The 72089-nt window shown below is 42.0% G+C and overlaps 1 protein-coding gene across 1 annotated transcript; it reads left to right on the forward strand.

Annotated features, from left to right (window-relative positions):
* Positions 1-554: 554 nt before the first annotated feature.
* On the forward strand, positions 555-33891 carry LOC126455518 (glutathione S-transferase D5-like). The gene is made up of 6 exons (XM_050091269.1): positions 555-662; positions 10245-10397; positions 12574-12632; positions 19345-19483; positions 27005-27166; positions 33655-33891. Exons 2-6 carry the CDS (start codon positions 10254-10256, stop codon positions 33799-33801), a joined length of 651 nt encoding a protein of 216 aa, XP_049947226.1. The 5' UTR covers positions 555-662; positions 10245-10253; the 3' UTR covers positions 33802-33891.
* The last annotated feature ends 38198 nt before the right edge of the window (positions 33892-72089 follow it).

Here is a 72089-nt window from a genome sequence, read left to right on the forward strand (position 1 = left end):
AAGACAAAAATCGCTCGAAACAGCGAGAATCGTATGAGCTGCATTGTAGTTTTCACTAACATTTTACATATTCGTCTTTAAGGAAAGAAAGAAGATCGGACTTAGCTTCCTGTCGGCAACGAGGTCATTACAGACGGAGCGCTAACTGCCACAGGAGAAAAAATCCGTCTGTCTCGTTTTCAAGCGAACTATCCCGGCATTCGCCTTTAACAATTCAGGGAAACAAGGGAAATCTGAATTTATATCGCTGACTGGGGTTTTTATCAACCATCTTCCAGACTGCCAGTCCATCGTCTTGTCGCTTGACCATCTCTTTCGGAGTATTAACCTTCGTGCGATTATCTTTGCAAGAAACATTCACACTAAAATCAAGAAAGAACACCAAGTAAACAGTGTGGCTAAATCCAAAATTCTATGATATTTCTCTGTAATTGTTTGCTTATTGTGTATTTGATATGACAGTACAGTGATATCTCTCCTTCATCGTAGCGCAGTACAAATTGTAGCGTGCGAAAGTGCTTCTCCCGTTATCACACCAGCAGTGACTCACCGGATGTCAACGCAACTCTTCAGATATAAAACGAACGTCGGTGTCTGAGTCGCTTGCAGAACTCGCAGAGAGCAGTGGAAGTACGGCAGAATTTTTCTTGCAGTTTCATTTGGTATGTACAACACCTGCCAAAATTTCGTTTGTTTATGAACAACATTGCGCTTAAAAGACAAACGCTTTCTTTGTAGCATAGTGTGTAAGGATGTGCGCGAAGTATGCAGAGACGTGTGGCGGTATGACGTTCAATGTTGAGATCCTACTGCATTACGCCGCTGTGAGAAGTCAAAAGTGACCTTTAGTTTCAAGAATTTATGTCAAGGGCAAACTAGTTGAGCTGAGTTTCATCATTTCTCGTTTTACAGATATTTATTACGACTTTTGGAAGAGTAACGTCCTCCGTTATTTTGTGCTAGAAATTATGAGACGAATCTGTCATTCTTAGGACGCTATGCACTGTAGAGGCGTAGATGCTCAGTTGTTACGCTAAAGGGAAACTTCCATACTTCCAAGTACCGCTATTGGTTGTGCCTCAGTAGAAATGTGAACACACCACGGAAAATAACGCCTACTACTCGAATTCTTTAATCCGGAAGAAAAAAAATGAAATTTACGCAAAACGTAGTTATGACCTCCATTAGTAATTGGTCAGTTTTCAGAATAATCTCCGACCTTTGCAACAGGCTTTGTCCACCGTTCGACAATACACGGTTTTTAAAAATGATCAATACACTTTCAAGTGACTGTAAAAAAATTTTGTGTGGAGATAAGTTTTTATTATATATATGGAAACAGCAACTCAAGAAGTTTGTTTTGTTGCACTGATCTACAACAACATGGCTAACAGACAACAGAGAAGACATATCGCGTGGTTCATGTCGCAATTGCAAGATGACAGTGACAATTTCACTTGTCAACGGAATGGTATTCCTCTGCACTTCCAGAATGATGTTCGCATGTTCTTGGATACTGAGCCAATATGACGATGTATCGGTTGTGAATCTCTGGAAATCTCTAGTTACTGACTTGACCCCCAAGTTCTCCGGACCTGATATCGTGTGATTTTTTCATGTGGCGCTACATCAGAGGCACTGTTTTCACACCTCCGCTTTCCCACAACATGGCTGACGTAACAGAGACATATCAGGGCAGCTGTGACTGACATCGATGCGAATACTTTTAGGCCAGCGTGGGCCGACTTGGACTCCATACTGGACTTGTGCGGGATGACTAACGATTCACGCACTGAACGTATACTACCTAGCCTCAATACAAATATTTTCTACTATCACTTGAAAGTGTCTCGTTTATTCTGAAGAACCCCGTATATGGTTTTAACGTGCGTCACTACCTGTGCACCACAGAATTCGGTCTTCTGAATTATCCAGAACCTCATTCTCTATGAAGAGACGACAACGTCGCTCTCCCTCTTGGGAACCGAACGCTAGGTAGCATCATAATTAAAGGATCAGGTTGAATAATGTATGAGGTAAGAATTCCCTTTCAGTTTTTGTAACCTCAGCAGCAAATTACACATTCGTAAACGTTCTTTACCATGCGGAAGGATTTTACTAGGAGAACACTTCGAAAGCATACTTTCAGTTTTTCAGGCTGTTTTATGCTTCATAAATATAACAGCTTACCCCTCCTCCTAACACCCATCAGCACTATATTTTCCTAATCGCAGACAACATTAGCTATCACTAAATCGATTTTCTCACTTCCGAAATCTTTCTTCTTCGACGATGTACGTCCATCGACTGCATCTTCGATTCAGATTCAAAGCCATGAAACTGTGTCTCGTGTTTCGTTGCAATATTTATTAACATTTTCCTCCTTTCATCTTGAATTAGTGTAACAAGTTGGTGGCTACTGTTTTCGTTGTCCTTTATCTTTGTCGGCGCAGTTACGACATTCAAATCTTTCTTCTTCGACGATGTACGTCCATCGACTGCATCTTCGATTCAGATTCAAAGCCATGAAACTGTGTCTCGTGTTTCGTTGCAATATTTATTAACATTTTCCTCCTTTCATCTTGAATTAGTGTAACAAGTTGGTGGCTACTGTTTTCGTTGTCCTTTATCTTTGTCGGCGCAGTTACGACATTCAAAACGCGCTAGCTTTTAAATGAGACTGTTAGCAGTAATAAGAATATCACGGCTTTCATCGACGGATACATGCGGCTCTCTTCGTCGCTTGCTATCTGGAACACACGATGTCATAGGGGCGTGGTATGTTTGGCACGATCACTTCAGTGATGTGGTGGCCGTTGTGCTTCGTATCGGTCGACGCTGTTTGCTCTGCTGCTTACGTACAGATGTTGCGTCTAACTGTGCTGATATCTGCTGCTCCATCCCTAAAAGCAATCTTCAGCAGCTGGGCATTTCTAAGTGACAGTTAGCATTCAGGAGTTTTACCATAGGTCATTACCTAATAAGCGCATCGGTGTTACCGAAGGAAACGTCGCCTGATTAAGGCACTTTACTCTCCCTCTGGACGGGCCTAATTCAGTTCCTCGTCCGGACATTCAGATTAGTTTTTCCGATAGATCACTAAATCAATAAAGGCGAATGCCTTGAAGGTGCCATCGAAAACCTCACAGCCAATTTCTTTTTCCCAACCCAGTTGTATCCGACGTTGTGCGGCCTTTTGTTGACAGGTTGTTAAATTTCCTTTCCATCTTACGTTGATGTCGCCTTTTTTTTCAGACAGTACCGCTCTTACGTCTTCTCACAGACAATGCTGACATCCGAGCCTAAGCCAAATAAATTTGCTACTTAACGTATTTCCTTCTACGGAAGTGTAACGTGTAAGATAAACATTTCAGACAAGATGAGAATAGAAGCTTTTGAGATGTGGTACTACAGAAGAACGCTGAAGATTAGATGGGTAGATCGCGTAACTAATGAGGAGGTACTGAATGGAACGAGGAGAAATTAATTTTGGGGCATAATTTGGCTAAATGAAGGGATCTGTTGATAGGACAGATTCTACAACATCAGGGGACTATCAGCTTCGTGTTTAAGAGAAGTTTGGGCGGTAAAAATTACATACGGAGAAGAAAGAGACGAGTACAGTAGGCAGCTTGAAAAGAATGTGGGGTGCAGTAGTAAGTCGGAGTGGAAGAGGCTTGTACACGATAGAGTACATTGGGGAGCTGCGTCTAATCAGTCTTCGGACTGAAGACCACAACAGCAGCAGCAACAACAACAGTGGAAGAAATATAGAAGGTGTTACTTTACTCCATACTTCATACATCGGCGGTCCTACATTTCTTTTTCAGGGGCTAACACACTCGATTGTAACATTCATAAATTCCGTTGACTTCATCTTTGTAGTATGATCGCCATTGCCCCATGAGGCACACAAACGTTTTGTTCTGGGTAGTAGTATGACCCACCACTATTCCATTACGAGAGGAGTGAGTGTGGCGTCAGAACAGTCGTTGATCACGAATTCAGGAACTGATTAGTTTTCTTGTGCATGAAACATAACAGGATAGACTTTTAGTTAAATAGGTGACATCCACGGGTACAAGGCAGTAAGGAAAATATTGACGTGTATGGATGTGTATAGAAGTGTTTGGATGTTCACTATGAGTAGCGTACTTGCATCTACTATGTGAGTGAGGAAGGTGACTGAAGTGATTAGAGCAAATCAACTTTCCACGATCACAATATTTGTGTCCTTGTTTCCTAAGATTTCAAGAACATTTTTGTACGGAATTATTAGCATCGATAATTCTTACGGTGAGGTGTGTGAAACCTGATCTCACGAACTTTAAGTAATAGTGTGTCCGGAAAGTAATGTCGTTTCTGCGCATGTCAATATTCGTTATCATTTATCAGCTCATTGTTTACTTCAAAGTCGTGCAAAAGACATTTTAAGGTTAGAGTTACTTCTTTACGCGTACAAACACAAGTTACACACACAAACACGCACAACTCCAATCCCTTGACTTCACGTAAACCCCTAGCGCATTCTGAAGTCAGACGGGCACAGCCAAGTGGTACTTCATCCACAACCAAAACAATCATAGCCTCGTCTTTTACTCTTAAATAATTAGCTCTTAATTATTTTTTGTTGGCAGTTTGTGGTGAAATAGCCAGCAAATACCAGGAGAGGTATATATCTTCCATCGTTTTAATTTTGCAGGTGCAGTAACGCAACAGCTGCTACTGAAAACATTTGCTATGTTTTTCCTAGTGAATTAGACGTTTATAAACCCCAAATCTGGTTTTCTAATTTCAAATCCGGCAATTCTGATCTTTCTTAGAGTCACACACTCGAGGAACTGTCAAAGACTCGTAACCAACTTTAATCGACCATCCAGTAACATTTGCAAGCAGGTTGGTAATAACAAACAAAGCTAACCAATCCACAACATGTAACTTATTGCTTCAGCGAGCCAGTATAGAAGCATTTTTTGATCGCTTGATCAGTGGAGATTGAACATGGATCTTCTATGATAAACCGTAAAACACAAGAAAGGCAGTGTCTCTCTCCGGCGAATCGCCAACGAGTACAGCCAAGCCAGGACTACATCCCAAAAAGGCACTTTTGTGTGTTTGGCGAAGTCTTCACGGGGTCGTTCATTTTGAAGTGCTGAAACTTGGACGAACTGTGAATGTACACTTTTGCTGTGTACAAATGGACCGAGGAAACCAACCTTTAACTGAAAGGTTCCGCCCGACCATCAAGAGAAAAGGCGATTTCTGCAACATGATAATGCAAGACCGCACTACGGAAGTCGAACCCCAGAAAAAATTAATCAGTTTGGGTAGGAGGTTTTGCCTCACTCGTCACACATGCCCGATACTGCGAAATCGAATATCTATGTACTACGACGGTTATAACGTTTTCTAAGTGGTCCTAAATGGCATCTCCAGATGTTTTGCTCAAAAGCATTGTTATCGATTAGGCATTGAAAATTTGCACACTAGATGGAAAAAAGTTTTGATACAGAGGGCGATTACGTCACTGATTAAAAATGAAAACTTTTTAACACTGTATCCGTTTGAGTTTAATACAAAAACTGTCATTACTTTCTGGTGTTCCTAATATTTTATTAATGCACACAACGTGTTTAGAAATTAATGAATGCATGCAAATTTTAAGTCGAAAACACAGTATTGTTACTGTTGCATCTGTCTCTATTTGAAACCGCATCACAATTCGCTGTGAGAATGACCTCCATCTTCGGAGAACATTGCTGCTCCGCAACTGTGTGTTGAATTGATGAGTAACCACTCCATTTGTTAAACAGTTCCTTATTTTTACTTCATGGCAGGTTTGGGCTTTTGTATTGAAGTCATCTTCTAGTGGAGTCTGAAAATTGTGCTGTATTGGAAAATTTGGGAATTTGTGTTAAGTTACTGTGCAACCAAATTGCATCGGTCCCTAAGCTTACACACTATTTAATCAAACATAAACTAACTTACGCTAAGGACAACACAAGCACCCAAGTCCGTGGGAGGACTCGAACCTCTGACGGGGGAAGCCGCGCGATCCGTGGCAAGGCGCCTGCGACCTGCGGCTAACCCTCGCGGCGTGCTGTTTTGAAGCAGAGCAAAATCATTTGACTTTCTTCACCACAGCACAATTTTCAATTTCCATCAGAAAAATAGCTTCAGTATTAAAGCCGAAACCGGTCGTGGAATAGAATTAAAGAACTTGTACCAAGTGGATCAGCTATTCATCAGTTACCGAAACTTGTTTAAGTAAATAAAATTGCTTCCATAAAATACTTGAAACTAATTTTAACGGAATGTGCTTACGTGCAAGATGTTAATTTTGTGTGTGCTCTGCAAGATTGACAAGTCATTTACATAGTCTCCTGCAGGTACCCATACGATGACATGCGCACATAACGTTTTATCGCAGCTATAAAGTAGTACAAACCGCTAGAAGAAGCCCGAAGACTGTAATAAACGCGGGGAAGTAAGCTAACACACGCCTGAATGTAAAAACAAATCATGAGGCGAAGAGCAAACGGCGCTTAACTTCACTGGGCCGATTGAAGGCTTATATAGCCGTAGGATTACTGTAAAATCAAACTGCGATATACGAATTAATCCGCCGTTTATCAGCTGCATACTGCTTTCTGCAGCGACTATTTTTGCAACTTGTCACAGGGTGACTCATTCCGAGTCTTTTTGTTATGTCGGATCAAGACGACATGCAGGTGAATTAAGATTAGAGTTGAGAACAGTAGAAACATTTTGAAGCAGTGGTGCGTGGCTAGGCAGACACAGAGGCCAGGCAATAATTGCAAGGATGAAACAGAACAAGGAAACAACATTTTTTAATCTCTGTAGAATGGCTTACAATACAGGCGACAGATGAAGCTCTTAAATTACACCATTCACGCAAGTGTACTTGAATTTTCCGAGAAATTACAAGTGAGAAGTCTGAAAAAAGTGACAGGTAAAGAAGCGAATCACTGCACATGTTAAAGATGGAAGTGAGTTGAGACACTGAACAAATTTACATGTAGTCTACTAGTATTATATATTTACTTTATCGACATTTGGTCCAACAGACCTTAAAATCATCCTTATTGATTACTGATAGCTGCAAACTAAAATTATCTTTCTTGTATATGAAATGGACATTTCGTATTTAAGGTCATTTCTTTAGAATACGTACTTAAGTGAACCAGTTGGATTTCTCAACACGGATTAATATGTGTTGAAACATAAATCATATAAAACACATATTAAAACAGGATATAATCTCTCTAAGTGTTATTGCTATAAATTAAATTACACTCAAAAGTACGTAGAAAAATTGCATTTCGATATGAACCGAATGACTGGTATAAGAATTTGTACCTTGTTCTCACTGAAAAGTGAAATAATTTCCTGTGGAAACTGAAAATGTGCAGAGCTCAACAGCTTCATAATTTTTTCCCTCTCAGGTTCATACTTGGTGCAAGAGAGCAACAGATGGTTTAGATATTCGACAGACTCATCCTAACAGTCATAAAATGCCGATGCATTGACGTTGATTGTATACCTAAATCGTGGTACTGGTCGTTTTGACAAACCTGATCGGGAGGCCAGGTTGCATTTCAGCGTAATGCCTTGCCGAAACGCATTTTGAAGTTTTCGATTGATTATTCCACTCGGCCTGTGTTCTCAACGCTAGGCAAATACAATACTGTGTATGCAGAAGCTTCATATTAAGACATAACCGACTAGACGTTGCCTCCTTTGCTGGTTGGTGAGCCTTCTTATTATCAGATGTACAACAGTGGCTTTCAACACAGACATCTACTGTCTTACTGCGGTCTCTACTTTCTATAATCCGCTGTATAATGTTAACAGTGAAGTTAATCTCTTTCCTGGACCGTCTACTGGCTTCCAGCACTTTCACTACACATGTCGAGTCTTTTAACAAAAACATTTGTTTATTGAAGAGAAGGACGAGATTGGTGTTTAACGTCCCGTCGACAACGAGGTCATTAGAGACGGAGCACAAGCTAGTATGACAGAAAAATGGGGAAGTAAATCGCCCGTGCTCTTTCAAAGGAACCATCCTGGCGTTTGCCTGAAGCGATTTAGGGAATTCACGGAATTCCTAAATCAAGATGGGCGGACGCGGGTTTGACCCGTAGTCCTCCCGACTGCGAGTCCAGTGTGCTAACCGCAGCGCCACCTCGCTCTGTTGTGTCACTTCAGTTCTTCTAACAAATGTTACCGCCACTATTATCGCAATGACTTGGGCTGTAAATATACAGAGGTGTCCAAAAAAATGCGTCCACTGTTTAAAAGTCCATAACCCGCAAACTAATTGGCGGAGTTGTCTGATTTTTGGTGAAAGTGTAGCTTAAAGTCCAGCTTAAAGATATCACTGTAGGTGTTCGAAATGGTCACCATTAATATCCACACACGAACGATGCCGCCTGACTGCAGCACGAACTACTGACTGCAACGTGTTCAGTTGGTTATTTGCACATGAATGTACGATGGATTCTCGAAGTTCATCCAATGCGCGTGGCTTTTGTCGATAAACGACGTCCTTTAGTGTTCCCCACAGGCAAAAGTCCACAGGAGTTAGGTCTGGGGAATGTGGTGGATACTCCACAGCACCTCTACGGCCTATCCATCTTCCTGGTAGATTTTTGTCGACATACGCCCTAACACGATTTTGGTAGTGGACTGGGGCACCATCTTGTTGAAAGTAAAGTCTTCCGTCTCCATACAGGTCTCGGACGGCTGGTAAAATGGATGTCTGAAGCTTCTGAAGGTACGCCTCACCGGTAACTGTGCCGTCAAAGAAGAATGGCCCAATCAAGCCCCGGTAAAACAACCCACACCACACATTTACTCCTAGCAAATTCACGGCTTTGTCTACATGGACGATCGGATCTTCGGAGGCCCAGTAGATGCAATTGTGGCGATTTACTGTACCACTGAGTTTGAAATGTTCCTCATCAGACCACACAATCATCTCTGCAAACTCTTCATCGTTGTGCACCATGTTAGTAAACCACTCGCAGTACTCCATTCTACGATCTGGGTCGTCCTCGTTCAATGCGTGTAGTAATCGTGGGATGTTGCACTTCCACTTTGCTGTCTTCAAAATTCGCCGAATACTTGAGCGACTCACTCCAGTTTCACGGGCACACTGTCTCACAGACATCTGTGGTGAACGAGTGAATTGTTGTAACACACGACGGGAGTTAGCTGGACTTGTTACTGTTACAGGTCGTCCAGGTCATTGTTTGTGTACATCTTTAACACAGCCTTCGGCTTCAAATTTTTCTCGAATGCGACGGATCGTTAAACGTGTTGGTGGCTCTGTTTGATACTCATTTCGCCATTGCCGTTGAACCTCATTAATGTTTTAGTACTTAAAATACCACTTCAAAAGTGACTTCTTTTCATCGAATGTAAGCCTTGCGCCAGCCATGTTTACTCGAGTAACTAGGTGCAACTAAGAACAAAACACTGACTATCTGGCGACTGTCATCTGATAAAACAAAACAGCGCAATACAATGCTTGTATGGTGATTGCCAGAACTACAAACTATTACACTACCAAAGATGAGACAACTCCGTCAATTAGTTTGTCAGTTATGGACTTTTAAACAGTGGATACATTTTTTGGGCCCCTCTGTATAATTATCAGGAACAATTGTCCTACTGATATCAGTGTACAGTAGAAGCTCTAAGCGTTGTTACAAAGAATTCTTTCATACCCTGGAGCAGTACTCCATCGGACATGTAACTCTAATACCTTAATGCTGGTAGATTTTTGGTACATCTCCTTTCGCTTAATGACACTGCACGAACAAAGTCTTTTCATGCAATAGGTGGACGTTGGATTACAGACTTCGTGAGAAGCAATCCAATCCACTGTGCTGCCCGTGAAGCAAGGTGCTTCAAAAGTCACTGCCAACTCCTCAAACTTAGGGAATAACTAGGAATCACATCCAGTTGGTACGCCAAGACTGCGCTCTTGGGGTAAATAGCAATATGATATAACTTTTCTGAGTATTTCAGGTAACTGAATGAAACGGGGGTGGAGAACACTGGAGTTGGAGGCAAATTGTTGGGGGAAGCGTGTGGTCAACAAGGCCGGTGATCGATGGATGAAGTTTTTAATGATGATAAGAATGTTTTATAATTGTTATTATTTTAAAAATCATCAATGATTGCAAAACAATTGACGTTATCGTTTTATGTTGCAGAACATTACAATGGCTCCGCCTACACTCTACATTCACATGATGAGCCCTCCATGTCGATTTGTTCGTCTGGTGGTGGCCATCGTTGAGTTGGAGGTGAATGTAGTGGTCCTGAAGGAGCTTAGCAAGGAAATGCAGACGCCTGAGATGCTGGAGGTAAGCACATACTCCTATTGCGTAACTATTAAAAACGTTTAGAAAACAGGGTACTTTTTTACCATCGTAAAAATATTGGCTGCCCAGTGGGTACATCGGTGTCATCGTAATTCGTTCTGTTTGGCTACATCCACTTGTAGTTCATTACTGGCCTAAAGTTATGTTCATAATCACGAGTGAGTAAAGCGAAACATTGTACCAAGGCGTTGCTTGTTCTGCGTCAAGACCAGTGAATCTTGTCCTTATCTCTTATCAGTTGTTTTCTTCGTGGAGCTACTTGACCGATTAGTAGTGGCTGTACGGTCTGGAAGGTCTGCATAACGACCGGGAGAGCGGTGTGCTGACCACAATACCACTCCATACCGCATCCACATGACGCCGAAAGTCAGGGGAGGACACGGCGGTTGTAGACACCCTTAGGCCATGATGGCCTCACGAGGAGCTTGCTTATCCCACGTCTTCACAGGGTCGGTATGTCAATCCACCCCTGCACGGAATTTTGTGAACCCCATCCGAATGCGTCTAGTGTCATTCCATGTGGAAGTACGAAAACATTTTTGATATAGGATATCAGTACCAGTCCAGTATACACTTAGTCGGATGTGGGAGATCGCCTAAAAACCACATCCAGGCTCATCGTTAATCCGCCAAGCATATTCGATCTTGGGTTGGCGGGCCTCCCAAAATCCCAGAAGGATCGTTCTAACGTGCACGGTTATCTGTGCGGGGCAGTGACATACTCAGCCGTCTAACAGATGTGTAAATGGTCTATTATAAATTGCTTTCTCTAAGTCCTTCCGTTTATTCCTGATTAGCTGAGAAACCTGATAGTGCCCAGATGTTTATTTATAGCTGTTCCTGAGACTTCTTACACATGGAATTTGTTTTTAACTTCTTTGTATGCAACGTTCGAAGTAGTTTGATTTGGGACGTGAATGAACAACTTACTTGCTTCACTAGACTGCACTGGAGAGAGCCACATATAGCTGGCCATGCAGCTGCCACTAAGGCCCACGCCCGCAACATACAGCGCCTGACTTTGTTTTCTGTTATTGTCATGCCATAACATAAGATCACTGGGAAATGTACATGTTTAATGTGAGACGGTAAATTGTTACGAATAAATTGGATTTGGGTTAAAAAAAACTCCCTCCTGCACCACGACCCATCAAAATTTCCGCTTATATATTTTACTTTGAAGAGGAGTAACTATAAGACTCCGTGAGTGAGGGTTTCTGAGGAGTGAGACAATGCATTGTGCTCTCGATCAGAGTTAGGGTGCGCCTTGCTTCCAGAAGGAGTTTCCAAAGAGCGATTAAAGCCTAATGTTTTGGAGCCATAGCAAGTCTCGCCTATGTTCACTGGATTCTTGAGATCGCATCTTCTTCAGTCTTTTAGCCATTCTGGTGTATTCTGAAAGACTCGACTGTTTTCTAGACATTTTTATTTGTATACAGAAAGAAATCAAAATGTAATATGTGGGCACCTGAATCAAAAAGCAATCTTAATAGCTCTTTTCTCCTAACCTATCTAAAGAAGCAAAGTAATGTCGTTAAGTTTTTAATACACAGTGCGAAATCAGTAGTTCCGTATATCCCAGCTGTTAGTTTATATTTGTAGATATAAGTCTGGAGTATTTAATTCTGTCACTGATGTAAACTTTCGAAAATTCATTTCTCACTGAGTTAAAAAAATTGACAGTGCCTTCTGTTGGTTCTTTGGCGTACTACGCCGCACTGATTAAACATTTGAACTATTGAACTCAACAGACGATTTTAGATAAAAAATTATATTACAATATCTTTTTTCTCACAAGTTATCTGTGAAACCCCATGAAAGGTCGTGTAATAGTTTTGGAGATTACCATGTTCAAGCAGACAGACACGACGATTTTAGATAAACTGAAATCACGATATTTTTTGTGATCCGATTTTGGTAAAATAAATCCTATCCATTGTCCCAATCTACGATAAAGTGAAAATTTTTGGAGTTAGCGTCTTTAGACTACGGTTTCGTGGTTTTATTATTAGTATAGAAACAGACAGTTTACAACATTGACAGGATTTTTCAGTTGGGTGCTTTACAGTTCACAAGATTTCTAGCCGTTTCTCTTTTTTACTGTGTTAATCTTAAATATACAAATCTTACTTGCTACATTTTAATGTAATTGTTCCAGAAATTCCCCCAGCATCAAGTCCCAGCATTGGATGACAACGGCCTGTACATTTCCGAAAGGTGAGCATAAGATAGTGTTTATGTCAGTTTTGATTTGGTAAAAATTTTCCAGAGTAATCTTCTCAGCAAAGTGTACACTACTTTGAAACTTCCTATCAGATTAAAAACTGTATTCCGGGCCGGGAGGGATCTTGCTATAAAGACGAGTCATGAGACATGCTTAGATGACTCACTCAGTGAGAACATTGTTTGCGATGATCCCATGTGCCGGATTCGAGTCTCCGCCAGCAGACACTTTTAATCCGTCAGGAAGTTTCATCAACAATTATTTTTGTATAGACTGGAACCTACAGTCTCATTTACCTTTCAAACACAACGATTGGATGATGAACTGTGTGCTTTTCCGATTAAACAAGCACGGTTTTTGCTCTACACAAGTTTTAAGTACAGCAGTAACATCTAATGGAAATCATTACCAGATAATGCTTGAAGAAGGGAACTTCTGCAAAAATATATGACAGTGTGGTGTATTTCCATGTAGACATTGGGCTTTAACTCATATAAAGATTTCACGAGTCTCCAGTAACATCATATAGTTTAATTCCCTAGAGACTTCAGCAGAGTCCTCTGCGGCTAATCTAAAATGGTAACTGGCTGCCGTAGAGTCCCTTTAATTTGTTATTTACCTTTTAATCCTGTAAATACATTTCATTTCCTACCGTGAAGAGCAGGGCAGGCTGTTTGATACTCAGGCAGACCGTCAAGCTCTTTTTACTTGTTTCCATATCCTGGCCGTGCGGTCAGGGCGAACTGTACAGGATCCTCTCTACTACCGCCCTACAGCATGTTATCTCAGATGAGCTGTCTCTCATCAATTGAGAATACGTAGGCCTATTGGTCTCGTCCCACTACAATGCTGAACCCTCACAATGGCCAGATCGTAGTACGCGCTAAATTGCGAGCCATTTCCTTTGTCAATTTTTGTAAGTGCTTTATCTGAAAACTACCTTGAGCAGTTAAACAGAGAACCGACTCGTGGCGATAACATATTAGACCTTCTGGTGACAAACAGACCCGAACTATTTGAAACAGTTAACGCAGAACAGGGAATCAGCGATCATAAAGCGGTTACTGCATCGATTAATTCAGCCCTAAATAGAAATATTAAAAACGGTAGGAAGATTTTTCTGTTTAGCAAAAGTGACAAAAAGCAGATTTCAGAGTACCTGACGGCTCAACACAAAAGTTTTGTCTCAAGTACAGATAGTGTTGAGGATCACTGGACAAAGTTCAAAACCATCGTACAATATGCGTTAGATGAGTATGTGCCAAGCAAGATCGTAAGAGATGGAAAAGAGCCACCGTGGTACGACAACCGAGTTAGAAAACTGCTGCGGAAGCAAAGGGAACTTCACAGCAAACATAAACATAGCCAAAGCCTTACAGACAAACAAAAATTACGCGAAGCGAAATGTAGAGTGAAGAGGGCTATGCGAGAGGCGTTCAATGAATTCGAAAGTAAAGTTCTAAGTACTGACATGGCAGAAAATCCTAAGAAATTCTGGTCTTATGTCAAAGCGGTAGGTGGTTCAAAACAAAATGTCCAGACACTCTTTGACCAAAATGGTACTGAAACAGAGGATGACAGACTAAAGGCCGAAATACTAAAAGTCTTTTTCCAAAGCTGTTTCACAGAGGAAGACTGCACTGTACTTCCTTCTCTAGATTGTCGCACAGATGACAAAATGGTAGATATCGAAATAGACGACAGAGGGATAGAGAAACAATTAAAATCGCTCAAAAGATGAAAGGCCGCTGGACCTGATGGGATACCTGTTCGATTTTACACAGAGTACGCGAAGGAACTTGCCCACCTTCTTGTAGCGGTGTACCGAAGGTCTCTAGAAGAGCGTAGCACACACAGAGGCATACCGACAATCCTTCTTTCCACGAACAATACGAGACTGGAATAGAAGGGAGAACCGATAGAGGTACTCAAAGTACCCTCCGCCACACACCGTCAGATGGCTTGCGGAGTATGGATGTAGATGTAGATGTAGATTGTTGTCCGGTATTTTCGTATCAATTCTGTCTTTCATTTGCTCAATTCAGAAGCAGTTTGTCCGTACCATGTCGACGAATACTGTCATGTGTCCATTCTTTAAGGCATGTCTCAATTCCATAGGTAGCGCAGGTGCAAACACAATCACAGAACAAAGCTAAAGCTCACAAAGCCAGAACGAGCTGGATCGACGCCAGCGGCCTAGCTTCCTGGAAGTCCGCCTGACCAGATTGTTTCCTAGTCGGCGATCAAATCATTTTCGCAATGGGCCGAAAGGCCCGTTCGTTTCCTCCATATGGATTATGAGTTCACAATGAGACGTTGATAGTCTTGGCGTATATAATTCTAATGATAATTGCTTCAGAAAGTCTATCGTCTTCGTTATTATTCGTGAAGATTGGCAGTTTTCGATAAGTATCTTCTTCCCGCATGTTAGAGATGATCACAGCGTAATTATCTTATTCCAAACTGAGACTGCATTTCTGTTTCAAGTTGGCAACACTGAAGAAATGATTTCTGCAGAACGCGATTGACGAGGCTGTCCGCAGCTCGTAGTCTAGTGGCTAGCATTTCTGCGTCTGGATCACGGGATCCCGGGTTCGATTCCCGACCGTGTTGGGGATTTTCTCTGACTGGGGACAGGGTGTTTATGTTGTCAGCATCATCATCATGCGTGACTGTGACTATATTAGATTGTGAAAAATTTGGATTACGTAAAAATAGGGCCTTTGTACGGGCGCTGATGACCGAACCCGTTGAGCGCCCCACAAATCAAACATCGTCATCATTGAGAAGACTAGTTTCAGTTTTAATTTTTATTGCACAGAACATTTCAAGTGTTCGTTAGCTTTGAGTGTCACCTCTGCTTGCACAGTTCTCTCTCTCTCTCTCTCTCTCTCTCTCTCTCTCTCTCTCTCTCTCTGTCTCTGAAGCATAAAGCACAGGTAAACTGCCTGTACAGCATGACAGAAGTAAGACATGGCTCTACGAGTACATCTATACTCTGTGAGTCACTGTGAGGTGTATGGCAGAGGGTCCCATTGTAACAGTTATGACGGTTTTTCACATCCATTTCACCTAAGGAGCGCGAGAAGAACGTTTAAATATCTCTGTCTGTTCTATAATTAATCTAATCTTGTCCTTACGATCCTTATGGAAGCGATATAAAGCAGGTTCTTGAAACTTTATTAGTAGTCTTTCTCGAAATAATTTGTATCTTCAAGATTCTGGCAGTACAGTCCTTTCGACGTCTGTGAGGTTCACCCACGGATCAATTAAACCCGTAGCCATTCGTGCTGCCCTTCTCTGTAAACATTCAACATCCCCTGATAGTCCTATTTGGTACGAGTCTCACACAATTGAGCACTATTCTAGTTTGAGTAGCACGAGTGACTTTCCAGCAGTCTCCTTTTTATATTGACTGAATTTATCTAGTATCCTATAAATAAACCGAAGTCAGCCACATGCTTTACCCACAACTGGGCTTATGTGATCGTTCCCTACTAAGTGTTACTCCGAGGTGTTTAATTCCAGCTGTGGTTCATTGATATTATATTCACAGAATACCGTGTTTGTTAGTTTGTGAAGTGCACAGTTTTACATTACTGAACATCTAAAGCAAGTTGCCAATCTTTGCACAACTCTGAAATCTTATCAAGACTTGACTGAATATTGGAGCATCTTGGTTCAGACTTTCGGTACACGCTTAAATTCTTTTTAAAGATCTCCTACTGCCAGCCTCAGGTTTTAACCAGATTTCTATGCCTAGTATTATGTGAGCTTCAGTGCTGTTTTGGAGCTCTAACGAACTGTGGAAATTTGCGAATACTTCTGCAGTTAACCAGTAGATTTTAACATTCTCACCTTTCTTTGGATTACACTCATCCTTCCTGTTCGGTGCTTCGCTGTGTTGGAAGATGTCATGGCCATTTCAGAGGAAATAGAACACTGTTAGATGTACGCTGTTTGGAAGAAGAACACTTTGAGGGGAAACCGTCATTTTGTCTAACACCAGCACAGACAGATTAGCACTGAACGTCCAAATCACTTGAGTGCCTTTAGAGACAGATTAGTACATAGGGAAATAGGCATGGATAGAGAAGTACCGCGTGGTTATAATTAAAATGCAGCAACTCACGGAGGTCCAGAGTGATTTTAATTATCGTGTGACAGCGAAACTTGGTAGATATGCTAAAGCATTAATGTGGAACCGATTGATGCTGAAAAAATTAGTTACCATTTTGGCCACCAGGTGCAAATCTGCGCTGTACACTGCTTTTATGACAGTATGACATCAATGCTGTCATTTGACAAGCCATAACGTGAGTGAAGAGTATCGCTATCGAAAAGAGAGCGCGTGCGCTTTTAGTGAAACTGTTTCGTATTTACGCCAGCTATTTCACCACTGCATTGAGGGAGTATCGCCGACTGAAAGATTTGAGGAGAGACCCGATGCCACCATGTGGTTTTAAGAAGATAACGAAATTCGAAAACACGGGTGAGTTTGGTGTGACACCTGGAAGAGGAAGGCGTGTTATCCGAATGGAAGCTATTGACAAGGTTGCTGTTACTGGTAACTGACCATGCAGCACGTATCCCGAGTAGCGCTATTGCTCGTGCAGTGTCATGAGCACTGTCCATGCCATGGCCAACAGCACAAAATGTTTTCAGGTCTATTTTACATAGGTTCCTAGATCAAGACGGTGGAGCAGCTGAATCTCATGATCCGCAGCAACAATCTGAATTTACTCATCGTTTCTGGGACGCGTCGAAGCTGATGACATGTGGCCGGACAATCTTCTGTGGAGTGACGTGGCACATTTTACACTACAAGGGGCAGTGAATACACAAAACTGTTGAATTTGGGGCACTGTTAAAACGTTTGTTGTGCACGAAGAGCCATTGCACACGCCGTAAGTGACTGTCTACTGTGGAATCAGAAACTGCTTTATTCTCCTTCCGCCGTTCTTTGAAGAGAATACGCCCAGAGGCCCTGTCTGCACGTTATCGAGACCTCCTTGTACAGCATGTGCTTCTTGCTTTGGAAGAGCGCATCTGTGTGGAAATCACTGTCTTCGTGCAAGATGAGGCAAATCCTCATGTCACTCGCCCGTTGAAACATCAGCTTAATGCAACCTTCCACCAACATGTTATCTCCTGAGGTTTTTCAGATGAATGGTCAACAAGATCACCTGATATGAATTCACTTCACTTTTTACTTTTGGGATATCTAAAATAAAACGTTTGCCGGGAACACGTTCGGTCTCTATTTTATCTGAAGGCCAATATACGAGAACACATCGCTCAGGTTGCACCGAAAATGCTACGAGCATCGTTTTACGGATGCAACAACTCGTCTCCGGTGCTCATACTGGACTAATTGTGTAGGCGGCGGTTAATAATAAAATCAACATAATGCCTTTATCATCTGGTTGACATTTTCTGCCCACGTGCCTTTGCTAATCCATTGCTCATGGACCACCGCAGCGCCAGATTTGCACCTGGTGGCCAAAACTGGAACTAATTCTTTTCCCACGTAAATCGGTTTCGCTTTAACGCATTAGAATATCTACCTAGTTTCGCTGCCATGCGACAATTGCAGCCCACGCAGGACCTCTGTGAGTAGCTACGCTTTAATTATAACCACCCTGTACATTTGCCATAGCCTCGTTGAAGTGGAATTTGCCAGAAATAATTTAGGGGGACCTGTAAAACTCAAAGGAACCTGAAAAAATTAATTCTGAATGGCTCAACCAATATTTAAACCTCTCTGCTCTGGAATACTAGTCGGCTTTCCTAACCACTGTTCCGTTTCAGTCGACCGCTTCCATCTAATCTCGTTCTATATTATACATACCACCGCCACTGGTCCTTAATGTCAGCACTACGCACAAAATACTCGTAGCTGCACTTTACGCAACATATCAGCATGGACTACCGTAATCTATAACAGATACAACGTCTCGTTAGATTACCAGCAATACACAGATCGACTGATATGTCCTTGGTACTATTTTAATTAATTGATTATTTGAATTAATGAGTCCTGTAAAAAATTACACCTCTGCTCAACTAACTCTAAGAGGGAGTTCAGCCCTAATCCAGTGGATGTACTGTCTGCTGGACGTCTGTTATTTTCCGGTGGTGAGCTGCTTTGAAGGGCTATTTTTGTTATATCTGATGAGCTGCTTCATAGAGCTGTCTATTGCGATGAAACACGCTCTCGTCTCAGTTCTGCTCCGTAAGTGGCTACAATGTCCCATCGTTTCCCTGTGATGACTCCGGTCGTCAAAAGCAAACTGCAGTTGCTCTAAAGCAATTAATAACTGAAGTCAGTACCACCTCATCTCCCCCGAGTCACAGCGATTTCCTCATCTGTCCTTGATAAATCATTAATTGTTCCGTTACTGTGTCAAGACTGAATGCTCTATTCTTTCACACTAGCTAGCCTGTCCACTGTCCTCTTTGTGTCATTATTTTTTTTCTTTTTGGATTTACCATCCCATACTTTTTGAAGTTACACTGCTGACGTTGCCTTATGGCAAGGTTTCCACTATTCATAGGTCACGCAAAATACACATTATAAAAACTTGTTTCCACAAGATTTTTTCCTGAATTTTCTGTAGTAACAATGACAAGAAGTAGATCTTTAAGATATTAAGTTGAGTAAAAGAGCTACTAACAATATCTTTCTTTTTTTTTTTTAAATAGTCGTGCCATTGCCATGTACCTCGTCTCCAAGTATGCAAAAGATGACTCTCTCTACCCTAAGGACGTGAGCAAACGTGCTCTCGTTGACCAAAGGCTGTTTTTTGACCAGGATCTATACGCCAGATTTTTGAAAGTATTCGTAAGTACCTATTTTAATATCATTTCACTTACAGTATCTCGTTCCTTTCTATGTTTCAGAATTTAAACATTCTTGGTGTTATAGAGCGTAAATACATCTGGATTACGATATAACAGTACCTGCAGTTACTCCACTACAAGTTTCGCTCGCTACCTTTGGTATTACCCATGATCTCATTCCAGAAGTTACGTTCTACGTTAAGTTTCATATCTGCAGAATAAAAACCGTTTTGTGCAACACATATTCTGCCTGATCCAAGATATTCGGACATCCCTCTGTAATGTGGTACTGACCACTAGACGTCACGATAGGTGGAGCTGATAGACTAAAAGGAGGATGTGAGTATTGTCCGTGGAGAAGCATAACAGCAGAATGGTTCGGTCAGGAGAGTTCGGCGACTAACGTCACTGGATGTCATCTGAGTAACAGATCCATCAGGGACATTTCAACTCTTCAAAAACTGCTCAAGTCAACATTTGGTGATGCGACTGTGAGTTGTAAAGGCGAAGGAACAGGCACAGCTAAACCAAGATCAGACCTAATCTACTGATGGGCAGGAGCCCTCGAGAATTGTGGGGAGTTGGGAGTGATTACCAAAAACCACTTGAAATCAGTGACAGGTATCAATCGTGAGTTCGTAAGTGATATCACCAGTATAGCTACCACAATGACTGTGCATAAATATTTAGAAAGAATGAGATACAACGGTCCAGCAGCTCGTCATAAGCCACACGTTCCCGTAGTCAACACTAAACGAAGATTGAAGCGAGTTGACACGGTGGTTGACACAAGAATTCGGGAGGACGGTTCTAACCAGCGTCCGGCCATCCAGATGTAGCTTTTCCGTGATTTCCCTACATCGCTTCAGGCCAATGCCGGGATGATTCCTTTGAAAGAGCATGGCCTACTTCCTTCCCTAATCCGATGGGGCCGATGACCTCGCTGTTTGGCCCCCTACCCTAGATCAACCAACCAAGCTTAAAGTGGCGTAAAGAGCACAGTGAATAACTGGAAACGAATAATTTGGAGCCATGAATCACGCTAAGCCCTGTAGCAATCCTTTGGAAGCGTTTGGGGTTGGAGAATGCCTCAAGAACGTTACGTGCTGTCGTGTGTAGTGTCAACAATGAAATGCAGAGGAGATGCTGTTACAGAACTGAGGTGTTTTTCGTGATTAGAGTGCGGTCCTATTGCATCATTTAAGAAAATGCGGAAGCATAAGAACACATTTTACAGCGTGTGCTGCGAACAGTAGAAGAGCAGTTCGGAGACGCTGACCGTTTGTGTGATGGCAGTGGCCTGCCCAGAGTCCCGACCCTAACCCAATAGAACACCTCTTGGATGGGTTAGAGTATCTACTTCGCTCCTGACCACGACGTCCAACCTTCTCTGGTTTCGGCTTTTGAAGAAGAGAGGGCTAACATATCTCCAGAGACAACTTGTTGAAAGCGTCGCAAGCAGAGTTGAAGCCGTCGTAAAAGCGAAGGTTGGACACAACCCATATTAGAGTCCACTAATAGGTGACCGGTACTTTGCATAAGGTAGAACGTAACTGACGGCCTCGTCTCCTTTATACTTTTTTACAAAATTATCTGCAAAAACTGTCAACAAATAACACAAATTTCGCTATTACTCTTCTATGTAAAATTTTAACAACGTAATACATACACCAACTTACGCTCCAAGATGACTTATGGACGTCATTCCACCCACACGTAAGTACAACGTAAAATAATAGCACGTAGAATAGACGTAGATAAAATGATGTATAAATCTAATGTCAACACGAACACTTGATAACGGCACACACGCCGAAACAAGCTTGCAGCTAACTTATGTAATGAACAAGAAATAAACAATTTGCAGCTAATTTTGTCAAAAGTATGAAGAATGTGTCATATTAGGACCCTAGGCAAGCTGCGGGCCCACCAGAGAAGAAGTTATTTAATGTGATGCTCTCATATTTAAGAACATAGACAAATCGCGGAATACCTTGCTTCGGTTGTTATTCGATGAAGTTTTAAACTATTAACAGCGTTTCTAAATAAGATATTGGACTGTAAGGCGTACCCAGCAACGGATATAAGCTCAGGTCACAATTTAGCAATGGAGAAAAGTCCAGAATAACCATTGTGGAAGGAAGTGGGGTAGTGAACTACTACGGAATTATGAGAAACATTTGAAGCTAGTTAAAGACGTGGATACTGCGATAAGGAAAGCCCAAGGTAGACAGTTCCGTTGAATAGGATTGCAAGTCTCCAAAAACAGCAATCACAGATGTTCGACAAACAAACGTAAGTTCTAGCAAAGTAACTGCGAGGAAACCTTGAGTAACAGGAGAAATATTTCAATTGACTGACGAAAAAAGAAAGTTCAAAAATATGAAGAGAAAGACAGTAACACAGAAATAAATATCACTTAGGAATGAAATAAGAAGAAAGTACAGGAAAAACAATGCGATATGGCTGTAGGGAAAGTGTGAAGAAATCGAGAAAGAAATGATCATCGGAAGGACTAATTCAGCACATAGGAAAGTCAGAACAAACTTCGATGAAATCAAAAGTAACAGTGGTAACATTATGAGTGCAATGAGTATTCCGCTGTTAAACGCAGAGGCGAGATTGGAAAGGTGGAAAGGATACATTCATGGTCTGTGTTAAGAAGAGGAATTATCTGATTACATGATGGAAGAAGAAATTGAAGTTAACATAGAAGGCATATGGAATTCAGTATTAGTCAGAGTTTAAAAGCACTATTAAAGGCTTGAGGTCAAAGAAGACAGAAAGCACAGATAAAATTCCATTGGAATTTCTAAGATCGCTGCAGGAAGCGGCAACCAGCCGATATTTGTGTTTGTGTGTATAATCTATTAAACAGGCGATATACCATCAGACATTCGAAAAAATATCAACCACACAATTCCTAAGATAGCAAAAGCAGGTAAGTGGGAGAACTATCATCGCATAATCAGCTTAACAGTTCGTGCAACCAAGTTATTGACAATAATATACAGCAAAATGGAAAAGAAAATTGAGGATCTGTTAGATGACGACCAGTTTGGCTTTAGGAAAGGTAAAAAGGCACCAGGGAGGCAGTCCTGATAGTGCACCTGATGAGGGAATCAAGACTGAAGGAAAATAAAGACACGTTCAATGGGTTTGTCGATCTGTAAAAAGCGTTCAACAACATAAAATGGTGCAAGATGTTCCAGATTCTCACAACAATAGGAGTAAGCTACAGAGAACAAAGTGTAATGTATAATATATACAAAGAACCAAGAGGGGGCGATAAGATTGGAAGACCAAGAACGAAATTCTCCAATTAGAAAGAGTGTACGGCAGGGATGCAGTCTACGGTCGCAGGTTCGAATCCTACCTCGGGCGTGGGTGTGTGTGATGTCCTTAGGTTAGTTAGGTTTAAGTAGTTCTTAGTTCTAGGGGACTGATGACCTCAGACGTTAAGTCCCATAGTGCTCAGACCCATTTTTTAGGGATGCAGTATTTCGTCCTTACTGTTCAATCCATACATAGAAGAAGCAATACGGAAACAAAAGGAGGTTCAAGTGCGTTATATGCACTTACAGTGAAATGATATCAATCGTATGGTTCACTGATCGTTTTGCTATCCTCAATGAAGGAAAACAAGAATCACAGGATCTGCTGATTGGAATGAACAGTCTAATAAGTTCATCGGATGGATTGACAGTAAATTGAAACAAGACAAAAGAAATGACAAGAGGCAGAAATGAGAATAGCGAGAAGCTTAACATTAGAATTGATGATCACGAAGTAAACGAAGTTAAGTAATTCTGCTACCTTGGAAGCAAAATAAACCACGACGGACTACGCAAGGAGGACATGAAAAGCAGACTAGCACAGCCAAAGAAAGCGTTCCAGGGCAAAAGACATCTATTAATATCAAATATAGACCTTAATTTGAGGAACAAATTTATGAGAATGTGGGTTTGGAACACGGCATTGTATGATAGTGAATGATGGACTACGGGAAAACCTGTGAAGAGGAGTATCGAAGCGTTTGAGGGATGGTGCTAGACACCAATGTTAAAAATTAGGTGGTCTGATAAGAAATGAGGAGGTTCTCCGCAAGCTGGCGAAGAAAGGAAGATAGGGAAAACACTAACAAGAAGGAGGGACAAGGTGATAGGACGTGTGTTCAAGACATCAGGACAAAGCTTCCATAGTGCTAGAGGGAGCTGCAGAAGGTAAAAAGTGTAGAACAATACAGCTTCAATACATCTAGTAAATAACTGAAGACGTTGGATGCAAGTGTTACTCAGAGATGAAGAAGTTGGATCAGGGAGGAATTCGTGGAAGGCCGCATCAAACCAGTCAGAAGACTGATGACTCAAAAATATATAATTAATTAGCACAAACTAAAATGTTTCCTCATAATCAAGTTTTCGCAGTAGTGGTTTTACTACTGATTTCTTTCATCACCTGCTCTGAACTCTTCACGTCACACTATATCAATCTACTTAATGTTTGAAATTCATCAAAAACATCGTTTAATATACTACCAGTTACTTCTTCCCATCTTCTTCCACAGTCGGCATTTTACTTGCAGGGCTCTACATCAAGTTTCTAAATTTTCATTTTTTGCCCATATGTGATAGTTGTTGGCTTCTATTTTTGAAAAAGGTTTTTCTGCTTTCACTAACCTGTGACGGTTTTTCTACGTTGTCGATATTGAGAATACCGTCCATCCTGTTTAAAATTTCTTCTTAATTCCAGCGAGTTACGCTATGGAATCTATAGACCCTAGCACTACTACCTGTTCTCCTGCTTCCTATAAAACAGTGTCTTCCTTCCCTTACTACGTCTTCGATAAACAGTTTATGGTAGGTTGTAACTTAGCTGAACATCCTACGTAACACGATGTCATATTCCTTGATTTTTCTAATTGTATTGCTTCCACTTCTTTACTTTGGATTACTAGGCCATTACTATGATTTTATCTACATCCTTATTAAGATTAGAACATTTTATCCACTATACTTTTTAGAGGAGTGTCTTCAAAATTGGGATAAATTAGTCCTGGTTTTTATTACCTCATCCATTATAGTCAGACATGAACACAGCAAAAGAGTCACATATCAATCTGTTTTTTATTGCAAATCATTTTGCATTTCAGTTACAGTACAGCCATCATCAGTATGTCTAGTAGCGAGTCATAAAGACCTAGAAAGCATTCTTAAAATTACCTGTGTCTGTATGACTCTCAACTATACACACTGATGATGGTTGTCCTGTAGCTGAAATCTAGCTAGGCCTGCAATAAAATGCCTGTTAATACGCCACTTTTTGCTGTGTTCATCCCAGATTGCAATCATTTCACAGTAACTGACACCCAAACCTCCAGATGTCAGACACACAGATCAGTTCCGAAAGTTGTATGTCGATAGAGTATCAACCAAAATACCGATTTAGTTCGTGCTGTCTGCTGTTGTCCAGTAGAACATACGTAAATGGTAAATAACGGTATTAAAAATACCAGAACCACGAAGCACAGGAAAAGCGTATCTCTGAGTAATTGTTCGCAGATCTCGTGTTGGTGATTTGGTAGAGCGTTGAAACCCCACTGATGACAATATTTCTTTTTTTAAACTGTTTACGCGTGAAACTGTCACATGTAATTTGCTCCACACACTTATTCGTATGCAAGCCTTTGTTCCTCAATGAATGACACTGTGTGTGTGTGTGTGTGTGTGTGTGTGTGTGCGTGTTTGTGTCTGATTGTGTTTGCACTGATTTTTGAATGTTTTATGTAGTAATTATTGATCTTAATGTTTTGTTTATTTATTACTACTACTATTAGTTTTATTATTACTATCATTATTATTATTATTATTATTACTACCATTTCTTCCACATGTGTGATGCAATTGTTTCGTTATTTTTCTGTTCTGATTATGTGTTCTCTCAAACTACAAATGTACGCCACAGGTTTACTGCTTTCAAATAAACGAAGCGAAAGCAGACTGCCAAAAGAACATTGCTGTAAACTCCAAACAGCCCTTTTACATGTCATGTAGTTGTTGTCCCATAAAGTACTTTCACGCATAATACAGTAAAAAAAAAAATATCATTGGAGTTTGAACCCAGCACCCTTGGTACGACTATCCAACGCTCTAACAACTTCTATAGGGAAGCTATACAGGGTACTTACTTGCAGTTGACCTTTTCCTGTGCTCCGTAGTTCTGGTGTTACTTTTAATTAACATTTACGCCCGTTCTGCTGGACGATAGCACATAATACAAACTAAATCGGAGTTTTGGTTGATACTCTATCGACTTACAACGTTTGTTACCATTCTCAGTGTCTGACATCTGGAGGTTTGGGTATGAGCACAACGGTTATCAATGAAATCCAGCTTGACTTTATCCATCAGTAAACTGAATTTATAAGTTGCTTCTACGTCAAATATATTTTAGTCAAACCAAAGTGACTTACATCTTGTGTCTTCAGTTCTACTTCCAGTTATACTGTAAGACTCAATCAGCTTTAAGTGCAAAACATCTGGCTTTTCATCCGGTAACTCTCATTTTTTCGACAGACCCTTTTTCGATAAAGTAAGTCTATCGAATTTCTTTCAGTATAATGGAACACCTCTCGGTTCATACAATTTCAGTAGCACATCAAATCATCGACTGACAACTTCAGAAATTCCAGTAGCACCTCTTCAACTCCCAGTGACTTTGTTGCGCTCAAACAATTCATTGTTTTGTCATTTCACTTTTTGATCATCTATTTTTCCCACATCAATGTCCCTTTATGTATGTTGCCAGACAGCTATTTAGCATCTAAGAGACTTCCACTCTGCTCCTAGCGCCTGTTGTTCTTTCGGCAGTGTTTAACAAATGCATACCATTTCTCACCGTACGTTAATATCTTTAACTTTTACATTCATTAAACTGCATTAATTTCCCTTAGCCCCTCTTTGAATTTATTCTCAAATCTTCTTGGTTGATATTTTCGAAAATTTATTGGTTCTTCTTTGATGAAGGAATTTCAGAGAAAAGCTTGTTTAGTAACTGCTTTAGTGGCGCTATTACTGGTAAAGTTACCATTTCTATCGTGCTGTGAAAGTATTGATTGCATGGTATAATTTGCATACGACCAGGATCCCTTTGTATTGCATACCAAATTTCGAGACCGTGTTAACGCGTAGCTTCATGCAAGAACAATGGAATTTTCAGTGAGGCTCTTCCCATCACATATTTGTCCTACTGCAGAATCAGATTTAATTTTGAAGTAGGTGGAATTTAATTTAAGCTCTATAACTACTTGACACCTAATATTTAGTTACCTGGTTAGGACAATAACCCACAGCTAATTTTTGTGTTGTGTAAGGGTTTAATTGAAATTACATGTTTTGTCTTATACGTTTCTCCACCGTTGTTGTTCATAATCAGATTTTAGCCCATTTTGTGTTTACCAATTACTTTTCAGTTGGAAGATCAGAATTTTAATCTAGGTTTCAACCAACTTTTTTGTTCACAGCTGCCAAAATTTCATGGCAAAGAAGTAGAAGCCAGTGACATCGAAAAAGCGAAGGATGGTCTGGAGACTCTGAACAGAATGCTGGACGGTAAACAGTGGCTGGCTGGAGACAACGTCACCCTCGCAGACTACTGTGTTGCTAATTCTGTAACGTCGCTAGAGGTAAGGGGATATTTAACACAAGAAACGCGTACTGGTCTTTGTAAGTTCTTAATTATAACGTGTACAGTTGCAGAAAAATATGTATTACACAACACGAACTGCATAATCTAACGCGAAAGCGCTGTACATCGAACATCAGTGCGTGACGCGTGCCTTTCAAAAACAAATTGTACACAACTGAGTCATTACTATGACCCGTATGGCCATACCAAGGAACCAGAGAGTCGAAGACTGAAAGCGGCTAACTGGGATTGTCACATGTTAAAAAGAAGAAGGTGATGGGACTGATCAGCGAATTAATATTCACACACGTCACGCTGTAGAGCGAAGGACACAAAACGTTACAGAGGAGCAACTAATGTTCTGAAGTTGATACAGGTAGTTGGCTACTGGCTAGACAGCACCAGATCCCATGTGCTGAAATTAGAACCCCTAAATATCACGGTAGGTGCTCAAATACGTCGTGTTTCTGGAAAGTCAAGCTGCACCGGTGGTGGTTGCTGTACGATAATGACAAACAAATCGCAGATATTATGTAATCTGAAGGTGGTGGGGAGGGGGGGGGGGGGTGAGAAACGAAAGCAAAGGGAATGAACTGATGATATCAGTTGCATTGGAACTTTTTGCGGAATCAGCGGCGGCGAGTGAAAATCTGTGCCAGACCGAGACTCGAAGACAGGATTTCCTGCTCACTAAGGAGTTGCGTTGACCACTACACCACCCGGACACTGCGCTCAGCGCAGATGTGTGGAAGATCTCGGTACGCTCCCCTGTCGATCCACATTCCCAGCCAGCGCCACCTGTCCACAGTCGCTGTCCATGTCCTTCATGCTCGCTACTCGGAGATTCCCGCAGGAGTTCGGACGTTAATGTGCAACCGCACTGAAGGTTGTGGATTCATTGCCCATCGGGGCGAATCAGTTAAGTGAATGCAGGGTGTCTGTTCTTTCGGATATTCATATAAATCGCAAATTATTTCGACAGGAGACATGTCAGGTGAATGTAGCCCGTTGATCTTCGAAGAAAGTTTGCACATTCCTCATGACTCGTGTCAGAGCATTTTCGTATTCCATTACAGTACGTGAAGTTCCCTGAAAGATCACAGTAACTTGGACTCTAAAAACCTCCCTCAAGCAGTGTCGGATGTTCAGATTGTCATCATCAAGAAGTACTCGGTACTGTAGGCTCTGTCTGGTATGCTACTCAACAATGCTGAATGTCAGATCGTGGGCGACAAGTTAGTGTGTTATCGCGTTGGCAGCCATCCCTTTAGGACAGTTCGAAGTGGTAGTAGTCTTAAAACACTACACTTGGCCACTCAACAGACGAATGATGCTGCTGAGCTACCTGTTGCTCTCTGAGGTTTTTGAACAATATAGGCCTACGTGTCAATGAGTTCGACCCATTACAGACGACCTATGCCAAACCAGTGGTATTCTCTTCGCCCATGTTGGTGTGTGGCCGGTCACTCAATACTGCGGTCACATACATAATTCTGTGCATGCTAGATGCTTCGTACAACCCTCTTCTATACATTGTTTCCATATAAGGATCACTATGGGTGCAGCACGCCCTGTGAGTACGTAAATTTCACGATATGGTGAACCGATTTCCCATTCTACCTAGTTAGAGCTCATTCAAACGTTGATATGGCGCAACGAAGCATTCTGCCAATTATTTACAGATTAACATTTCTTTTCTGCCGGATCATCTCAATAAATCGCTGACCTACCTGGTCACGACGTGCGAGCGCCATCTTTACGTGTACATCATGTCACTGCAGACTTCATCTGTTGTTGATTCGGGTGATGCTCTTTCGGACACGCGATTTTTGCAAACGTCCGAGTGATTGACAGTAATTTAAAATAAGATGTCCAGTAATTCATTCCTAAACATCGACCATGGCAGCCTGTGGATTTTCCACTGGCATATGAAATAATGTGCAAAGTAGACTATATCATGTGAAGAGGTAGAATATGTAAACCTGCCCTCCCCATAGTGTACCACTCTCAGTGTTTCTTATATATATATATATATATATATATATATATATTACCCTCAACGTACCTTTAATATGATGATGCAGCAACTTTGCTTAATGTACAAAATATTAGGCGCCACCTTAAAAGAGCTCACTGCACGGTTTAGAGCGCTGCGGATGGTGTAGAACAAGTACCAGCCAGTCGTATGACGGTCCACCACTGACGTAAGTAATGGCTGTGAAATACTGTGTAAGCACTAGTAGGCTGTAAGGAAGCAGCTCAATAAGATGGGTCGACTTGGAGGCGTGGTACAATGGCAGAATCGAGCTGTTGTTACGGGTGGTTATAATTAAAATAAAGCTACCCACAGAGGTCCAGTGTGGACTGCAATTACCTTATGGCGGCGAAATTTGGTAAGTATGCTAATGCGTTAATGCGGAACAGGTTTACGCTGAAAAAAAATAGTTCCTAATTTGGCCACTAGGTGCAAATCTGGCGCTGTACAGCATCTATTCGACGTCTCCGGTGTTCATGTTGAACAAATTGTGTAAGCGGTGGTTAAAAATGGAATCAACTTTATGCCCTTCCCACTTTCTTGACCTGTTTTGCCCACGACTTGTTCTTAATCCACTAGATATCAAAATATGTCTATGCGTCTTTCTTCTATTCACAGCGCTAAATTTAAACTTGGTGGCCAAATTTGAAACCATTTCTTTTCCCCAGTGTACATCGGTTCCGCGTCAACGCATTAGAAAATCTATGAAGTTTTGCCACAATACGACAATTACAGCCCACAATGGACCTCTGCGATTAGATGCACTTTAGTTATATCCATCCGGTATTTTCACGTTTCCATGTACACTGTGAATGAAGATGCCCGATTTTTGGATGTATCAGCGTGGACTTCCCAATTTATCTACAAGGTATGATGTACCACTTGCAGAAACATAACCCGGGTATGAATGTTGGTCGTAGAAGGATCCTAAACGACAGGGATTGGAGACGACTGTCGCCCCTTCTCAATGGCAATCGGTTTCAAATTCGACAGGAATTTTTGCCGTTAGTGAACATATTGGGTTGGTGCATCAGTTTGTGGCGTTTTTGTTTTGCATGGTGGTATTCCATCGCTATGGGTTTATTTAGCGATTGTAATTTTTTGTCTCTAGTTTACTGTTGCTATTTAATTTTACATAATGCCATTTCATGATTTGGAGACAGTGAGCTGAGCTATGGATACTACAAAATGGAGTGGCAAGTGGAAAGATAGGAACAATTTCGATGTATTATTCTGTTTCAGTTCAACGGAGAGATGGCAGCAGCGTAGGCAGCTAGAAACACTAGCGCCTTGTATCCCATTGGTCAGAGTATGGCAATAAAATGATTTTCTCGTTTTAAGGAGGATCGTTGTGACATTAGTCTCTCTCCACATTCAAGAAGACCTTCAGGGTTTGATGAAGATCTTTTAAACACATTAATCCACAATGATCCACGTCATTGTACTGTAGAAATGGCAAATGTGGTGAACTGTGATCACTCCACCATCGTGCGACATTTGCAAGCAAGGGGGAAGGTTCAAAATTAGGATGCATGGGTACCTCGTGCTCTAAGCCAAAATCACAAAAATCAGCTAGTGGTCAAATGTACATCTCTGGTTGCTCGTTAGCAGTTGGCTCGTGAACAACATCGGTCATTCCTATCCTGTATTGTACCGGTGACGAGAGATGGTATCTTTCTGCTAAAATAAGGAAAATAAAGGAATGGTTGAGTCCACAGAAGCAGCAACTCCCCATATAAAGAGCTGCACGCACCTATAAAAGATAATGTTAATTGTCTGGTGAAACTGCGATGGTGTGGTGTACTACGAATTGCTTCGTCGAGGTGTAACCATCACTGCTGCCATCTGTTGCCAACAACTCAGACGTGTTGCAGACGCAATCCAAGAACAACGACCAGGTTGACTGGGTGAAGTAATGCTAGTCCACGATAACGCCCACCCGCAGTCCGCTAGACTGACAAAAAACACTATGCGGGAGTTGGAATGGGAAGTAATTCGGCAATCACCTTATTCATCTGATCTTGCTCCCTGGAATGTTCACCTTTTCCGCTCTCTATCGACAACCTTCAAGGAATTTTCTTTCCGAATGAAAATGCACTCCGAACATGGCTTGACGAGGTCTTTGCCTCAATCCATGTGATTTCTAGTCTTGGAATCGAAAAGTTACCCCAACATAGGCAGACTGTTGCAAATAGTGAAGGAGAACGCATTACAGGTGGCTAAAGTCTCTATTATGTGTGTCTACTGTGTTCATTAAAATTGTGGAAAACACTACGAACGTTTGCACCAACCCAATAGGTGTATCTCAAGCAGTTTCCGAAGGAACTTTGTGAAGGGAGCTGCATCCAATGGACATTTGGAGTCACGTTACTCACAAAAGGCCATTGCTCTCTGTAATACATAAAGCTGCAACCCCTGAATAAGAAGTTAGACAGTAGCTTTCTGGACCCACGTAGTGTGTTTCGATGATTCGTGGGTTTTTCCTCTCTTCAAATTGTGGAAGTAGTCAATTGTAACAGCAGCCCAATTAGGCGCTGGATACACTGTGGATGAAGGGCGTAGTTCAGGCCAGAAGTGATTCTGTGATGTTGTGGGCGAGGTTTTCGTATCAAGACTAGGATCCATTCACTCACGTAAATACGAACCAGGCTGATTATTTCTACACTCTCAACAATTGTGCTTTGCCCTTTCTTCTACATCTTCAAGACTATGCTGTCTTCCCTCCCGTTTCCAAGACGACAACAATGTTCAGAGGGCTGCGCGCCTACCTTCCTGTTTTGACTAATGCTTAGACACCATGACGGATCTCGACTGCCCTGCTAGATCTTCCGATCTTAACCCAACAGAGAATGTGTGAGACTGTGTGAAACTGCAAATGGACTCTCTTCATCCTCGAACGGATAGCATTATCAAGACGTGAGGAGTTGTTACACGATATTAGCGTTATGTTTCCTGGGGATACCTTTTTTGCTGGAGTGCCTATCTAAAACTTAGACGAATAAGAATGATGACATTCTTTGATGAACCTGCCCAATTCAAGAAATAATTCCGGACGGCATTACATGTCCATGCGATGCTCTGTAGGACATTTACAGCCATGGAAACAAATGGTGGGCAGTAACCCTGTGAGTGGCTACATGATCCACAACAATGACACTGATCACATCTTCGTTCGACAACGTCTCTCTCGATAGCTTCGATTTATCTTGTGAACGCTATTTAGGATTTCCGTACTCTAACGTGTCTACCATGTTGCCTTACTGTTATAATTCTCAGCTGACACATCAACGGAAAAAGGGAACAACTGCATTTCAGTGGATCCAACTGGAGTTTAGCCGTGTTAATTGCTGTACATTTTTCTAAGTATTTTCTGTTGTAGACATATTTACATGCAACACATCTACGACCAATTCATTCTTCAGTAACTTATCTTAAGACAGGGCAAGTTGAAGCCGGCCGCATCCACGTATGTAAAGTGGCAGTCTCCCAGTAACTAACAAAATTATCGTTCTTCTGCAACGCCGATATATCAGCAAATTCGCACGTGAACGACGTGTGTGGCATGTCTTCAGAGGCGTATCACATGTCCATCTATCATTCCAAGCTCTGCTAGTACTGCTGTAGAGATCCCAGCGGGATATCTAATGTGCGTCGTAAATTGTGAAAGAAACAATTGGTAACACATTTCGTGTGCCACCCTATAGAAAAGAGTCACTTCCGTATTTACGTGAAAGACAGTATCAGACTGGAAAAAATCTGTAATAATCTTAGTCTCAAAATAAAGTTACACAATTTATTCCTGCGATATTCTATCTCCTTAAAGCTGTATTTACTAAATTTTATTTTGGTGAATTTCTAATGTACATACAGTCGATTGTGACATAATATTGTAATATTGTCTCATCTTCAATTACTTGTTAAGTGGGTTCCATGAGTCGAAATCGAGTGGGAGCTGAGTGATACACTGACTTTAATTATCTAACTGCGTGGCAGATGCATTACGGGCGCCTACCTTGATAGAAGATCAGTTACAGTAGTAACAGCATGCAATTCATGAAGTACACCCAACAGGTACCTGACGATGAGGCCATACTGTTTTGAAATCAGTTGTACGTACATGAGATAAACATCAGAATATAAATAAAAAGTACGGCTGTAAGGAAACTGACTTCTATTGGAATAGATAATGAACAGCTGAAAGGCCTCAAAAAAAGTTATACAGGTTTCAGCGAGAGTTTATTCATTCCATGTTATAAATAGTAGAGCTTTAGTCACGAATTTTGCAAATGCGTCACACACTTCGTACTTGTATCACTTAAAGGGGTCTGGTAGGCCTTCTTTAGTCAAATTCAACTTTCTTGCTTTGCTGGTATTTGTTGCTGTGTCTATTTTGTTCACTGGTACCAAAACATTAGCGCATTGACACTAATCTTGTTTCTTTTTTCTTTCAGTTAAATCCAGAATCCGGACTTGATCCGAACAAATACTCTAATATCAAGCAGTGGCTTACTCGTCTTGAAAGTTCTAACAGTAAGTATGCGGATCAAATGGAAGCATTCCGCGCATTTGTAAAGCAAATCCAGCAGTCAAAGAAGTAAAGGCATAAAGAAGTTGGGAAAGTATAGTTTTGTAGTAAAATGTTCTAAAATGTTAATTTTCTAATTCAATAAAACTTTTTCTGTTACTTACACTTGCATCATTTATGTCTTCAGTTTGTTAATATGAAGATGTGTGGGATACAGTTTGAGTGGAAGACAGAAGATGAGGACATCAGTTTATTAACATACAGCCAAATCCACATTTTTACCACAGTCTAGGTCAGCATACGTTGTTTGCCATTTCTTCTTTTAGTAGGTTGTGGGAAGATGATTTCCATCTCTCTCACACACGCGCCTCGGTGTTGGTCTACAATTGCGGTAGATCCATCTATCGCCTAGAATCTTCTGCACAGGCAAGAAACGACGCTGCTGGTGATATTCTACTCTTGGCCCACTTGGCGCTTTGTACTATCGCATGCGTCAATTACAATTACAAAATCGTTACACACATTTAACCAAAAAATACACATGTTGCGACGGGGCGGTAAATAATAAAGAAGAAGTGCGGTTGCATCGTTTTCACACGAAATGTGCATATACAAATGTTGGTTAAAAATATTACTGCAAATATTGGCTCTCACGTAAGTCTCATGGGATGATTTCAACACCTGGTGCATTAGGACACTTCCACACCCGCGCATTTGTTATTTTTTTGAATTAATTATTCACTCAGACATAAGTACAGTTTATGCTAGGGAACAAGAATTAGGCGATTATATACTAAAATCAGTTTTTCACGACACACTTCAATCACTATTTATTGGCGTTGTTCTTTTCTTTCACACAATGAAATTAGCACTGGTGAGATGGTTTGCTGTTCTACTTTAATAATAATCTGACTCCGAGCCCCCAATAGCAGCAATGTAGGCTACTATAAACGAAAATTATTCAAATAGTTCGAATAGAATCACAAGTCCCACTGTCTCGTTCTAACAGTTTTGGCGCGAAATCACAGTTCGCCACATGTTCACTTACGACGATGTATACCTCGTAAATCGCACTCACACAAGTAATCGTAGCACTTCCTATTCACCAGATATATGATTAAACACTTGCACTATTAAACAATACTCTTTGTTAAAATAAAACGGCGTGAAAAAGAATTCTCAAACGACCACATGGGCCACCCTCAAGTGGGGCTTGCTCACCACCCACCCTCCAAAACGACTGGCCGCTCGCTTATATAAGCTCGGATGTCCACCCCCCTGGTTATCCAAGTACCAATCTCACCAGTTAAGGTTACAAATTTTGATACATACATCCCTCGGCAGAAATAAGTACACCATCGGAGCCGCGCTAAAAAGTACATCTCATTTACTATGTTACATTAATTTCTAGGATTATTCTATCGCGCTTAAATCAAGTTTTAGTTTTTGCAAAATTTCGCCACTTAGCGCAAATTTGTTTGTTGACATCTGTGCTGCAAAGTTTTAATATAGAATTGCATGTAGCACTGTTTTCAGACATAATCTATAGCGATCTACACATTGCGCTGCTCAAAATCTTCATATCTATAATAATTAATTAATTATGGGCGATAAATGTTAATAATAATTTGCAAACAATGAAAACTATTGCTAGTTAAGTGTATAATATAACTTAACTAGTTTAAAATACGTGTGATTCCACCCAAAATATTATATAGTGTCGTTCTTTACGTCATGAATTTTCTATTGAATTTTATAAACAATTTCCCCTCAAACTTTGTTTATTGCTCTTTACGGGCTTAATTATTTACGAATCTTAATATATGAATACGGCACTCGATCCGCTATGACGAGACGTTTTTAATGAGTGCTCGCTCGTCCCTGTAAGTTGTTATTTACTAATATTATTAATCTTTCAGTATTCGTGATATTAACCGACTTTGAGGTTACTATAACTTTTGCGCCTCGTGACTTGAAATAAAGATCGTTCAGAAGGTGCATATTGCTGACCACAATCCACTGCCGCATCGCTCTTCACCGTAAGTTACATAGTTTTCGCGTAACAAGCGAAAAACCAAACAATGCACCAAGCTGCAGGCCACGTTGCAAATCTCGCGCGGGTGCGCCACGCACTTCCGCGGATCGCGCACCATGTAGCGCGCTCGCTCTCCACAAAGCAATGCTTGCATACTAGAAATATTCATATAGTAACTGGGGTTTGTACCGTCACAATGTGCAATTACTTACGCTATATACACACTTAACGGCGTAGACTGAACACTAATGATGCAAGTCTCAATCCAGAACAGCGCCTCACCGGACTACTCATGCAGACTATTGGTACCACCAAGTAAATGTCTGTTAAGGGACTCATTCACAATGTGGCTCATTGAATGTCATCACAGTCACGCGTACTGACAATGCAAGAGTTACACTCGTGCATGTTGCATTTGCACATACAGATCGTCGACAAAAATATGAAAACACAACACATTATCATGCCTAATACGACGTAGGAAAACCGTTGATATTAAAAAAACTTCCAGTCGTCTAAGAATGGGTAAATACAGGTCTGCATGTTTTAAAGTGCTAAATAGTGGCACCTTCAGGTAATTATGATAGAGGTAGACAGCGGACGTGCACTATTATTTCCACAAACGCCCAGTAATATTGAGGTCTGGTGATATTGGTGGTCAAAGGAGATGAGGTAGTTCATCACAAAACCAGTCCTGGACTATGTGAACCGTGTGAACAGGAGTCTGCCTTCTTGGGACACAGCGTCAGCATTGGAGAACAAACATTGTTCCATGGGAGCGACCTTATCAGTCAAAATAGTCATATAATCCTTGGCAGTAACACGGCATTGCAGAGTAGCCAAGGGGCAGACGGAATACCTCTTTATGGCAGTCCAAATGATCACCAAACCCCGCCATGTTTCACACTTCGGACGTAAACCTAGATAGAAGCTAGAAACAGTGTGAAACAAGAGTCGTCTGACCAAACAATTTTCTTGCATTGCTTCGTAGTCCATGTTTTATGGATTCGGCACCACGTTTTACTGTTACGGGTATTACATCACTGACGAATGATGCTGGAGTTTCAGTTAGACCTCTAGTTGCCTGCTTCTGGACCTCCCTTCGTGTTGTTTTGATGCTGACAGTGTTGGCGAGTGCGACATTGAATACCGCAGTGACTTTGCAGCTATCGGCCTCTTAGTTTTCGTGACAGTCCTCTTCAGTGAACGTCCGTGATGATCACTCAGCACACACTTGCGTCAGCTTTTTGAGTTGGTGGATGATGTTTTTACACCATCCCTGTATATGATACAAATGTTCGGTACGTTGCCTCTTGAAACATCAAACACTTAAATGCAGTCACAACTACACAGAACACTTTTCTGACCACAACTGGCTCTTGCAACGTCTTGAAGGCATTGTACAGGTGCTGATCGTGATCAAATATAACAGCGCACCTGTAGGCGTGGTCAGCATCTGCCTTACGTTCAAGCACGCATTTCTCGCGCTGTTTCCACACTTTTGTCCAACCCCTGTACCTTTACCATTCCTCAGTTTATTATGTTGTACCAAATACGATGAAAAACTGGAACTTCAACTGTTGGGCCATTAATAAGTTCGTGGTTTCGGGTTTTCGTGTCTTGCCACTCAAGTTTTGATTCAACGTCCTGTTTGTACCCACTGGAGAGAATTTGGACTCCATCTTCATACACTGGCCTTCTGATTTTGAGGAGTTTCCTAGGCAGCTATAGTAAATCATCGTGAAGAGAGATTGATTTATTTTTAGAAACTCTCTGGCAGGGTTATAGAGAGCTACCTTTCGACAAAAGTGCTCAACATGTTGCTAAGGAATTTATCTAGATCCTGACATATTTTTTTCAGAAATTTCAGTATTAGATCATCGTGCCACGATGTGTCATAACCTGCTGTCAGGTCAACGAAAACCATCCCGTTCTTGAATTTCTCTGGTAGTCTGTTTCTGTGTGAGTAGCCAAGAGGAGCACTTGCTCACTGCAGCTTCTACGAGGTCTAAATTAAGCTTCTCAAATGGCGCTATGGAATTAATTTGGTCTTGTATTCGGTCTAGGACCATTCTTTCCAAGAATTTACAAGTGCAGCTAAGTAGAGATATTGAGCAAAACTGTTCTGCAGCTGCTCTCTAAAATTCTGCTGTTAATGTTCCTATGCGAATAATTTCGTTAAAATGGAGACCAGCAGCTTTTGCATTGTAGGACTACTGTGCATCAAAAATTCAGGTAGAGTCCAGCTCTACGTGCAGGTTTTCTACGTTCCGTATGGCTTACGGTTCTCTCCATTTCGGTAATCGTAAATGGAGAAGAGAATTCTGGAATAAGATGTAGAGTTTTCTTGACGTTAGCAAGTTATCTCTTTATTTACTGAAAATTTCCTTTACCTTGTGGAACCTTGAAACTCCATTAAGTGACTGGCGATTGTGTCGCACGAGGCTGTTGACTTCTTTGTGTTATGGGACGGGCCCAAGCTTCCGAATCAGCGTCCAAGGTCTTCTATTGGAGAGCTTGAAGTCGATGTCCGTGCTTTCTTTATTTCAGTTTTCACTCACTCGTTCATTCAAGGAATTCATCAACTTCGTAGCTGTTGATTGGAACTTTGGAAACTCTCACTTTTCTTGAATTTATTATATACTTGGTTGATCTGTTAGTTCCCTCCACGAATGTACTCCTTACAGCACCCTCTGATTACGCTGTTTGGCAATAAATATGACAGTAATTTCGATAGCCCTCAGAAACTTTGAGTACGAGTTCGGTTAGGCGAGAACTTATACAACGCTTTTCAGATTTACTGAAAGTTCCTATAGTATACGGGGCATCGCAGTGGAAGAATACGTAACTCGTGGGACTTGAGACTGGGGCGATGTTGACTTCTGGGAAAGTCTTGAAGCACTGTTCTGATCATAGTTCGTGTATTGGGGTAGGAAGTGATCACAGCTGACAGGCAGAAATCAGGTGTGCTTTCTGTACACCATCTTCAACATTTGAATGCACTCTTCCCTTTTGCATCACAAGGGAATTTTAAATTGTTTGCTTCCATAAATTCTACGAGCACTCTTCCGTTTCATCCCATAGAGCATAGCCCTATTTTTGACCTTGACTGTCGAAGTCGCCTACTTACGTTGAGGGGTATTCTAGTACTGGAAACTGTTTGGGCCAGATGGTGTTTGGTGGTTTGTAAATATCTACTACGCTTATGTTTCCAGTATTAACCACCATTACTATCACGTTTCCTCCATTCATTTTCTCTTCGAGAATAACTGAGACACTTTATGATTCGTTGAATACAAAAGTGTCAATCCCATGCTTGACGGTAGTTAATGCTGGGCACAAGTTTATAACCAGGGATATGACTTTGCTTTCACGGAGCTTTCTCGTCTCCGGTGTGAGTCACCTGCAGGACTATGACATCCACTTTGTACTGAAGTAATATTTGAGACATTGCTGCGTTCTTATTTCTCTAAAGGCCGGAAAATTCTGAGCAGTCTACGATTTCAGGTCGGTTCTGAAAAGTGCCGTTTATGTAGGAAGTTATACTCGCGGTGACTGTAGTCATCCCCAAGATCCGACCATGCATAATCTCATCTAGATGTGTTCACCGTTGTAGCATAACAAATAAATATGGAGCAAGAAAAGATAAGGTTTCGTTATATGTTCATCTGAATTCTTTTTATTTATTTTTCCTTCGTCACAGCAACATTGCTTCAATGAAAATAATGTGGCATAGAAAAATGGTAATGTGAATCTGATCCTCAAAATGCTAACGAGACTCTTTCTGAAAGAAAAACCGTATGAAAAAGTAATTTCATATTTTTTTGATGAGAGTACATGTGCCTGCCTTTGTCCTTTCTTCTTACCGACAGCGTAGCATGTTTGTTGCGACGCTAAGTGTATTTCCTGACAGAGAAATGTAATTTAAAGTTAATGCAAAGTGTGTCAATTTATTTGTTAACTGAATCACTGCAACCCGCCGGAGAAGAAGTCACGTACATCGTCTGGATTGTAAAAAAGGGCAGCTGATACATCCGGACAGCTGCCAGTGCGTCGTCGGTCATGGAATAAAAACATAAATCTCGTCTATAAATGACCTGCTCTGCAAAGAAATTGCAGGTATTTGTTACTATCATGAATAGTGATAATAAAAGTTTACTTTCTCTCTTTCCTCTATGAAGCTCGCCATAGGCATAGCAACAACCATCCATTGTCGTGCAACAGTATAAACAGTCCACATAACTGAAAAAAATTCAAATTTCTTTCAATCAAAAAATTTTCTCTAAGAAAATTTATTATTTACTTTTTTTATAAAATCACACAACATCGTGCCACCCCGTTGGCTTGCCACTCTAATAATGTGTGTCAAATATACATGACGCTCAGAACCGCTAAACCATAATACTGTTCCAAAATACAATGTTGCAGATACAAATAGCGGATTCGTAATGGTGTACCATATGTGTCACGGACTTCCACGTTGTTCTGCTATGACGCAATATTTTCTTACATATTTCCAGAATCTCTTAATTTATGGGCATAAATGATTTGGTCATGCCTGCTTCTATCACAAAAGCCTTACCATTCAGTTCTGACAAATACTTACGCTTCTTCTTTACTTTTCAAATTATATCTCGTTATAGTTCCCATTGCCCACAATACACCCCGTCTTCCACTCCCATCCCACTTCCTTCCAGATGTCCTTCGGTTCTCTGCTCTGCCCGCTCTCCATTACATTGTGCCAACTGCCTTCTATGCAATACCCTGCATATCTCCCTGAAATATTCTCCTTGGGACAAAACTTACGACAAAATTTCCAATCCATTCGATTATTTTCTATCTCACTTTCCATTTGTTATCACATTTTTAGTTCAAAACGTTAACAGTCACTTCCATCTCTTCTTGGTAGAACTACACCGTATTTTTGTGTGTAAAGAACAAAAACTCTTGTCTACTGACGATCAGCTAATATGCCGTAAAACAAGACGAAAGAAATTAATAGCTGTAGGACAAATGCAAACTGTATGCTTCTCAGGCTTAAATACACTATGTGATCAAAATTATCCGGACACCTGGCTGAAAATGACTTACAAGTTCGTGGCGCCCTCCATCGGCAATGATGGAATTCAATATGGTGTTGGCCCACCCTTAGCCTAGATGACAGTTTCCACTCTCGCAGGCATACGTTCAATCAGGTGCTAGAAGGTTTCTTGGGGAATGGCAGCCCATTCTTCACGGTGTGCTGCACTGAGGAGAGGTATCGATGTTGGTCGGTGAGGCCTGACACGAAGTAGGCGTTCCAAAACATCTCAAAGGTGTTCTTTGGGTTTCAGGTGAAGACTCTGTGCAGGCCAGTACATTACAGAGATGTCATTGTCGTGCAACCACTCCGCTACAGGCTATGCATTATAAGCAAGTGCTCGATCGTGTTGAAAGATGCAGTCGCCATCCCCTAATTGCTCTTCAACAGTGGGAAGCAAGAAGGTGCTTAAAACTTCAATGTAGGCTTTTGCTGTGATAGTGCCATGCAAAACAATAAGGGGTGCAAGCTGCCTCCATGAAAAACACGACCACACCATAACACCACCCTCTCCGAATTTTACTATTGGCACTACACAGGCTGGCAGATGACGTTAACCCTGACATCGGATCGCCACATTGTGTAACGTGATTCGTCACTCGACACAACGTTTTTCCTCTGTTCAATCGTCTAATGTTTACGCTTCTTACATCAAGCGAGGTGTCGTTTGGCATTTATCGGCGTGATGGGTGGCTTATGAGCAGCCGCTCGACCACGAAATCCAAGTTTTCTCACCTCCCGCCTAACTGTCATAGTACTTGCAGTGGATCCTGTGTGGGAGAGACTAAGATAACTGTAAGATTATTTTCATCCAAAAAAGAAAAACGTAAAATAATCCTTAAATTTTTAAGAGATATATCCTACAAATATAATTATCAATAACTACGTGCTCTGTATATGATAGCACAAATATGGTGTTATCGTAAGGCGTACTACGCTAATTTTGGTGCCTATCTCGTTCTACATCCATACATTTTCTCCTTCTGATTAATATCTGTGGAATACGATAATGAGTGAATGGATGAGTGAATAAATGCTCAACGGATGGAGCAAAAACCTACTTTCTCATCAGTGACTGAAAGAATAGAAATATGCGACTAGATAGGATGTGGACTTCATCGCAAACGATGCAGTGCTCAACTGGCGCTTCAGTACTTTGCATTTCGATGGACGCAACCACATAGCTAAACTTAAACGGCGGGTATATAACGCATGGGCTGAAGAATGGGAAGAAACACCGTGGTAAGAAAGCTGTGCCATGGGCTACATTCAGAATATCTTGGTTTACGGACTGCACATCCAACAGACGGTACCGAACGTTAATGGTAAGGACAAGTATCCATCTTTGTTTCCTCCGCTGCAAATTTTTCCGTACTTCGTGCTACAGCGATCAACAAGTATCTTTATGGGAGATACTAAGGTAACTGCAAGATTACTTTCATCCAAAAAAGAAAAACGTAAAATAATCCTTAACTTTTTAAGAGATTATGTCCTACAAATATAATTATCAATAACTACGTGCTCTGTATATAATAGCACAAATATGGTGTTATCGTCAGGTGTACTAATAATGTAATATAGTGCTCTTTTCTTGGTATATGTATCAAATGGAAATAAAATTAAATAAAAAGTATAACACAGTCACAGCTGTTGCCATACAAACCATTGGATCACTTTCAGCGAAACTTTGTACACATACACTGTCTGGAAAGTACCACTTTTTGTGGTAAGAACCACGTACCTCTCAAAGTGGTGGTTATGGAGAAGAGATATAGCTCACTACGCAAAAATTGTCAGACTATATTCATCTATTGTTTGAGAATGAGAGCACTTAGTGATTTGCAACAAACTTTACTCATAATTTCAAACCTTTACGAGACTTTTCCTCGTTCACATCCTTCCAGCTCGTCACTAAATGACGAAAGGAAAATGTTTATCGCTTACTACATTTTCTCTGTTCATGCAGCAAAACTGCCAAATCAGGCATGACCTTTTAATTTATTACTTCTTTACTACTATCTCTATTTGCAATACATTTCCAGACAGTATCCACATATTTTTATGAACGTACCTGTAGAAACCTATCATTGTATGACATATTCTAGGAGGTACGACCTCAGTTACTGAGATACGTGAAAATCTGCAGCATCATATGTGACGTTTTAATATAGTACTTATAGTACTTCCTTCCTGCTACTAACTCTATGCACAACACATTTCGCAGACAGTATTCCCATATGCCACTTAATGTATCTAGAAACATATATCATTATGCAAGACATAATAATAATAAACACTGAGATGCGCTGCCCGCGGTGGCCGTGCGGTTCTAGGCGCTTCAGTCCGGAACCACGCGACTGCTACGGTCGCTGGTTCGAATCCTGCCTCGGGCATGGATGTATGTGATGTCCTTAGGTTAGTTAGGTTTAAGTAGTTCTAAGTTCTAGGGGACTGATGACCTCAGATGTTAAGTCGCATAGTGCTCAGAGCCATTTGAACTAAGATGCGTGAAAAACTACCGCATAATGCAGGACGTTTTAATTTATTACTTCTTCATCACAAACTCTATTCACAACATGTTTTGTAGGCTGTAGCCGCGTATACCACTGAAAGTGCCTCCAAATTTATATCATTGTACTGCACATAGTTTAGGAGATGCGACGTCATAAACATTGAGCTGTGAGAAACTGTAACTCCAGGACGAAATTCGCTTGAGATACAGGTGAAATATGCGTATAAATAACTGTGAAATATGTTAAATATACACCACTGGCCATTAAAATTGCTATACCACGAATATGACGTGCTGCAGTAGCGAAATTTAAATTTACACAAGGTTGGCGCCAGTGGCGACACCTACAACGTGCTGACATGAGGAAAGTTTCCAACCGATTTCTCATACACAAACAGCAGTTGACCGACGTTGCCTGGTGAAACGTTGTTGTGATGCCTCGTGTAAGGAGGAGAAATGCGTACCATCACGTTTCCGACTTTGATAAAGGTCGGATGGTAGCCTATCGCGATTGCGGTTTATCGTATCGCGACATTGCTGCTCGCGTTGGTCGAGATCCAATAACTGTTACAGAATATGGAATCGGTGAGTTCAGGAGGGTAATACGGGACGCCGTGCTGGATCCCAACGGCCTCGTATCACTAGCAGTCGAGATGACAGGCATCATATCCGCATGGCTGTTACGGATAGTGCAGCCACGTCTCGATCCCTGAGTCAACAGATGGGGACGTTTGCAAGACAACAACCATCTGCACCAACAGTTCGACGACGTTTGCAGCAGCAAGGACTATCAGCTCGGAGACCGTGCCTGCGCTTACCCTTGACGCTGCATCACAGACGGGAGCGCCTGCGATGGTGTACTCAACGACGAACCCTGGTGCACGAATGGCAAAAGGTCATTTCTTCGGATGAACCCAGGTTCTGTTTACAGCATCATGATGGTTGCATCCGTGTTTGGCGACATCGCGGTGAACGCACATTGGAAGCGTGTATTCGTCATCGCCATACTGGCGTATCACCCAGCGTGATGGTATGGGGTGCCATTGGTTACACGTCTCGGTCACCTCCTGTTCGCATTGACGGCACTTCGAACAGTGGACGTTACATTTCAGATGTGTTACGACCGTGGCTCTACCCTTCATTCCATACCTGCGAAACCCTACATTTCAGCAGGATAATGCACGACCGCATGTTGCAGGTTCTGTACGGGCCTTTCTGGATACAGAAAATGTTCGACTGCTGCCCTGGCCAGGTCTCTCACCAATTGGAAACGTCTGGTCAATGGTGGCCGAGCAACTGGTTCGGCACAATACGCCAGTCACTACTCTTGATGAATCGTGTTGAAACTGCATGGGCAGCTGTACCTGTACACCCCATCCAAGCTCTGTTTGACTCAATGCACAGGCGTATCAATGCCGTTATTACGGCCAGAGGTTGTTGTTCTGGGTACTGATTTCTCAGGATGTATGCACCCAAATTGCGTGAAAATATAATGTCAGTTCTAGTATAATATATTTGTCCAATGAATACCCGTTTATCATCTTCGTTTCTTATTGGTGTAGCAATTTTAATGGCCAGTAGTGTACCTGACAATATTTGACATTAGCGTATGTGGTCAAAGTCATGGCTAAAATCTGTGATCCCAAACCCCTGGAACGAGGGTAGACGGTGAGGGAAAGGAGGAAATGGATGCAGACAGGGGGAGGAAGAGATGGGCAGAGAAGGGGAGGGGAAAATGGAGAGAAAGAGGGAGGGGAGGTGATAGACAGAGAAAAGAAAGAGACTGAGACGGACAGAGATAGGAAGAGGAAGGGAGAGAGGCAAAGAGAAGAAGAGGAGGAGATGAACAGACAAATGAGGAGGAGAAAGTGGACAGGGAAAGGGGAGGAGATCTACAGAGCGGGGAGGAGACGGACAGAGAATGGGAAGAGGATTAGGCGAAGAGGAAGAGGGGGAGGAGGAGTTGGCAGAGAGAGGGGGAAGGACGAAATGGATTAACTGAAGATTGGAATAAATACATAGCCAGACAACACTGAGTACGCAGCTAGTTAAATAATAAAGGTACGAGAGAAAGAGAGAAAATCACTAAACTTGAGCTATACTACTTGTGATGTTTTCAATCGGCTCCCATCTTTACTACTTATCATGTCGCCCTTTGTTTTGACGACATTCATGTTTGTACTCCCCATCGTGGTCTGGCCTACATATTATTATATTACTCCAAAGTCTTATAACAACGACCTTCACCTCGTCGATCATTCTAGTCTTTGCCCATTCTGTACTGCCGGTGCCAGAGACCGCTCCCAGAAACTGGTACGAAGTGAAAACTTGATAAGACTCGAAGCAAAGACTCCATGTTCGCAAGCGATGTTGGCAAAGGTTGATATAAGCAATGGTTTAAAGAACCATGCCGAGAACGGAGTACGGACCATGAGCCGATTATGTAAAAGCGAGACAGATAACAATCCGTATGGCCCAGATGAAAGACTGGTAGTTTGTTTCTTAAACCATAGTTGGTTTTGTGTACGACATCGACTAGCATAATTTGCGCAATTAACTGAATTTCAGCGAGACTGTATTGTGATCCCACTGAAGAATTCCTCATCAAGTCATTTGTGTGTCAGATTTGGTGCTGGTGGCGCAAGGGGTGCATTCACTTACATCGTTATAGTTTCCCGTGGCAAGGCAAGTTCATTCACCTCTGGGCCACCACATCAGACGAGTAGGCATTGCTAATCTCACACCGGAACACAAATTAGGTGCGATGTTACTCCCAGAGTGTCAGCTAGCGCCTACCACAGACGCGTGCTACCAGCTGGACCACGGTCAAGAGTACAATCTGGAAAGCTTTCCCTTATGTAGTTCGTCAGTGACTCCATCAGCGATTCCAACGAAGAGGTTTGCCAGAACACAGTTCCAACGATTCCGCATGCAGGAACCGAGATCGGCACTCCATGCAGCAGAATCATTCATTCGCACCATGTCGGGTGACGTAGCGCGTATGCATGGTCTGCGTAGCCACTAACATGGCCAGCGTAGAAAACTCCAGCTGACCAGACGATTCGTGTGTTGGTGCTCTTCATGCTCGATAGGTACGATCCAAAAACTTGCTACGGTTTCGTGTAATGGCCACATCGCTCTTGTTTTCTCACCAAGGAGTACGGATCAACTTGGTTCGGTGTAATAGACTTGAAATTTGTATGAACTGCTCATGTGCAAGGTATTGATTAAAGTGAACGTTTACCATGTCCCTACAAATGCCTTGTTTTTTTAATATTTTTTTTATGCCCCGGGAGCTGCCGCGTGTGGAGGTCAAGTTATACAATGGGGTTCCACCTCTATTTGAAAATACAAATTCTTCTTAGGGTATGTTTCCTTAACAGACATTTTCCAGCATTTATCATCCGTTTTTAGTTCATAGTAATATTATAAATGCAAAAGTGACTGTTACTTTTTCACGACTGAGCCGGTAATCCGAATTTTATAAAATTTGGTTCAAAGATAGCTTGAATCCTGAAGAATAACACAGGCTATTTCAAAAACAAAAAAAAGACCCTTAATATGGGAAACGTGAGTGAGATGTGGACGACGCTTGTGTGGAAGTCTGCGACTCAGTGTTGATGGATTCTTCCGTGACACTGCAAATCCAATGTTTACTCATGCACGCATTTTTTGAAAGTTTAAAAAGAACTGCTAAACCATTTCTCGGAGCTGGATAGCTTTTATGGCCAATTACAGTTGAGATACAATAATAAAATTCTATTATAAGCTCGAGAACGGGATATAAAACTATTACAATATACCTCGGAAACGTAAGTCTGATATAGAGAATTGTTCTAAGAGCACTCGCGCTGCGAACTGTCTATAGACACACAGTCAACATGAGTTTAGAAAACATCGTTCCTGTGAAGCACAAGTAGCTCTTTATTCACATGACGTGTTGAGTGCTATTGACAAGGGATTTCAGATCGATTTCGTATTTCCGGATTTCCGAAAGGCTTTTGACACTGTACCACACAAGCGGCTTGTAGTGAAATTGCGTGCTTATGGAACATCGTGTCAGTTGTTGTTGTTGTCTTCAGTCCTGAGACTGGTTTGATGCAGCTCTCCATGCTACTCTATCCTGTGCAAGCTTCTTCATCTCCCAGTACCTACTGCAACCTACATCCTTCTGAATCTGCTTAGTGTATTCATCTCTTGGTCTCCCTCTACGATTTTTACCCTCCATGCTGCCCTCCAATGCTAAATTTGTGATCCCTTCATGCCTCAAAACATGTCCTACCATCCGATCCCTTCTTCTAGTCAAGTTGCGCCACAAACTTCTCTTCTCCCCAATCCTATTCAATACCTCCTCATTAGTTACATGATCTACCCACCTTATCTTCAGCATTCTTCTGTAGCACCACATTTCGAAAGCTTCTATTCTCTTCTTGTCCAAACTAGTTATCGTCCATGTTTCACTTCCATACATGGCTACACTCCATACAAATACTTTCAGAAACGACTTCCTGACACTTAAATCTATACTCGATGTTAACAAATTTCTCTTCTTCAGAAACGATTTCCTTGCCATTGCCAGTCTACATTTTATATCCTCTCTACTTCTACCATCATCAGTTATTTTACTCCCTAAATAGCAAAACTCCTTTACTACTTTAAGTGTCTCATTTCCTAACCTAATTCCCTCAGGATCACCCGATTTAATTCGACTACATTCCATTATCCTCGTTTTGCTTTTGTTGATGTTCATCCTATATCCTCCTTTCAAGACACTGTCCATTCCGTTCAACTGCTCTTCCAAGTCCTTTGCTGTCTCTGACAGAATTACAATGTCATCGGCCAATCTCAAAGTTTTTACTTCTCCTCCATGAATTTTAATACCTACTCCGAATTTTTCTTTTGTTTCCTTTACTGCTTGCTCAATACACAGATTGAATAACATCGGGGAGAGGCTACAACCCTGTCTCACTCCTTTCCCAACCACTGCTTCCCTTTCATGCCCCTCGACTCTTATAACTGCCATCTGATTTCTGTACAAATTGTAATTAGCCTTTCGCTCCCTGTATTTTACCCCTGCCACCTTCAGAATTTGAAAGAGAGTATTCCAGTCAACATTGTCAAAAGCTTTCTCTAAGTCTACAAATGCTAGAAACGTAGGTTTGCCTTTTCTTAATCTTTCTTCTAAGATAAGTCGTAAGGTTAGTATTGCCTCACGTGTTGCAACATTTCTACGGAATCCAAACTGATCTTCCCCGAGGTCGGCTTCTACCAGTTTTTCCATTCGTCTGTAAAGAATTCGCATTAGTATTTTGCAGCTGTGACTTATTAAACTGATAGTTCGGTAATTTTCACATCTGTCAACACCTGCTTTCTTTGGGATTGGAATTATTATATTCTTCTTGAAGTCTGAGGGTATTTCACCTGTCTCATACATCTTGCTCACCAGATGGTAGTTTTGTCATGACTGGCTCTCCCAAGGCCATCAGTAGTTCTAATGGAATGTTGTCTACTCCCGGGGCCTTGTTTCGACTCAGGTCTTTCAGTGCTCTGTCAAACTCTTCACGCAGTATCTTATCTCCCATTTCATCTTCATCTACATCCATTTCCATAATATTGTCCTCAAGTACATCGCCCTTGTATAAACCCTCTATATACTCCTTCCACCTTTCTGCCTTCCCTTCTTTGCTTAGAACTGGGTTGCCATCTGAGCTCTTGATATTCATACAAGTGGTTCTCTTCTCACCAAAGGTCTCTTTAATTTTCCTGTAGGCAGTATCTATCTTACCCCTAGTGAGGCAAGCCTCTACATCCTTACATTTGTCCTCTAGCCATCCCTGCTTAGCCATTTTGCACTTCCTGTCGATCTCATTTTTGAGACGTTTGTATTCCTTTTTGCGTGCTTCATTTACTGCATTTTTATATTTTCTCCTTACATCAATTAAATTCAATATTTCTTCTGTTACCCAAGGATTTCTATTAACCCTCGCCTTTTTACCTACTTGATCATCTGCTGCCTTCACTACATCATCTCTCAGAGCTACCCATTCTTCTTCTATTGTATTTCTTTCCCCCATTCCTGTCAGTTGTTCCCTTATGCTCTCCCTGAAACTCTCTACAACCTCTGGTTCTTTCAGTTTATCCAGGTCCCATCTCCTTAGATTCCCACCTTTTTGCAGTTTCTTCAGTTTCACTCTGCAGTTCATAACCAATAGATTGTGGTCAGAATCCACATCTGCCCCTGGAAATGTCTTACAATTTAAAACCTGATTCCTAAATCTCTGTATTACCATTATATAATCTATCTGATACCTTTTAGTATCTCCAGGATTCTTCCAGGTATACAACCTTCTTTTATGATTCTTGAACCAAGTGTTAGCTACGATTAAGTTATGCTCAGTGCAAAATTCTACAAGGCGGCTTCCTCTTTCATTTCTTCCCCCCAATCCATATTCACCTACTATGTTTCCTTCTCTCCCTTTTCCTACTGACGTATTCCAGTCACCCATGACTATTAAATTTTCGTCTCCCTTCACTACCTGAATAATTTCTTTTATCTCGTCATACATTTCATCTATTTCTTCATCATCTGCAGAGCTAGTTGGCATATAAACTTGTACTACTGTAGTAGGCATGGGCTTTGTGTCTATCTTGGCCACAATAATGCGTTCACTATGCTGTTTGTAGTAGCTAACACGCACTCCTATTTTTTTATTCATTATTAAACCTACTCCTGCTTTACCCCCATTTGATTTTGTATTTATAGCCCTGTAATCACCTGACCAAAAGTCTTGTTCCTCCTGCCACCGAACTTTACTAATTCCCACTATATCTAACTTTAACCTATCCATTTCCCTTTTTAAATTTTCTAACCTACCTGCCCGATTAAGGGATCTGACATTCCACGCTCCGATCCGTAGAACGCCAGTTTTCTTTCTCCTGATAACGACGTCCTCTTGAGTAGTCCCCGCCCGGAGATCCGAATGGGGGACTATTTTACCTCCGGAATATTTTACCCAAGAGGACGCCATCATCATTTAATCATACAGTAAAGCCGCATGTCCTCGGGAAAAATTACGGCTGTAGTTTCCCCTTGCTTTCAGCCTTTCGCAGTACCAGCACAGCAAGGCCGTTTTGGTTAATGTTACAAGGCCAGATCAGTCAATCATCCAGACTGTTGCCCCTGCAACTACTGAAAAGGCTGCTGCCCATCTTCAGGAACCATATGTTTGTCTGGCCTCTCAACAGATACCCCTCCGTTGTGGTTGCACCTACGGTACGGCCATCTGTATCGCTGAGGCACGTAAGCCTCCCCACCAACGGCAAGAACCATGGTTCATGGGGTTATGTGACTGGATTTGTGATTTCCTGTCAGAAATGTCACAGTTCGTAGTAACTGACGGGAAGTCATCGAGTAAAACAGAAGTGATTTCTAGCGTTCCCCAAGGTAGTGTTATAGGCCCTTTGCTGTTCCTTATCTATATAAACTATTTGGGAAACAATCTGATCAGCCGTCTTAGGTTGTTTGCAGATGACGCTGTCGTTTATGGACTAATAAAGTCGTCAGAAGATCAAAACAAATTGCAAAACGATTTAGAAAAGATATCTGAATGGTGTGAAAATTGGCAGTTGACCCTAAATAACGAAAAGTGGGAGGTTATCCACATGAGTGCTAAAAGAAATTCGTTAAACTTCGGTTGCACGATAAATGAGTCTAATCTAAAAGCCGTAAATTCAACTAAATACATAGGTATTACAATTACGGAGAACTTAAATTGGAAGGAACACATAGAAAATGTAGTGAGGAAGGCTAACCAAAGACCGCGTTTTATTGACAGGACTCTTAGAAAATGTAACAGATCTACTAAGGAGACTGCCTCCATTATGCTTGTCCGTCCTCTTTTAGAATACTGCTGCGCGTTGTGGGATCCTTACCAGATAGGATCGATTCAGTACATCGGAAAAGTTCAAAGAAGGGCAGCACGTTTTGTATTATCGCGAAATATGGGAGAGGGTGTCACAGAAATGACACAGGATTTGGGCTGGACGTCATTAAAACAAAGACGTTTTTCATTGCGACGGAATCTTCTCACGAAATTCAGTAACAGCTAACACTGTACGTGCGTGATCATTGTCCTGCAAATAGATGGTCAGGTCCTGTAGAAAGTGTCATCACTTCTGTCTCTATGCTGTTCATTTTTGGAGCACAACCTACGACCAGCTTAGAGATAGAAGTAATGACACTTTGTAATGCTGGAAAAGTGGCACTTCTGGTCTACTAGTATCAAACATAGGTCTTAATTTGAGGGAGAAATTTCTGAGAATGCGTGTTTGGGATACAGCATTGTATGGTAGTGAAACACACTGTGGGAAAACCAAAAAAGAAGAAATTCGAAGCATTTGAGATGCAGTGTTAGAGAAGAATGTTGAAAATTAGGTGTACTGATTAGGTAAGGAATTCGGAGGTTCTGCCGAGAATCGGAGAAGAAAGAAATATGTGGAAAACACTAACAAGAGGAAGGAACAGGATGATAGGAGATCTGTTACGACATCAGAAACTTCCATGGTAACCTAGTGGAAGCTGTAGAAGGTAAAAACTGTAGAGGAAAACAGAGATTTGAGATATGGATACCTCCAGCAAATAATTGAGGACATAGGTTGCAAGTGCTACTCTGAGATGAAGAGTTTCGCACAGGAGAGGAGTTCGTGGCGGCCTACCAGTCATAAGACTGATGACTCTCCCCCCCCCCCCCCTCCAAAAAAAAAGAAGTAAATAAATAAAACAAAAATGAAAAAAGAAGCTCGGGTACGTTTCCACCCTGAAATTCTCTTGTAAACATTTTTTTCTGTATGGTTGTCATAGACATGTGGAGTACATGCAGCTGAGACGTGTCATCAAGCAGATACTTCTTTCGGAATGATTCGACTTCTTTACAACCCGTTCAGTAACTGTCCACAACGGTGGGAAATTCAGAAACAGTGTGTTGGAAGTCCTTTATATTCGATGTCTGAACACCCGTTGGAGTGCTCTGGTTGACGCAGCTATACCAGTTTCATCTCACTTGGATGAGATGGTTATTTCTGTTGAAACTCTCAGTAAATTCATTTTGTTAGTTGAAAACTGTTCTGTGCTAGGTGTTATGGTTGTATGAGATTATCTAAAAGCTTAAACATGCCATCAATTTCGCTAATGTTGTTGGTACCAACCGACTGCAGAAGCAAATTACTACAAGCTCGAAATACTACATCTGATATTGAGGTAAGACACTTTGAGTGCTTATTAAATGACTTAAAGAAACTTCGTGAAAATTGGGACGCCATTCTCCCTGATCTAAAGTTGTCGCCATTGCAGTTAATACCGATCCTGAATTTCCACTGGTGTGCGCTAAGGAGAGAACATCATTTCATGATGAAACCAGGAGTGAAGGGACAGATGTGAATTCAGAAGATTTATTGAGGATAAATGTATTTTATGTTATTATTGACAATCTAGTGTCTAACTTGAAAATCCGATATGAAACTGTGGAGATTTTAGATGAAACATTTGAGTTTTATGGAAATGCTCAAAATTATTGACGATCAGGTCGCTGAGGCATGCAAGCTATTTATCAATAAATACCATAATGAAGTCACAACAGATTTAGAAGAAGAAATTAAATATTTGAAAACAATTCATACTTATTTGCAACCATTAAACCTCTAGAATAAGCTGCAACAGCTTAAAATTTCGAGCTTATTTCCGAATGTATGGGATTGGAGCTGAAGAAGAAAGGTTATTCAGCGCTCTGGCTCGTGTTAAAAACCCTCTTAGATCAGCTATGCGTCAACAACGTCTCTCAGTTTCAGAGACCTTGAACACTGAATATAATTTGAAAAAGCACCTAGCCTTTGATACTGTGATTCAAACATTTGCTGAACGAATATTATAGGCAGGGCTGTAGCGCGAATCACTGCCGTTTACATGCGAACGTGCTGATGTCTGCTTACTAAGATGTGTGTGCAGTCCAGGCAACGACCAGGCACGGAACACCCCATATCGCAGCTTTGCTGGCACCATACATTTCGTCAATGTACGGATCTGTATAATATTAAGACATTTGTTTTAAACTGAAGTGAAAGTAAATTAAACCAATTTAAAAAACGAAATTAAATAGAGCGCACTTCCATTTTACAATAGTTCATTACTGAGTAGCACCTGGAGATGAACTTATAACTTTTTCAGTTGTATCAGTTTTCTCCCTTGGCGTGTACGTCATGATTGAGCTATCACCCAGTTCCCTAGCTGCAGTGTGCTTGAGTTCCTGATAACTGTCTTCATCACTACTTTTCAAACGAATTTATTACTATTTTTTCAGTCTCCTACTCTTTCTTAGTATATATAGCTTCTGCACATTCCTTGATGATTCATACCATTCGTTAGTTCTTTCAGAGTCGCAGAGGAAAACAGCAGACATGGATTACAACTATTTTTTGTTTTACTACATTTCAAATAGTGTTGATTGTAATATAACATTACACAATTTGTATCATAATAGCTGTTAGCAGTTTTATGAAATTAAACATTTTTCTTAATAAAGCAACGTCCAGTTATGCGTCGTTTTGAACTTGTACTGGGATGAAAATGGCTGCATATTTTAATAAAAGTGCTGGCAGGAGTGCATTGCAAAACGAGTGTGAAATCTGGAGCATGAACTTAGCAAAGGGACGTCATGCAGGTGTGCTACCAACTATTTTCTTTCTATGATACTAATAAAATTAAATATAAGGAAAATTTCATATATATTTATAAATGTTATTTAAATTCGTAGCTACCCAATCTACTCTATGTCCGATTGAATATGTATGTGGAAATAGGAAAGAGAACGCAGAAAGTATGCTCGGAAAAATTACGTGCTGAAGGCAGTAAATTTAATTTTTCATGTCAGTTCCGTAAACAGGAAGCCTGTCTTTCCCCACTTTCGTAAAAAAAAAGTGTTACGTATATTTATACGCGAAAGTAAGTAAAAAAAATTCGTTGAATATATTCTGTGACTCGTAGCAACAAAATATTGGGTTGGTACAAAAGTTCGTAGAGTTTTTCCGTAAGTTTAATAAACATAAGAGGCTTTAGAAATGAATAATACATTCTCCTTTACTGTTTGCAACACTCTGCCAACGCTGGGGTACCGTCTTGATTCTGCTACTATAGAAAACACGTAGTTTTGAGGCGAAGAACTCATCGACCCATGTCTGGAGCGCATATTTAATCCGGAAAGGAAATTCCTTGAAGGATGTTCGACAGAGAACAGAAAAGGTGAAAATCTGAGGACGCAAGATCATGAGAATAAGGTAGGTGTGGAATGACTTCCCAAGAAAAAAAAACTCCTCCATAGTGTTTTTTGTCAGTTAGCAGAATGCGGACGATCGTTATAGTGGAGCACCATCACTTCACCCAGTCTTCCTGGTCGTTGTTCTTGGACTGTGTCTGCAAGACGTCTCAGCTGTTGACAATAAATTTCAGCAGTGATGGTTACACCTCGGGGAAGCAATACGTAGTATTGCACGCCGTCGCTGCTCCACCAGATGCATAGAATTATCTTTTGTGGTTGCGTGGGGTCTATATACGGGGAGTTGCTGCTTTGTTTGGGCTCTGTCATTGCTTTCTTTCCCTTATGCTAGCACAAATACACCGTTTATCTGTCCGTCCCCGGTAGCTGAGTGGTTTCGAGTAGATTGGTTACCGACGAATTTAAATAACATTCGTAAATATGCCGGCACGGTAACTCAGCGTGTTCGGTCAGAGAGTTAGCTGCCCTCTGTATTAAAAAACTGAGTTAATGAGTCAGCAAGGAACTGAAACTGGTGTCTTGCGACGTCCGCCACCAGCAGATGCAACGAACAAAATGAGATTTTAAAAAAAAGTGGTCAGCGCGACAGAGTGTCAATCCTAAGGGCCCGGGTTCGATTCGCGGCTGGGTCGGAGATTTTCTCCGTTCAGGGGCTGGGTGTTGTGTTGTCCTAATCATCATCATTTCATCCTCATCGACGCCCAAGTCGTCGAAGTGGCATCAAACCGAAAGACTTGCACCCGGCGTACGGTCTACCCGACTGGAGGCCATAGTCACACGACATTTACATTTTTAACGTTTATCTTCACCAGTAACGATACAGGGTAGGAATGGTCGGTGCTGTTCACGAGTCAGTTGATAAGGTGCAAGCAGAGATGCACATATTGCCAGCCACTGATTTTTGTGATTTTTGGCTTAGAGCATGCGGTACACACAAAACCGATTTCTTAGCCTTATTAATCGCATGCAGATGTCGCAAGATGGTGGAGTGATCGCAGTTCACCACATTTGCCAATTTTCAAGTACACTGACGTGGATCATTGTGGATTAATATGTTTGAATTAATGTGGACAGTCACTATGTCAAAACGATTCCAGTTAAATGAGAAAAGTGTTTTCTTGCCGTGCTCTGTCCTATAGCATTATCCCCATTAACGGCGCAAACGTTTCAGGCTGCCTCCGCTACTGTCACCCCTCCACCGAACTTGAAGTGTACGCAACAAACTCAAACACAAGAATACGTCGGTTATGTTCCGCCTTCTCCACATGGCACTCCTGTTTTTAGCGTCCTCAGCTCCACTCGCTATTCCCAACCTCAAAATGACAATACACAAACTCAAATAGCAACAGTGAACTACAAATAAAAAAAATGACAATCAATAAATAAACCATAGCAACCGTAATACCAACATTCAAAACAAAAACGCTACGAACTTACGCGCCAACCTAGTAATTTCAGCGGCTCATTGTTTCCATGATAAGAATAACAACCGAAATAAAATCGTCTAAACTCTGAATGGTGTTCACTGACTTATTTGTAGAAAACGAAACATTTGCAGACACTGTATTACTGACAAGTAACGTTTATATTCTTGTCCTCTACGACATCAGAATATTAGGAGCATTACTCTGATACGCCTGTATACAAACTTTCTGCTCTGCATCGGAACACTTCGAACTATTTCTTCGGGGGCATCCGTTTTCTAAATACAGTCCAGTGACATGCCACAATCTGTATACTTTCCTCGAATGTTCACATGTTCTGCAATACAAGCTGTATAATTTCCTCGAATATTTGCATGTTCTGTAACACAGGACAACGCTGCATCCCGCATAATACCGAAGTTAATATTGTTAATAGTGGCTCGATGATACACGTGTGTATTCTACCGCGCGCGCTCAGATTCAACCTATTACACCATGAAAAATTTCGCTCCACTTTCGCCGGCAATATCTCGTGCAACGTATAGTACTGTAGTATAAACCGGCGAAAAATGCACAAAAAAGTGAATACGTCCCTCCTTAAAAGACTGACAGAAACGGGTACACATGCCACCTTCCTCGCCAATAAGTCAGACGTGCTAACATATTTGCGCTCTATTAACGCAGAACATTCTAAATCTTTTCATCCAGTCTCTCTTTGCAGTGAGGCCCTCATACTCAGCATCACCCTCTCACTGCCACTGCCTGTGTCTCTCTCCCACTGTCTCGCATTTCTCCCATTGATTTATTGTATGTCTCACTGCTGCTATCAGCGCTCTCACTAAGACTGTACCCTTTTGCACTTCGTTGCCATTGCTGCTGTCATCACAATACTTCGGCAGGAGGAGTTCAAGCAAGTGTTTCCTCCGTTCCCAAGTGTTTAAAATTCAGGTCCGAAACGCAGCCGCCCCTCAGCATAAGTGATAAAGTACGGAAGGGTCCACACCCCTTAAGCCTATGTATGGTGTCCACTCATCTGTCTTTTCATTTCCACTGTCTCACTGTCTCCTCTGTTTTGCTTCCACTGGTCCTGTCTTTCTCTTTTAGTGGCACTGTCTCTCACTGATCATGAGTATCGCATCTCTCTTTGGCTGCCACTGCTATTGTCTTCATCCATCCCACTCTCACCACTTTCTCTCTCCCACCACCACTGTCTCCTCTCTCTTTCTCTCCCACTGGCACTGTTTCTTTTCTCTTCCACCATCGCTGTCTCTCTGCAATTCTCTTTCAGCACAAAAAAGGGTGAACATATTCGAATGTTTAAAATTTTGACGAGGATGGAGGAATGAGGATTGAGATAGCTGGATCCCCTTTTTGTCTATCAAAGGGGAACATATTCACCTTTCTTGTGCTCCGAGAGGAGCAATTTTCCGCTGGTTCCCTTCATTTGCTTGTGACGGAAGCGTATGCAGCTTACATAAAACGAATCCTAAAGGTCCGTAAACTTTTACGGTTTATACACTTCGACACATTTACATGCTTTTACACACATAAACAACAAATAATTACATATAATATAAAGTTAACATAAAATTGTTTCCTTTACGTTTTTTCTTAATGCTCTGCTCATCGATTGCAATTCACCGAAAACGCCCAGCTTGTGATTTATATCATAAAAGAGTAAAAATGCTATTAGAAACATTTGACTAAATTTGCAGTCTTCCAGTTTTACATAGTTTTTGCCAGTCATTTTAAGCTCTTTTCAGCCTCGTTAACACCCTTTTCAGTTCTTTTTTGTAACTGCAGTGCCACTTTGGGCATATTTGTATAGGCGTGAAGCATCCATTATACGGAGGCTGACTAAGAACATAGTGTGGTGACCTCAGAATCAATGGAATGACCCTAGAACCCTTGCCATGTGTCATCACGTCAGTTAAAACAACATCTACGCCTTAGATTGGACATTATGCGCATATTTTTAGTGCATAAGTACGACAACTGGCTATTGATAACAGATAGCGGATAATGAAATCGAAAGTAGTTCCACGGAAAGGTTGACGAGCTGCTATTAACAGAAATTATCGAAGTGGCCATCCGCACCATTGGTACTTTTCGTGTCCAAAAAATCGTTGTTTCTCTGGATTTTCTCAGGAATTGCACATGAACAAATGTTACTTTTATAACCCTCCTACCGTAGGCCACACATAATGCAGAAGAACCAACTGATTTGCTCAATTACCTGGGCTGGAGAGAGTGTATAACGTCTAAATGTCGACCTTGTACTGCAGGGTAGCTACAGAATGCTAGTTTATGATAATTAATTTAGAGAGATCAGCTTTAGTTGTATTAATTCGTTTAACCCCCGACCGCTTTCGAGATTTTAAAATCCCAGCTTCTGATGTATGAAATTGGTATTTGGTAACACAGTCCGCCGCAGGGCAGCCGCACGGTAGGAACGTCAATCACTACAGTACAGTTTCCGGCAACATGCAGTGATTGGAGCTCTTGCACTGGCTGGCCCGACAGCGTGTTATGTATTACCATAGTCTGAAAATTGGATTTCTAAGTCTCTCAAACGGTCGTGGTTCAAATAAATATTAGTACAACTGAAGCGGATATCTCTAAATTAATTATCATGGCTCTCACTTGCGGGTGTCCTACGTAGCAAATCTTTTCACTAAGATAGGTATATAAACGATCGCTAGGTCAAGGGCTATCCAAAACAGTGGACGCCTTATCTCTGCGATTAATAGAACCCGGGATATGACGCCCTGACAAGACGTGTTTTCGAACGCGGCTTTTTAGGACATATTGGTACGGCGCATGGACCGATTTCGTTATTGAAGATAGGTTAAGTGTTTAATAAGAAGTTATATTTATTCCGTATTTCATCCCAGTGCTTATTTTTTGTGTGTCCAATATTCCCCGAACTGCGTTATGTTTAAATCATGTCAAACCTTCTTAAAATAACAATAGAACTGACTTCCTCTATTTGCGGCCGGCCACGTCACTCATCTTGACCCTTGCTCATCACAGCTCTCAGCGGCCCTGCCCAAGATCACGTCTGCATGAACATTGTTAACCATTGCATTTTGACCATCTAACAACTAAAGATGTCGCGATGTGGTTCTCCTTCAATTATTAGTAACAAGGAATCGCTATTTAGAACAGAAGTAAAAGGTTTGGTGACTGTTTATCAGCATGCATTTCTTCCATTGTAAAAACAAGCGCGTTATCTCAATTACAGTCGAATCATGTTATTACTAACAACGATTTAACTGAATAACATTACTACAACTAGAAACCGGTATCTGAATATTTCAGTTCTTTTTCCGATGCAGAATTTTTTATGTACATCTGGCTGGAGCAAATACCCAAAACATACCAACAGCATCCGGTGTGGCGCAGGCAGTAATCGTTATTAGTTATGCAAACCTGACTCTTGAAGCAGTTGGGGGTTATCTATCAATATTCGCAGAAGTTAGTGTTCTGTGCAGTAGGAGTACAAACTTTTTGCAACAATAAAACTGGAACAATACTGAAATCTAATGCTGCACTGGGGATGACGGAGAGTGATAAACTGTGATAAAACAGAGGCAATTTTATGCAGTTCAAAAGATTAACAAATTACTTTTAATAATATCCGATTATATTGCAGAGATTATATTAAGCATTCAGGCACAGTATTCGATAAGCGCTGTACATTCAATGAGCATATTAGTCGTGCAACAAAGATTCAAAAATATGATACCAATTACTTAAGGACAGTGAGCTAAAATTATGCATAAAGCTTTGAACATGTGAAACTATTGCACTACCACCAGAATATGTACGTCTGAACTGTGACTCAAACTGTCGATAGTAATGTTTAGAAGGTTCAGATCTACGGAGGAGGTCATTACGTATAACAACAAACACTCCCAGCTCCTTCGCGCCGGCCAATGTGGCCGAGCGGTTCTAGACGCTTCAGTCTGGAACCGCTCGACCGCTACGGTCGCAGGTTCGAATCCTGCCTCGGGCGTGGATGTGTGTGATGTCCTTAGGTTAGTTAGGTTTAAGTAGTTCTAAGTTCTAGGGGACTTATGACCTCAGATGTTAAGTCCCATAGTGCTCAGAGCCATTTCAACAAGCTCCTTCGCGTACAAATATCTGTACACAAAAAATAAAATATCCGACGTTCGTGACAGCAGACAACAAAAACTAGAGTAAACGTCACAGAAGAGACATCCTTGTCCTACTACATAGGGATATTTCCCAAACTGTGACCCGCTAGACAATGCTATAATTGTAAAACAGCCGCAAAGCACGTAGTGCGTGGAAACTAAAATCTACGTGAGGTCGATATCCGAGGCCGTACGCACACGAAGCGACTGAAAAGGAACGCAACGGGCGGGAGATCTAGATCGGCAATTGGTTGCCGACTGGCCGGCAACGACGGCGTGACGGCATTTGTAACTACATGTTAAGCAGAGGGAGAAATCATATTGAATGTGCATCTGGAGTGGCTTCAGGAAAATTCAGATTTTAAACGACCAGACGTTGCAAGCAACGGCACCCATACGATAGTTTGTAGGGGTGGGGAGGGGCGTGCGAGGTACGCTTGAAGGTATGGAGTATTTCTGATAGTTTGGAAGGCCAATGACGAATTGTAAATAGCCATAAAAAGCTTCCAGTTCCGACATGTTAAAAACTTGCGTAGTGCCGACTTTTAAATGATTTTCCTGAAAGAATAATATCTGAGTACACCATATTTTTCTCCTTTCCCTTAGAGCTAGGCGGGAGGGTGGGGGGGGGGGGGGGGGGGGCAGCACTTGCCACCGCCGGGTATGGGCGCCTTTGGTTCCAGGAATCCCACGACAGAGAGAATGACAATATTGAGCCGGCTGTCCTCTCCATAATATGATGTACATTAACTAGAAGGTGTAGATTACATAGCGAAAAACTTTCAAGAAATTCATGAAGCTGCATTTTAGACGTAAAATCACAAAGAGATCAAAACATTACGATTTGTGCTAATTTATTAAGAAATTACGTAGCAAATAATGTGTAACATCACGTGCATCTCTTCCGTGATAATGGAACTATTGTAATTGGTTATTCATTTCATGTTGACGATAGTTAAATTACGTGAATGTATACAAACTAAATCCTTCGCTTTATCGTGTTCTCGATTACCTTCACTTGAAAATCGAGATTTCATTTGATTTTCGTACAAGGATATGTGGCGATGGTGGCCTGTGCTCCTTAACTCATTTGTATGTGAACATCAATGTGATTAACGTATTGGAGATATGTGACTTTTCTATCGCTCTCCCACCATTTTCACTGTCCAATTGAACATTATAACATACACTCAGGTTACAAAATCATGGGTTATCTCCTAATATCGCGTCGGACCTCCTTTTGTCTGGCATAGTGCAACAACTTGACGTGGCACTGAATCCACAAGTCGTTGGAAGCCCTCTGCAGAAATATTGAGCCATGCGGCCTCTATAACCGTCCATAATTGCGGAAGTGTTGACGGTGCAGGATTCTGTGCACGAATTGATCTCTCGATTATGTCCCAAGTCAGTCGCTCGAACTACATCCTTGTCTGGGATATGTGAATAGAGCCTCCCGTCGGGTAGACCGTTGGTCGGGTGCAAGTCTTTAGATTTGACGCTACTTCGGCGACTTCAGTTTTTTCACGTGGTTTTATATGTCTATTAACAGCGACAACTCTACGCAAACGCCGCTGTTCTCGGTAGTTGTGTGAAGGCCACCGCCCACTGCTTTGTCCTTTGTAAGATGCAGGCCTAATACCTGTAATGTGGTATTATCGGTACATTCTTGACACTGTGTATCTCGGAATATTGAATCCCACAACCATTTCCGAGATGGAATGTTCCGTGCATCTATCTCCAACAACCACTTCACGTTCAACGTCTGTTAATTTCCGTCGCGGGGCCATAACCACGTCGGACAACTTTTCATTTGAATCACCTGAATACAAATCACGACTCCGCCAGTGCACTTCCCTTATGTATCTGGTGTACCCCATACTAACGCCATCTGTATATGTGCATTTCTGTCCCTTGACCTTTGTCACTTGAGCTCTTTATCTGTCACATGAGTTTTTTCTCCTCAGTCTAATATTACAGAACGACACAGGCATCGCTAATCATAAGAAAGGATACTCCTGGTATGATTACATTTTTTGTACATTTGTTCCTTTTGAGGTATTTTTTATTTTAAACAACAGATGTACAGTACACTGCATTTCTGTCAAACGAACTCCATTTCCCACTTGACAGCTGTCTTTACCTGTCAAATACCTCCGGCAGTTACATGAGAGATTGTAACTGTAAAAAAACTGGATGATTTTGCTCTTCCCGTATAAACGTAATATTCGCAACCTGTTCTTTCATGTTTAAATTAAAATCACTGTGTTCGGGGATACGACACAACTCAGATTGCTTGGCAGCGCGAGCCCAAGTCGCCGGCAACTGGTTGGCAACGCCTTGCGAGCTATTTACTGGTAAGTCATTATGCAGTCACGCCGTCTACGTAACCCTATTGAACTACACAGGACGAGATCTGCAATCGATTGGTTGCCAACTCGCGTCGGTAACAGGTTTCATATGAGTCGCTCCGTGTGCTGAGAGCCTGAAAATGTCGCAGAGAGCGATCTTTACGGCTGCAAGTAAAATGAGTCAGAATCATTACAAAATAACGAATGTAGAATCGTCTTACATTTCAGCTTAGAGCGTCCAAATCAAAATGAAGGCCCGGATGAACTAGATAACAGTTGTATTAGAATGAGCGTAACCACGGCTTCAGTGACGTGTACACGTTTCGCTTTTAACCTGTCCCTGTTAGCCAGGCATGCAAGCTGCCTCACTTACCAGCAGAACGGGTAGGCTGCTTCACTCCTATAAAAGCCAAAGCAATGCCAATCTCTTTTAACCTGTCCCTGTTAGCCAGGCATGCAAGCTGCTTCACTTACCAGCAGAACGGGTAGGCTGCTTCACTCCCATAAAAACCAAAGCAATGCCAAACCCAAGCAAGCTATGGAGACTTGCTTGCCTGCCTGCACGTCTTCCCGTCGTGCCACGCTACGGAGCGTTTTAGTCTGTAAGCGTTCATCGTAGTGGTATGAGTAGGATTCGAAAGTCAATGAAAAATCTTTTTTTACCCGAGTATAACAAGAAGAGGCTCGATGGAATAAGCATTTTGGGTCACTGTAGGCCAAAAATTGTGGATTTTATTTGTCCTTTTTCTCATTTTCGGCGTATTTAAGGCTTATTTATTTATTTCGGTGTGAACGATTTTCTCTGCAACTTCACCTTCTTCTGTCGATTAGTACTGGCTATTCTCAATTCGTATCATCATCAACTCACCACTAATACTTGTTTTCTGTAGTAAGCAGAATCATCTCTGAAAGTCGAGATCCTTTGCACATAAGAACCTGAAGGTGTTTAATATTTCAGAAAGATGTGACCGCAGTTGTATCAATTTTAATTACTTTTTCCAGGATATGTATTGCGGGTTAGCTGAATCCATTCTAAGTGGCGAAAATAGTTCATCGTAAATTATTTTAATTACTTTTTCCAGGACATGTATTGCGGGTTAGCTGAATCCATTCTAAGTGGCGAAAATAGTTCATCGTAAACTATTTTAATTACTTTTTCCAGGATATGTATTGCGGGTTAGCTGAATCCAATCTAAGTGGCCAAAATAGTTCATCGTAAATTCCTGAATTGCATGGTAGGAAACACGAAGTTCGTTTTTCATATTATGTTAATCCAAAAAGTACACGTCTGTAAGAAGAAGCTTTTCTTTCATACTAAGCTTTCTTCGCACTACGTTACATAGCACCAGAATGTGGTTTTTAGTCTTTACTTATCCATATATTGGCTCCAAGTCCTTAGCACACATTCCCCACACTTGACAGCCACTAAGTCTTTGTCGTCGTTCAGAATGTTTATGGAGTGAGGAAACTGCTGGTCAAATTTACAAGCATGTCGTAACAGACGGGGGATTCCAGAATGAATGTTTGTAACTTTTTACACAACTTGCATTGCGAGACACCTACCCATTTAGTTAAAGCTGCCTCATAAACACGGGAAAACTGATCCCCTGCTGGACTTGTGCTCTGTGCCGTAACTGATATATATTCCTCAATTCCTAATTTCTCGTCAGTCCCCTTTAAGTTTAATGTTTTTTGTTGTGGTTGGCAGGAGAGCCAACACCGGGTTACTAGAGGAGGCCGAAATGCACGCGTTTTAGCTCACGCAGGCTGGCGTGAGGTCTGGAACAGGACAAGGAAAATTAGAATTTAGAAAAACGGACGTAGCTGGTGGAATGCTTAACATTAATCCATTAATGATGAACGTCGCTCTTGACGGTACATGATTCACAATATCAATAGTAACTGAATATGGTACCTTGCTAGGTCGTAGCAAATGACGTAGCTGAAGGCTATGCTAAACTATCTTCTCGGCAAATGAGAGCGTATTTTGTCAGTGAACCATCGCTAGCAAAGTCGGTTGTACAACTGGGGCGAGTGCTAGGAAGTCTCTCTAGACCTGCCGTGTGGCGGCGCTCGGTCTGCAATCACTGATAGTGGCGACACGCGGGTCCGACGTATACTAAGGGACCGCGGCCTATTTAAAGGCTACCACCTAGCAAGTGTGGTGTCTGGCGGTGACACCACATCTTTTTATTCCGGTCTTTGATAACAATATAAATTCCTTTGACGATGACCGGTTTCAGTCAATAATGACCATCTTCAGATCTGTTCTACACCATGTCCTAATGTGTCGTCAAAACATTTATACACTCAGCAAAGCATCGTCAAGTTAAGTTTTTTTTGTTCATTTTATTGCTCCCACCGTTATGATAAATGAACTGCAGTGGAAATACATACGTCAACATATTCCATGCTCACGTTGGATCGATAGCACAAAAAATGGTTCAAATGGCTCTGAGCACTATGCGACTTAACTTCTGATGTCATCAGTCGCCTAGAACTTAGAACTAATTAAACCCAACTAACCTAAGGACATCACACACATCCATGCCCGAGGCAGGATTCGAACCTGCGACCGTAGCTGTCCCGCGGTTCCGGACTTAGCGCCTAGAACCGCTAGACCACCGCGGCCGGCTCGATAGCACAGCTTTTGTCAGGTGCAGCAGGTCCCCTGAAGATGTCAGGCTTGCGGAAATCCAAGCTGGCCTGCTGTAACCACTGTGCTTCGGTGCAGGCAGATGTACACTGGTGTCTCCTTCGTTGCAGGTTGAGCTCTGGTATGGTAGCGCCGGTGACGGGGGCAGGCAGACTGGAAGGAGAATTTATACACTACTGCTGCCTACCGACCCTCTCTGCGAGCCGTATAGTTATTTTCTGTGCCGGGTTTCATCGTGACTGGTCTGCTTTGACCACTGAAATCGCGGTTGCCCTAAGCGTCGTACAGATCATATCGTTGTCGTTCACCAATTCTGTTTTCATATCGCTTGGGTGACGGAGTATTATGTCCCTTCTCCTGCAATCGCTCCAGGGGTGTAGTAGTATCTCGGGCGGAACTGGTACTGGTGATGATGTGATGGAGCAGGGGGAGGGGGGGGGGGTTCATTTGGTAGCATGGGGACTGATGACCCCATATGTTAAGTCCCATAGTGCTCAGAGCCATTTGAACCATTGTAGCCGCACGACGGGAATTAACTGACATTGAAAGAGGAATGGCAGATGGAGCTAGATGCCTGGGACATCGCTAGGGAATTCAATATTCCGAGATCCACATTATCGAAAGTCTGCCGACAATACCAAATTTTAGGCGTCATCTCTTGCCACGGACATCGTAGAAGCCGACAGCCTTCACTTAACGACCGAGAGAAGCGGCGTTTGCGTAGAGTTATCAGTGCTAACAGAGAATCAGCACTGTGTGCAATAACCGCAGAAGTCAATGTGGGGCGTATGACGAACGTATCCGTTAGGATCGTGCGGAGAAATTTGGCGTTGGGCTATGGCAGCAGACGAAGACGCGAGAGCCTTCACCGCCTGCACCGCCTTTCCCGTGCTCGTGACCATGTCGGACAGACTGGAAAACCGTGGCCTGGACGGATTAATCCCGATTTCAGTTGGTAAGAGCTGGTGTCAGGGTTCTAGAGTGGCACAGACCCCTCAAAGTCGTGAAACCACGTTGTCAACAAGGCATTATGCAAGGTAATGGTGGCTCCATAGTAGTGTGGGCTATGTTTAAATGGAAGGGACTGGTTCCTCTGGTCCTACTTAATCGATATTGACTGGAAATGATTACGCTGGGCTACTGGGAGATCATTTGTAGCCATCCGTAGACTTCATGTTCCCACAGAACGATCGAATATTTGTGGATGAGAATGTGCCATGTCACCAGGCCACAATCGTTCACGATTAGTTTGAAGAACATTTCGGACAATTCGAGCGAATGATTTGGCCACCTTGGTCGAACACTTATAGAAGATAATCGAGAGGTCAGATTGTTCATAAAATCCTGCACCCGCAACACTTCCGCAATTATTAAGCAGCATAGGTCAATATTTCTGCAGGGGAGTTCCATCGACTCGTTGAGTCCACGCCACGTCGAGTTGCTAAACTATGCCAAGCGAAAGGAGGTCCGACACGATATTAGGAGGTATGGCGTGACTATTGTCACCTCAGTATATATCATAACACATCACCCTCTTTTAATCTAAAATTGTAAAAGTGATTAAAAGTGTCATACAGTATTTCCTTTTATACAGCGTTAATTGGCTTCATGAAAATTATCGTGTCTCAAAGACTTAATGTAAAGAAACGTAGGAGAGTTGAATGTATGTTAGCCTGTGAGGAAAGGAAGAGTTTTTAAATAAGAATAACTAGGCGGAATAGCACTTTGAAGACATGTTTACCATGGCCTAATACTCTTTATGGAAATGCTATTTCAGGCAGACTGCCCCCTCACCTGTCGTGGACTGTCTTCTGAAATGTTCCTCTCCCTGAGGGCAGCACTGCTGTCTATTCAACTATTTGTGTGTACTCAGAAGCACCCAACGATGCCTAGCAAACGCTCCGACGTGTGACGGATAATCGAAAATTTCAAGCTATACGTGCTGCAGAGGCAGTACGGCAATTAATTTCACAGAGTGCAATAGCAACGAACGCAATGCGGGTCACGACAAATTTACGGCAGAGCACATTCTCTGATGGACAACTTCCGTACACTGCACTTACGTAAGGTTTCCAGCGCCTAAGAAGACACTGTCAGGCCCACACTCTCTAGACAACAGCATATTTTCGGGAAAGTGGTCGTAACTGACGATTCGCCTCAATACCTGCTTTTGGAGTGATGTTGGTCTACAGAGTGCGGCAAGTAGTGGGCTTGGCGCCACTAGATGTGATTCCACAGTGTAGCAGAATAGAGGGAAAAAAGTAGCACTGGAGGAAACTTCTCAACCCTTCCAGTATTTGGTTGTCATATACGTTACTGGTATTTATGTCAATTTTGTTAAATTATGGTCCATCCCGCTATTATGCATCATTTCTGAGCAGACTTGCTTACAAAACCATGTCGTTGATTGGAACAGGCAAATTAATCTGTGCTCTTACAATGAACAGTAAAGAGGGAACGAAAAATTTCGGTTTATTCTTTGCTGCCATGAATCATGTACTGGTCTGCTTACACAGTGACACATGTGGGAAAACTAAGGGATTGAGAACAATGCTGTACATGTTCCTTTGCGTCATATGTGCAGCCTTGCTTGCATTTATAGACTACAATATCAGTGCAGACGGTGGCTTCAGTAATGCAATGAGAAGTTTACAGCACGTATATCATATAATACTCGACCCATTAGTAACGCTGCAATTTATTGTACTCGTGTTGGAAGTATGGGCTGGATTCAAAGCACTAAACAGTGGCATTCTTCAGACAGTATCGTCAGAAATCGACCCGTGTGTGGTGAGTCCACTGCTCGATCTTTCGGACTCGCCACCTGTTACATCAAGCAATTTACACGACCTGCAACAGACATATCTTTTATTACACCGCGCTGCGGAAGTTCTGCAGAATCACTTCGGAATGACGGTAGCTCTGGACCTTACTTTATCAATTTCTGGGGTCATCTGCAGCTCGTACGAGATAGCCACGATTATCAGCCGCGAGAAAGAGGTGGGCGGCTTCTTGTACGAAGGGGTGACACGCGCGTCGCTGCTGTGGCTGGTGCTGCACGCGTGGAAGTTGGCGGCACTGACGCTGAGCTGCTCGGCGGTTTCCGCAGAGGCGACGGCCACGCGGCTGCTGCTGCGGAGGGCGGTCGGCCTCCATAGCAGACCGGGTCCCCAGCTGGGGGCGCTGCTGCGGCTGGTCGCACTCAGTCCACAGCTGCGCATCACCGCCGCCGGGTTCGTCACCGGCGACCGCAGCTTGCTGGTGTCCGCCCTGGCTGCGGCAGTCGCGTACCTGGTCCTACTGACTCAGTTCAGTGGGAACTACTAAACACTATCACTTTTTGTAGATGCACTCCTAATAACCTCACCAGACAGGACAATACACTACTGGCCATTAAAATTGCTACACCAAGAAGAAATGCAGATGATAAACGAGTATTCATTGCACAAATATATTACACTAGAACTGACATGTGATTGCATTTTCACGCAATTTGGGTGCATAGATCCTGAGAAATCAGTACCCAGAACAACCACCTCTGGCCGTAATAACGGCCTTGATATGCCTGGGCATTGAATCAAACAGAGCTTGGATGACGTGTACAGGTACAGCTGCCCATGCAGCCTCAACACGATACCACAGTTCATCAATAGTAGTGACTGGCGTATTGTGGCGAGCCAGTTGCTCGGCCACCATTGGCCAGACTTTTTCAGTTGGTGAGAGATCTGGAGAATGTGCTGGCCAGGGCAGCAGTCGAACATTTTCTGTATCCAGGAAGGCTCGTACAAGACTTGCGCCATGCAGTCGTGCATTATATTGCTGAAATGTAGGGTTTCGCAAGGATCAAATGAAGGGTAGAGCCATGGGTCATAACACATCTGAAATGTAATGTCCACTGTTCAAAGTGCCGTCAATGCGAACAAGAGGTGACCGAGACGTCGAATTGTTCGTTCAGATGGTTGTTGTCTTGCAAACGGCCCATCTGTTGACTCAGGGATCGAGACGTGGCTGCACGATCCGTTACAGCCATGCGAATATGATGCCTGTCATCTCGACTGCTAGTGATAGGAGGCCATTGGGATCCAGCACGGCGTTCCGTATTACCCTCCTGAGCCCACCAATTCCATATTCTGCTAACAGTCGTTGGATCTCGACCAACGCGAGCAGCAATGTCGCGATACGATAAACCGCAACCGCGATAGGCTACAAGCCGACCTTTATCAAAGTCGGAAACGTGATGGTACGCATTTCTCCTCCTTACACGAGGCATCACAACAAGGTTTCACCAGGCAAAGCCGGTCAACTGCTGTTTGTATATGAGAAAGCGGTTGGAAACTTCCCTCATGTCAGCACGTTGTAGGTGTCGCCTCCGGCGCCAACCTTGTGTGAATGCTCTGAAAAGCTAATCATTTGCATATCACAGCATCTTCTTCCTGTCGGTTAAATTTCGCGTCTGTAGCACGTCATCTTCGTGGTGTAGCAATTTTAATGGCCAGTAGTGTAGTTACCCATTTCAAACAGCGCAGTGTTGTTAGTGCACAATACCAGTCATGTTACTCTCCACCGCTGATTAACTCGTGAAATGAAATGAAATGATCCTATGGCATTGCCGGCTGGGGGCCCCCATTTGGTGCTGTTCGGCCGCCGAGTGTGAGTCTTATTGCAGTAGACGCCACATTGGGACACTTGCGTGCCGGTGATGAGGATGAGTTGGTGATGAGGACAACACAACACCCAGTCCACGAGCAGAGAAAATCTCCAACCCGGCAGGGAATCGAACCCGGGCCCACTGAACGGGAGGCAAGCATGGAACCACTCAGCTAAGCATTTGGACTGATTAACTCGTGGCAATGAAGTAGTGTTTAGTTCTTAGCACTCTAAGGTTAATCGACATGGAGCAGTGGTAGAAAAGTAGAAAGAAGCTAACATGTTTTGGAGTGCCCAGGACCACACTATGAATGAAGGTGACCAATTTGCTGGAATATCAGCATGGACTGTCCAACGTGTCTGCAAAGAATGGTGTTCCACTCAGAGCCACGTCCACAAGGTAAAAACATTGCAAGATCCTAACAGGGACCAGAACGAGTGTCGTGCCTGATCAGTGACATTCAGTCTCAGACCGTGAGAAATTCCTGCTTTTGGTGAATTCAGGTCCACATTAACAAGGTTCCGAATGAACAATGCAAAAAGAACTTTAAACCTGGATTACAAATAGCCTCGACCTGTAATAAAACATTTATTTCAGATGTTACCCGTTTTGGTCAGAAGTGAGCATCCACAGACTATTTAAACCGTGATGGCAGGTGGTGGCAATGAACGGATCAGGTGTGATGACTCAATGAACGTCAACAACAGAGCTATTTATGGAGTCATAACAGCTGCTCCGCGCTAGAGAGTGTTTATAATCCATTTTAAAGTACCTTTAGCAGACTGCTGCTTCTCCACAAGAAATGTTCTCAAAGCCTAATGCAAAAAGAGGTGCATGCAATTCAGTTCTGGAGTCGAGTAACTGGCCAAAGGTAGTCAAAACAGCACAGAAACTGGACAGTATCCGACTTAAGGTGCTTGCTGTCATAGGACGAGTTGCGATTTCCACTCTTTTGAAATTACAAAATTTGTTGAATGAACCACCCACTGAGGCATTTTACCCCCAATCTTTAGTGGGTATAATGCAGATTGCGGGTGCTTCTGTGGCATTTTGGAGGTATTGTCGCTCAATGATTTGGGCCTACTCATTGAGGTTAGAATTTTTAATTCAACATATTCAGTGACGAAGTGTTGCCACTTCTGCTACATCTACGTGATGGGTACATTGTGGACATTAGTGTCTTCAGAGATAGCTACAGCCATATTCACAGGGCTGTACACATGCATTCTTGGTTTGACAAGCACTTAGACAATATACGATACCTTGACTGGCCCATTAAATCATTGGATCTTTTACCTAATGGAAAAAGACTCCGAGCCTCTGGAACAATGAGTTAAATCAACCTAAATATCAGTACAACGTCAATTTCGCTCAGTGGGATCTCATCTTCAATGATTGGCTTCAGCTGGAGAAACTTTTGGACTAGTTTTCTCCCTGAATTGAGGTCAGTGTTACACGATTTTAGCGTCACAACTGGGGTGAGAATTTTCTTTGTCACGCCTTTGCTCAAAAGTATATGTATCGGTTGTCACCATTTTAAAGAAACATACATGTACGAGGACAAATGTGTCACTCCAGTTGTCTTACACTGGTGAGCCAAAACATTATGACCACTGCCCACCTCGAGGTTGAATGCCTCCTGGTGTTGTTGCGGGCACATTAGGCAGTAAGGAAAGAATGTAAGCGGATGAGAGACGAATGGGCAGTCATTATAGCGAAGAAGTGGGCCACATATGCGGAAATCTTCTGATATAAGCGTTTTTGATGAACGGCACATTGTCGTGGCGCTGCGGCTGGAAACGAGAATCTCTGAAACAGCAAAGCCGGTTGCCTGTTGGCGCACTACTATCGTGAGCACCTATGGAAAGTGGTTGAAAGATGGTGAAATAACGAGTAGGGCGTATGGTGTTGGACGACCAAATCTCATCACAAAACATAGGGTGCGGAGGATCCCCCATTGTGTAATCCAAGAAAGGTACCAATCTGTGACAGATCTGACGACAGAGTACAATGTTGATGCAGGCACAAGTGTTTCGGAACACACAATTCAAAGACCTTTGTTGAACATGGAGCTCCACATAACACACCCCTTGTGTGTTCCTGTGTTGACCCAACGACATCGTCAGTTGTCATCGCAGTGGCCACAGATCACTGAGTTTTCAGTGCGAATCAAT

Source organism: Schistocerca serialis, chromosome 2 (assembly GCF_023864345.2).
Source record: "Schistocerca serialis cubense isolate TAMUIC-IGC-003099 chromosome 2, iqSchSeri2.2, whole genome shotgun sequence".
Classification (NCBI taxonomy): Eukaryota; Metazoa; Arthropoda; class Insecta; order Orthoptera; family Acrididae; genus Schistocerca; species Schistocerca serialis.

What these genes read in the sequence shown, in the direction of transcription:
- LOC126455518 (XM_050091269.1), top strand. Translation starts at nt 10,254, where the DNA reads ATGGCTCCGCCTACACTCTACATTCACATGATGAGCCCTCCATGTCGA. An exon ending in AGACGCCTGAGATGCTGGAG is followed by an intron (nt 10,398 to 12,573) that starts GTAAGCACATAC and finishes TAATTGTTCCAG; the next exon opens with AAATTCCCCCAGCATCAAGT. An exon ending in CCAGATTTTTGAAAGTATTC is followed by an intron (nt 19,484 to 27,004) that starts GTAAGTACCTAT and finishes TTTTGTTCACAG; the next exon opens with CTGCCAAAATTTCATGGCAA.